General features: G+C 41.4%; 5 protein-coding genes and 1 long non-coding RNA gene across 11 annotated transcripts; 2 read left to right on the plus strand and 4 right to left on the minus strand.

Annotated features, from left to right (window-relative positions):
- Positions 1-18,972: 18,972 nt before the first annotated feature.
- LOC146716962 (TBC1 domain family member 2A-like) lies at positions 18,973-20,423 on the minus strand. The gene is made up of 3 exons (XM_085435488.1): positions 20,250-20,423; positions 19,504-19,625; positions 18,973-19,174 (listed from the first exon to the last, which is right to left on the minus strand). The coding sequence occupies exons 1-3, from the start codon at positions 20,406-20,408 to the stop codon at positions 18,973-18,975; spliced, it is 483 nt and encodes a 160-aa protein (XP_085291614.1). The 5' UTR covers positions 20,409-20,423.
- Positions 20,424-21,584: 1,161 nt separating this feature from the next.
- LOC146716963 (uncharacterized) lies at positions 21,585-27,802 on the minus strand. Of its 3 annotated transcripts, none has more exons than XM_085470361.1 (5): positions 27,619-27,802; positions 26,480-26,560; positions 25,595-25,752; positions 25,112-25,169; positions 21,585-24,173 (listed from the first exon to the last, which is right to left on the minus strand). In XM_085470361.1, exon 5 carries the CDS (start codon positions 23,612-23,614, stop codon positions 22,625-22,627), a length of 990 nt encoding a protein of 329 aa, XP_085326487.1. In that variant the 5' UTR covers positions 23,615-24,173; positions 25,112-25,169; positions 25,595-25,752; positions 26,480-26,560; positions 27,619-27,802; the 3' UTR covers positions 21,585-22,624. The 3 variants fall into 3 exon arrangements, with proteins under 3 accessions (XP_085326487.1, XP_085326496.1, XP_085326476.1); XM_085470370.1 differs by having other exon boundaries at positions 25,112-25,166; positions 26,473-26,560; XM_085470350.1 differs by having other exon boundaries at positions 26,473-26,560.
- A 13,527-nt stretch (positions 27,803-41,329) lies between these two features.
- On the minus strand, positions 41,330-43,047 carry LOC146716964 (TBC1 domain family member 2A-like). Its single transcript, XM_085470419.1, has 4 exons — positions 42,877-43,047; positions 42,607-42,792; positions 41,861-41,982; positions 41,330-41,531 (listed from the first exon to the last, which is right to left on the minus strand). Exons 1-4 carry the CDS (start codon positions 43,045-43,047, stop codon positions 41,330-41,332), a joined length of 681 nt encoding a protein of 226 aa, XP_085326545.1.
- A 475-nt stretch (positions 43,048-43,522) lies between these two features.
- On the minus strand, positions 43,523-50,157 carry LOC146716965 (uncharacterized). 4 transcript variants are annotated; one of them, XR_014922529.1, is made up of 6 exons: positions 49,972-50,157; positions 48,826-48,913; positions 47,948-48,105; positions 47,465-47,522; positions 43,843-46,526; positions 43,523-43,583 (listed from the first exon to the last, which is right to left on the minus strand). XR_014922529.1 is itself a non-coding variant. In XM_085470391.1 (5 exons), the coding sequence occupies exon 5, from the start codon at positions 45,965-45,967 to the stop codon at positions 44,978-44,980; it is 990 nt and encodes a 329-aa protein (XP_085326517.1). In that variant the 5' UTR covers positions 45,968-46,526; positions 47,465-47,522; positions 47,948-48,105; positions 48,833-48,913; positions 49,972-50,157; the 3' UTR covers positions 43,798-44,977. The 4 variants fall into 4 exon arrangements, 3 of the variants coding, with proteins under 3 accessions (XP_085326517.1, XP_085326531.1, XP_085326508.1); XM_085470391.1 differs by lacking the exon at positions 43,523-43,583 and having other exon boundaries at positions 43,798-46,526; positions 48,833-48,913; XM_085470405.1 differs by lacking the exon at positions 43,523-43,583 and having other exon boundaries at positions 43,798-46,526; positions 47,465-47,519.
- Positions 50,158-58,360: 8,203 nt separating this feature from the next.
- LOC146716966 (uncharacterized) lies at positions 58,361-61,224 on the plus strand. The gene is made up of 4 exons (XR_014922531.1): positions 58,361-58,585; positions 59,644-59,731; positions 60,452-60,609; positions 61,035-61,224. It is a non-coding gene; the product is annotated as an uncharacterized LOC146716966 (long non-coding RNA).
- Positions 61,225-64,438: 3,214 nt separating this feature from the next.
- On the plus strand, positions 64,439-66,156 carry LOC146716967 (TBC1 domain family member 2A-like). Its single transcript, XM_085435501.1, has 4 exons — positions 64,439-64,609; positions 64,694-64,879; positions 65,504-65,625; positions 65,955-66,156. Exons 1-4 carry the CDS (start codon positions 64,439-64,441, stop codon positions 66,154-66,156), a joined length of 681 nt encoding a protein of 226 aa, XP_085291627.1.
- Positions 66,157-70,984: the final 4,828 nt, after the last annotated feature.

Here is a 70,984-nt window from a genome sequence, read left to right on the forward strand (position 1 = left end):
CAGGCTTGCTCCCACGAATATGTGAATTCATCTGTAAAAGAGTTTAACTCTAATGCACCTGTTCCTCCTGCTCCCTGCTGCAGGGCGGCCTGTTGGACTACGAATGCCAGTGCGGAGCTAAGAAGATCAAAGAGGAGCTGTTGTTCTTGAACCTGCCAAAGTGAGTAACCTCAAATCGGTCCCCAAAGGCCTCAAACCACCACAGTTCAGTCGGTGTCAGTTTTGTTCATGTCATGTCCTCCTTGCGTCTTCCTTTGAGCCTCTCCTCTTTGTCTCATCTCTTTCAGTGTGCTGATCCTCCAGCTGAAGTGGTTTACGTTCACTCCATCGTTCACCGTGGAGAAGAAGAACAGCCCCATTGTTCTGACACAGCAGCTGGTGATCAGCCAGGACACAGCCTTTACTGAAGAGGTAAGGGAAAAGGCACACCGTTCATTTCAAGTATGGATGGAGCCCATTTCTAAGCTAACGGGTGGTGCCGCTGCCCTCTCCCAGTAAACTGCTCGCTATTTGTTGGTCAGCGTGATCAGTCGTTTGGGCTCCTCAGCTTACAGCGGTGAGTGGGTGCTTTCAGACACATGTGCTGAATGCAGGTCAGCTTTGAAAGTTTATGAGACGTTAATAAGTGCGCCTTCTCCTCTCAGGACATTACGTCTGTGACGGCGTTCACCAGATGAGCGGAAGAGACGACGTCACAGACAGCCGGCTCACGTACGATGACGAGTTGGTCTGCCAGACCACGTGTGAGTCTGTGTGTGAGCAGCGGCAGAGAACAGCTTACCTGCTATTCTATAAAAGACAGGTGACGTCTCCCAGCAAACAGTCAGCATGTCTGTGCAAATATTCAGTGTAATTTGTAGAAAAACCCTCACACTCAGTTTATTTGTGTTTTTCTTTTTCTATTTCTTACTTTCTTTGCCGCACTAGAAAGGCAGCAGAGTCGGGACTCAGATCTGCAGCAACACCTTCATTGTTATTGTTATTATTGTTGTTAGTACTGTTGTTGTTATGATTGATATTGTTACTGTTATGATCAGTTTTATTATTATTATTATCATTAATTTTTTAATACATTTGTTTATCTTTATTATTATTAGTAGTAATGTTGTTGTTTATGTTGTTATTGTTGTTATTATTATTACTAGTATTTTTGACATTATTATTATTATTTTGTTGTTATTGTCATTATTAGTAGAAGTAGTATTAGTTATATCATTTTTATATCAGCCTGGAGTGAACAACATGAAAGCATGGATCCATCCTCCCTCACATTCACAATTCAGGCTGCTGGTGTAATCGTGCGGGGGATATTTTCCTGGTACACTTTGGGACCTTTAAATGCTACAGTCTGAGTATTGTTATGACCACAGTGTACCCTCTTCTGATGGCTGAAAGTAAAAGGGGGTCCAGTACCGGTTCCGGTACCAGGCCTACTGACAATTTAACATAATGTAAAATGGTAACATCGTAAACATAATGTTACCATTTAACACAATGTAAAATGGTAACATTGTAAACAGAATGTTACCATTTAACATAATGTAAAATGGTAACATTGTAAACAGAATGTTACCATTTAACATAATGTGAAATGGTAACATTGTAAACAGAATGTTACCATTTAACATAATGTAAAATGGTAACATTGTAAACATAATGTTACCATTTAACACAATGTAAAATGGTAACATTGTAAACAGAATGTTACCATTTAACATAATGTAAAATGGTAACATTGTAAACATAATGTTACCATTTAACACAATGTGAAATGGTAACATTGTAAACAGAATGTTACCATTTAACATAATGTAAAATGGTAACATTGTAAACAGAATGTTACCATTTAACACAATGTGAAATGGTAACATTGTAAACAGAATGTTACCATTTAACATAATGTGAAATGGTAACATTGTAAACAGAATGTTACCATTTAACACAATGTTAAATGGTAACATTGTAAACAGAATGTTACCATTTAACATAATGTAAAATGGTAACATTGTAAACAGAATGTTACCATTTAACATAATGTGAAATGGTAACATTGTAAACAGAATGTTGCCATTTAACATTATGTTAAATATAACTAACGGATTTACTTTACCAAATGGACCATCCCGGCCTTGCCGTATTGGTCTATTTGATTCACCTTTGTTTTTATTGTTTATTTTATTTTCACTTGCTACACATAGGACAGACATGACTGGGGGAAAGAAAGGGGAGAAAGAAAGAGGGAAAGAAAAACAGCAGGGAAGAGGAATGGTGATAAAGGGCAAAAAACAAAAACCAACAAAACAAACAGACAAAAAATATATATATCAGTCACTTCAACTCAAAGAAGTCCAGACGCTTTTCTTTCCAAGCTCCTTTGACTGACTGTTAGGACAACTTATTTATTGCAAGCATGCAGTACAAGAATAACTCGATGTTTCTGACTTTGCATTACGAATTGTTTACCCACTGACAAACATTTCAAATGAAATTAAATTAAAAAACAATTTGTGGTAACCTGATTTTAATTCAAAAAGAATCATTAACAACACTTCTTGTAATGGTGTCAAAATCAGCCCAACTTTTATTTTCAAATGCAAAAAGTAAAAGAAAATGAGCCAACATACTGGACACATATAATTGTCAATATAATTGTTTATAAACAATTATATTGTCATCATTGTTACAGATATGGAAACTTTATTAACAATTTGTCCAAGTAAAAAAATGCCCTGCTAATTGTTGGGGTTTTCTCTCCTCTAGCCCTTTAAGCTCTTCTTTACATCCCCCCACCTTTTCTTTTTTCTTAATAATATAACAATAAAAACAATTGGCTGCATTTTAAATGTGTCAGATCAATGTCTTTATTCAAGAATACAAGAAATGGTAATAGCTGCATGTGTGTTTGTGTGTGTGCATAATATGCATACTTTACTTGTTGGATCCAAATCCCACAAGGAATCAAATAAAACAAGAAGACAAACAAAAACAAAACAAAAATATATTTCTCTCCCTTCCCAGGTCAGGTTCACAAAAGCATTGCAGCTCTTTATTCCTCTTGTACAGCTCCAGAGTCTGTCAGCCAAAAAGAAACTACTGAGGTTCCAACACCCAGTGTTTCTGTAAACACAGATGAAAATGAACAGTCATCCACATCTAAAAGATTTGTAGATTCGAGGGACCGGTATAATACATCTAGTACATCTTTGTTTAAACCTCAGAACACAAAAAGGGAACAAACCATTGTATACAGATTTAAAAGTGCGCAAAGCAACGAACAGTCACCCTCTGAAACAGCTGAGGTTATCACAACCATTGTTTCTGTAAATACACAGGAACAGTCACCCACCTCAAAAAGATTAGTATATTCAAGGGACCAGTGTATCTACTCTGGTCAAAAGAATCCATGCTTCGTACTGATGTCCACAATTCTTTTTTATTCCTCTCACAATCATGGAGCACCGTGAAAACTAGAAACGAGTAAAATAATATCAATAGCACATATGACATCCATCTCAGCCACTTATTTCTTTTCACAAGGTGCACAAGTGCTTAACAAATAACAGCATAATGTTTTTACCGTGTACGCCTTGTAAAACCAGTAGTAGAAAAGTTGTAGGTTCGTGCTCTTGTGGGGGAGACGTATGTTATCCACCACCTCGATAGCTAGCCGAGAGTTCGAGGGTCACTAGAGCCGCCGGGAACGCATGAACTACTTACGGTAGGACGTTTTGCCAAAGTAAGACGTTTTGTCAGAACACCGAGTCCTCAGGAGGATGCAGCCCATGAATTTGGACACGATCTCAGATGCACTTCTGGTGTTGTCATGGCAACCCACACAAACATTTCAGCGTCAGCTACAATGAGGCGGAGCCCTTACTGGGACACTGAGCTCAGGTAGAGTGAAAGACAACATTTTTCCGCATCCAAAACAGCAGCGCTGTTCCTGTGACCTCTAGTAAAGCCTCTACTTGGGAAAAGGGAGTCTTTCATCAAAGCATCCTGCAGAAGTTGAATAAAAATATGCAAATGTTTAAATGATGCAACTTAATGAAGGCTGACAGCAGTTGTACTATTTTACATTGCAGCGAACAGGGGTGACCATTATTTTCAACGTTTTTACAGCATTTTTCACATTGAAAGTGAAATAATATAAATAATGTCTCAATTAAATTGCGTTAATATTTAAAAATACAAAAACTACAGCTTTGTTCACAAGCCAATAAAAATGTACTTGGGCCAGTGGTAAATGAAAATAACACTTATTCAGCACCTGGTTGTTGCGGCTGCATCAGGACACCAGATGTTCAGCCTCCATCCTGTAGGCAGACTTATCCCCGTCTGAGAGGAGTCCAATAATGGTGGTGTCATCTGCAAGCTTAATTAATTTGACAGACTGGTGGTTGGAGGTGCGGCAGTTGGTGTACAGGGAGAAGGGCATAGAAGAAAGAACACAGCCCTGAGGGGAGCTCGTGCTGATGGTCCGGGAGTCCAAGACATTCTTCCCCAGCCTCACTGGTTGCTTCCTGTCCGTCAGGAAGTCAGTGATCCACCGGCAGATGGGATCAGGCACATTCATCTGGGAAAGCAATCCTTGAAGAAGGTCTGAAAGGATGGTGTTGAAGGTAGAGCTGAAGTCCACAAACAGGATCCTAGCATAGATTCTGCAGGACAAAGTGTAGGGCCATGTTGATGGCATCGTCTACAGACCTGTTGGCTCTGTATGCAAACTGCAGGGGGTCCAGGAGGGGGGCCGTGAGGGTCTTAAGATAGGAGAGAACCAGGCGCTCAAAAGACTTCCTGACCAGATGTCAGAGCCACAGGTCTGTAGTCTTTTCGTCCAGTGATCTTTGGCTTCTTGAAAGCTATATATGATATAAAAATTATATAAAAACTGTTAATCAGCAAAAGAAATGATATCATAGTTCTTATAAAGAAAGCCTCTATCAATCAAACACCAGCAGTGTAGCAATGTTGTTCACTTACACTGTATATAAAACACTGATTTTGGCTACATCCAGTTTTTACTGTATTATAAACATTTTTTACCATGAAGAGTAAAGTGTTTGGCATTTTTGTCATTGTTATTGAGCTCAGAGATCAGGCCCAGCCCAGTATCTACCTGGTTATGAGCAAGGAGCTGGAGGTGATAACTCAACAATAACCAGGCCATGCATGCATGGATGGATGCATGGATGGATCAGTTTGTAGGCTGTGTGTGGTCAGCAGCAGGCTGCTGGGTGTGGACCAAGAGGGAAAGCCCAGCATGTGAAACCCATCAGCAGAAGGCCAGAATAAAGGTGCACAGACAAACGCAGCCCAGACACTCAGGCAGGACGAGTAAAATAAATGGCAGCAAACACAGTATGATGTGGTAAAATGTGCTTTCTTTCACAAACAGATAGCACAAACAAGAATCACAAGAATCTCCTTTGTGGTTCTTGTTTTTCTTTTGAGTATATTAATAAAAAGTTGAAATAAAGTGGCAATAAAATTCATGCACTGAAGACCACACGAAACCCTAATTCACCCTACTACCTGTTGCCTTCACATTCCATTTGCATCCCATTTTTATCCATTCATGTACCAGCTACTGGCTTTTTGCTGTTATGTTCTCATATCGCATGAGAGTTTATTTGCCAGGTGTCAGAAGTCTAATAATAAAGCTCCGGCACAATGTGGTCGAAGTTACCCGCATATCGGATCGCATCATGTCAGTGAAGATCGACGGTGTTAATGGTAACATTGTAAACAGAATGTTACCATTAACATAATGTTAAATGGTAACATTGTAAACAGAATGTTACCATTTAACATAATGTAAAATGGTAACATTGTAAACAGAATGTTACCATTTAACATAATGTAAAATGGTAACATTGTAAACAGAATGTTACCATTTAACATAATGTAAAATGGTAACATTGTAAACAGAATGTTGCCATTTAACATTATGTTAAATATAACTAACGGATTTACTTTACCAAATGGACCATCCCGGCCTTGCCGTATTGGTCTATTTGATTCACCTTTGTTTTTATTGTTTATTTTATTTTCACTTGCTACACATAGGACAGACATGACTGGGGGAAAGAAAGGGGAGAAAGAAAGAGGGAAAGAAAAACAGCAGGGAAGAGGAATGGTGATAAAGGGCAAAAAACAAAAACCAACAAAACAAACAGACAAAAAATATATATATCAGTCACTTCAACTCAAAGAAGTCCAGACGCTTTTCTTTCCAAGCTCCTTTGACTGACTGTTAGGACAACTTATTTATTGCAAGCATGCAGTACAAGAATAACTCGATGTTTCTGACTTTGCATTACGAATTGTTTACCCACTGACAAACATTTCAAATGAAATTAAATTAAAAAACAATTTGTGGTAACCTGATTTTAATTCAAAAAGAATCATTAACAACACTTCTTGTAATGGTGTCAAAATCAGCCCAACTTTTATTTTCAAATGCAAAAAGTAAAAGAAAATGAGCCAACATACTGGACACATATAATTGTCAATATAATTGTTTATAAACAATTATACTGTCATCATTGTTACAGATATGGAAACTTTATTAACAATTTGTCCAAGTAAAAAAATGCCCTGCTAATTGTTGGGGTTTTCTCTCCTCTAGCCCTTTAAGCTCTTCTTTACATCCCCCCACCTTTTCTTTTTTCTTAATAATATAACAATAAAAACAATTGGCTGCATTTTAAATGTGTCAGATCAATGTCTTTATTCAAGAATACAAGAAATGGTAATAGCTGCATGTGTGTTTGTGTGTGTGCATAATATGCATACTTTACTTGTTGGATCCAAATCCCACAAGGAATAAAATAAAACAAGAAGACAAACAAAAACAAAACAAAAATATATTTCTCTCCCTTCCCAGGTCAGGTTCACAAAAGCATTGCAGCTCTTTATTCCTCTTGTACAGCTCCAGAGTCTGTCAGCCAAAAAGAAACTACTGAGGTTCCAACACCCAGTGTTTCTGTAAACACAGATGAAAATGAACAGTCATCCACATCTAAAAGATTTGTAGATTCGAGGGACCGGTATAATACATCTAGTACATCTTTGTTTAAACCTCAGAACACAAAAAGGGAACAAACCATTGTATACAGATTTAAAAGTGCGCAAAGCAACGAACAGTCACCCTCTGAAACAGCTGAGGTTATCACAACCATTGTTTCTGTAAATACACAGGAACAGTCACCCACCTCAAAAAGATTAGTATATTCAAGGGACCAGTGTATCTACTCTGGTCAAAAGAATCCATGCTTCGTACTGATGTCCACAATTCTTTTTTATTCCTCTCACAATCATGGAGCACCGTGAAAACTAGAAACGAGTAAAATAATATCAATAGCACATATGACATCCATCTCAGCCACTTATTTCTTTTCACAAGGTGCACAAGTGCTTAACAAATAACAGCATAATGTTTTTACCGTGTACGCCTTGTAAAACCAGTAGTAGAAAAGTTGTAGGTTCGTGCTCTTGTGGGGGAGACGTATGTTATCCACCACCTCGATAGCTAGCCGAGAGTTCGAGGGTCACTAGAGCCGCCGGGAACGCATGAACTACTTACGGTAGGACGTTTTGCCAAAGTAAGACGTTTTGTCAGAACACCGAGTCCTCAGGAGGATGCAGCCCATGAATTTGGACACGATCTCAGATGCACTTCTGGTGTTGTCATGGCAACCCACACAAACATTTCAGCGTCAGCTACAATGAGGCGGAGCCCTTACTGAAACACTGAGCTCAGGTAGAGTGAAAGACAACATTTTTCCGCATCCAAAACAGCAGCGCTGTTCCTGTGACCTCTAGTAAAGCCTCTACTTGGGAAAAGGGAGTCTTTCATCAAAGCATCCTGCAGAAGTTGAATAAAAATATGCAAATGTTTAAATGATGCAACTTAATGAAGGCTGACAGCAGTTGTACTATTTTACATTGCAGCGAACAGGGGTGACCATTATTTTCAACGTTTTTACAGCATTTTTCACATTGAAAGTGAAATAATATAAATAATGTCTCAATTAAATTGCGTTAATATTTAAAAATACAAAAACTACAGCTTTGTTCACAAGCCAATAAAAATGTACTTGGGCCAGTGGTAAATGAAAATAACACTTATTCAGCACCTGGTTGTTGCGGCTGCATCAGGACACCAGATGTTCAGCCTCCATCCTGTAGGCAGACTTATCCCCGTCTGAGAGGAGTCCAATAATGGTGGTGTCATCTGCAAGCTTAATTAATTTGACAGACTGGTGGTTGAAGGTGCGGCAGTTGGTGTACAGGGAGAAGGGCATAGAAGAAAGAACACAGCCCTGAGGGGAGCTCGTGCTGATGGTCCGGGAGTCCAAGACATTCTTCCCCAGCCTCACTGGTTGCTTCCTGTCCGTCAGGAAGTCAGTGATCCACCGGCAGATGGGATCAGGCACATTCATCTGGGAAAGCAATCCTTGAAGAAGGTCTGAAAGGATGGTGTTGAAGGTAGAGCTGAAGTCCACAAACAGGATCCTAGCATAGATTCTGCAGGACAAAGTGTAGGGCCATGTTGATGGCATCGTCTACAGACCTGTTGGCTCTGTATGCAAACTGCAGGGGGTCCAGGAGGGGGGCCGTGAGGGTCTTAAGATAGGAGAGAACCAGGCGCTCAAAAGACTTCCTGACCAGATGTCAGAGCCACAGGTCTGTAGTCTTTTCGTCCAGTGATCTTTGGCTTCTTGAAAGCTATATATGATATAAAAATTATATAAAAACTGTTAATCAGCAAAAGAAATGATATCATAGTTCTTATAAAGAAAGCCTCTATCAATCAAACACCAGCAGTGTAGCAATGTTGTTCACTTACACTGTATATAAAACACTGATTTTGGCTACATCCAGTTTTTACTGTATTATAAACATTTTTTACCATGAAGAGTAAAGTGTTTGGCATTTTTGTCATTGTTATTGAGCTCAGAGATCAGGCCCAGCCCAGTATCTACCTGGTTATGAGCAAGGAGCTGGAGGTGATAACTCAACAATAACCAGGCCATGCATGCATGGATGGATGCATGGATGGATCAGTTTGTAGGCTGTGTGTGGTCAGCAGCAGGCTGCTGGGTGTGGACCAAGAGGGAAAGCCCAGCATGTGAAACCCATCAGCAGAAGGCCAGAATAAAGGTGCACAGACAAACGCAGCCCAGACACTCAGGCAGGACGAGTAAAATAAATGGCAGCAAACACAGTATGATGTGGTAAAATGTGCTTTCTTTCACAAACAGATAGCACAAACAAGAATCACAAGAATCTCCTTTGTGGTTCTTGTTTTTCTTTTGAGTATATTAATAAAAAGTTGAAATAAAGTGGCAATAAAATTCATGCACTGAAGACCACACGAAACCCTAATTCACCCTACTACCTGTTGCCTTCACATTCCATTTGCATCCCATTTTTATCCATTCATGTACCAGCTACTGGCTTTTTGCTGTTATGTTCTCATATCGCATGAGAGTTTATTTGCCAGGTGTCAGAAGTCTAATAATAAAGCTCCGGCACAACGTGGTCGAAGTTACCCGCATATCGGATCGCATCATGTCAGTGAAGATCGACGGTGTTAATGGTAACATTGTAAACAGAATGTTACCATTTAACATAATGTAAAATGGTAACATTGTAAACAGAATGTTACCATTTAACATAATGTAAAATGGTAACATTGTAAACAGAATGTTACCATTTAACATAATGTAAAATGGTAACATTGTAAACAGAATGTTACCATTTAACATAATGTAAAATGGTAACATTGTAAACAGAATGTTGCCATTTAACATTATGTTAAATATAACTAACGGATTTACTTTACCAAATGGACCATCCCGGCCTTGCCGTATTGGTCTATTTGATTCACCTTTGTTTTTATTGTTTATTTTATTTTCACTTGCTACACATAGGACAGACATGACTGGGGGAAAGAAAGGGGAGAAAGAAAGAGGGAAAGAAAAACAGCAGGGAAGAGGAATGGTGATAAAGGGCAAAAAACAAAAACCAACAAAACAAACAGACAAAAAATATATATATCAGTCACTTCAACTCAAAGAAGTCCAGACGCTTTTCTTTCCAAGCTCCTTTGACTGACTGTTAGGACAACTTATTTATTGCAAGCATGCAGTACAAGAATAACTCGATGTTTCTGACTTTGCATTACGAATTGTTTACCCACTGACAAACATTTCAAATGAAATTAAATTAAAAAACAATTTGTGGTAACCTGATTTTAATTCAAAAAGAATCATTAACAACACTTCTTGTAATGGTGTCAAAATCAGCCCAACTTTTATTTTCAAATGCAAAAAGTAAAAGAAAATGAGCCAACATACTGGACACATATAATTGTCAATATAATTGTTTATAAACAATTATACTGTCATCATTGTTACAGATATGGAAACTTTATTAACAATTTGTCCAAGTAAAAAAATGCCCTGCTAATTGTTGGGGTTTTCTCTCCTCTAGCCCTTTAAGCTCTTCTTTACATCCCCCCACCTTTTCTTTTTTCTTAATAATATAACAATAAAAACAATTGGCTGCATTTTAAATGTGTCAGATCAATGTCTTTATTCAAGAATACAAGAAATGGTAATAGCTGCATGTGTGTTTGTGTGTGTGCATAATATGCATACTTTACTTGTTGGATCCAAATCCCACAAGGAATCAAATAAAACAAGAAGACAAACAAAAACAAAACAAAAATATATTTCTCTCCCTTCCCAGGTCAGGTTCACAAAAGCATTGCAGCTCTTTATTCCTCTTGTACAGCTCCAGAGTCTGTCAGCCAAAAAGAAACTACTGAGGTTCCAACACCCAGTGTTTCTGTAAACACAGATGAAAATGAACAGTCATCCACATCTAAAAGATTTGTAGATTCGAGGGACCGGTATAATACATCTAGTACATCTTTGTTTAAACCTCAGAACACAAAAAGGGAACAAACCATTGTATACAGATTTAAAAGTGCGCAAAGCAACGAACAGTCACCCTCTGAAACAGCTGAGGTTATCACAACCATTGTTTCTGTAAATACACAGGAACAGTCACCCACCTCAAAAAGATTAGTATATTCAAGGGACCAGTGTATCTACTCTGGTCAAAAGAATCCATGCTTCGTACTGATGTCCACAATTCTTTTTTATTCCTCTCACAATCATGGAGCACCGTGAAAACTAGAAACGAGTAAAATAATATCAATAGCACATATGACATCCATCTCAGCCACTTATTTCTTTTCACAAGGTGCACAAGTGCTTAACAAATAACAGCATAATGTTTTTACCGTGTACGCCTTGTAAAACCAGTAGTAGAAAAGTTGTAGGTTCGTGCTCTTGTGGGGGAGACGTATGTTATCCACCACCTCGATAGCTAGCCGAGAGTTCGAGGGTCACTAGAGCCGCCGGGAACGCATGAACTACTTACGGTAGGACGTTTTGCCAAAGTAAGACGTTTTGTCAGAACACCGAGTCCTCAGGAGGATGCAGCCCATGAATTTGGACACGATCTCAGATGCACTTCTGGTGTTGTCATGGCAACCCACACAAACATTTCAGCGTCAGCTACAATGAGGCGGAGCCCTTACTGAAACACTGAGCTCAGGTAGAGTGAAAGACAACATTTTTCCGCATCCAAAACAGCAGCGCTGTTCCTGTGACCTCTAGTAAAGCCTCTACTTGGGAAAAGGGAGTCTTTCATCAAAGCATCCTGCAGAAGTTGAATAAAAATATGCAAATGTTTAAATGATGCAACTTAATGAAGGCTGACAGCAGTTGTACTATTTTACATTGCAGCGAACAGGGGTGACCATTATTTTCAACGTTTTTACAGCATTTTTCACATTGAAAGTGAAATAATATAAATAATGTCTCAATTAAATTGTGTTAATATTTAAAAATACAAAAACTACAGCTTTGTTCACAAGCCAATAAAAATGTACTTGGGCCAGTGGTAAATGAAAATAACACTTATTCAGCACCTGGTTGTTGCGGCTGCATCAGGACACCAGATGTTCAGCCTCCATCCTGTAGGCAGACTTATCCCCGTCTGAGAGGAGTCCAATAATGGTGGTGTCATCTGCAAGCTTAATTAATTTGACAGACTGGTGGTTGGAGGTGCGGCAGTTGGTGTACAGGGAGAAGGGCATAGAAGAAAGAACACAGCCCTGAGGGGAGCTCGTGCTGATGGTCCGGGAGTCCAAGACATTCTTCCCCAGCCTCACTGGTTGCTTCCTGTCCGTCAGGAAGTCAGTGATCCACCGGCAGATGGGATCAGGCACATTCATCTGGGAAAGCAATCCTTGAAGAAGGTCTGAAAGGATGGTGTTGAAGGTAGAGCTGAAGTCCACAAACAGGATCCTAGCATAGATTCTGCAGGACAAAGTGTAGGGCCATGTTGATGGCATCGTCTACAGACCTGTTGGCTCTGTATGCAAACTGCAGGGGGTCCAGGAGGGGGGCCGTGAGGGTCTTAAGATAGGAGAGAACCAGGCGCTCAAAAGACTTCCTGACCAGATGTCAGAGCCACAGGTCTGTAGTCTTTTCGTCCAGTGATCTTTGGCTTCTTGAAAGCTATATATGATATAAAAATTATATAAAAACTGTTAATCAGCAAAAGAAATGATATCATAGTTCTTATAAAGAAAGCCTCTATCAATCAAACACCAGCAGTGTAGCAATGTTGTTCACTTACACTGTATATAAAACACTGATTTTGGCTACATCCAGTTTTTACTGTATTATAAACATTTTTTACCATGAAGAGTAAAGTGTTTGGCATTTTTGTCATTGTTATTGAGCTCAGAGATCAGGCCCAGCCCAGTATCTACCTGGTTATGAGCAAGGAGCTGGAGGTGATAACTCAACAATAACCAGGCCATGCATGCATGGATGGATGCATGGATGGATCAGTTTGTAGGCTGTGTGTGGTCAGCAGCAGGCTGCTGGGTGTGGACCAAGAGGGAAAGCCCAGCATGTGAAACCCATCAGCAGAAGGCCAGAATAAAGGTGCACAGACAAACGCAGCCCAGACACTCAGGCAGGACGAGTAAAATAAATGGCAGCAAACACAGTATGATGTGGTAAAATGTGCTTTCTTTCACAAACAGATAGCACAAACAAGAATCACAAGAATCTCCTTTGTGGTTCTTGTTTTTCTTTTGAGTATATTAATAAAAAGTTGAAATAAAGTGGCAATAAAATTCATGCACTGAAGACCACACGAAACCCTAATTCACCCTACTACCTGTTGCCTTCACATTCCATTTGCATCCCATTTTTATCCATTCATGTACCAGCTACTGGCTTTTTGCTGTTATGTTCTCATATCGCATGAGAGTTTATTTGCCAGGTGTCAGAAGTCTAATAATAAAGCTCCGGCACAACGTGGTCGAAGTTACCCGCATATCGGATCGCATCATGTCAGTGAAGATCGACGGTGTTAATGGTAACATTGTAAACAGAATGTTACCATTTAACATAATGTTAAATGGTAACATTGTAAACAGAATGTTACCATTTAACACAATGTAAAATGGTAACATTGTAAACAGAATGTTACCATTTAACACAATGTAAAATGGTAACATTGTAAACAGAATGTTACCATTTAACACAAGGTAAAATGGTAACATTGTAAACAGAATGTTACCATTTAACATAATGTGAAATGTTAACATTGTAAACAGAATGTTACCATTTAACATTATGTTAAATATAACTAACGGATTTACTTTACCAAATGGACCATCCCGGCCTTGCCGTATTGGTCTATTTGATTCACCTTTGTTTTTATTGTTTATTTTATTTTCACTTGCTACACATAGGACAGACATGACTGGGGGAAAGAAAGGGGAGAAAGAAAGAGGGAAAGAAAAACAGCAGGGAAGAGGAATGGTGATAAAGGGCAAAAAACAAAAACCAACAAAACAAACAGACAAAAAATATATATATCAGTCACTTCAACTCAAAGAAGTCCAGACGCTTTTCTTTCCAAGCTCCTTTGACTGACTGTTAGGACAACTTATTTATTGCAAGCATGCAGTACAAGAATAACTCGATGTTTCTGACTTTGCATTACGAATTGTTTACCCACTGACAAACATTTCAAATGAAATTAAATTAAAAAACAATTTGTGGTAACCTGATTTTAATTCAAAAAGAATCATTAACAACACTTCTTGTAATGGTGTCAAAATCAGCCCAACTTTTATTTTCAAATGCAAAAAGTAAAAGAAAATGAGCCAACATACTGGACACATATAATTGTCAATATAATTGTTTATAAACAATTATACTGTCATCATTGTTACAGATATGGAAACTTTATTAACAATTTGTCCAAGTAAAAAAATGCCCTGCTAATTGTTGGGGTTTTCTCTCCTCTAGCCCTTTAAGCTCTTCTTTACATCCCCCCACCCCCACCTTTTCTTTTTTCTTAATAATATAACAATAAAAACAATTGGCTGCATTTTAAATGTGTCAGATCAATGTCTTTATTCAAGAATACAAGAAATGGTAATAGCTGCATGTGTGTTTGTGTGTGTGCATAATATGCATACTTTACTTGTTGGATCCAAATTCCACAAGGAATCAAATAAAACAAGAAGACAAACAAAAACAAAACAAAAATATATTTCTCTCCCTTCCCAGGTCAGGTTCACAAAAGCATTGCAGCTCTTTATTCCTCTTGTACAGCTCCAGAGTCTGTCAGCCAAAAAGAAACTACTGAGGTTCCAACACCCAGTGTTTCTGTAAACACAGATGAAAATGAACAGTCATCCACATCTAAAAGATTTGTAGATTCGAGGGACCGGTATAATACATCTAGTACATCTTTGTTTAAACCTCAGAACACAAAAAGGGAACAAACCATTGTATACAGATTTAAAAGTGCGCAAAGCAACGAACAGTCACCCTCTGAAACAGCTGAGGTTATCACAACCATTGTTTCTGTAAATACACAGGAACAGTCACCCACCTCAAAAAGATTAGTATATTCAAGGGACCAGTGTATCTACTCTGGTCAAAAGAATCCATGCTTCGTACTGATGTCCACAATTCTTTTTTATTCCTCTCACAATCATGGAGCACCGTGAAAACTAGAAACGAGTAAAATAATATTAATAGCACATATGACATCCATCTCAGCCACTTATTTCTTTTCACAAGGTGCACAAGTGCTTAACAAATAACAGCATAATGTTTTTACCGTGTACGCCTTGTAAAACCAGTAGTAGAAAAGTTGTAGGTTCGTGCTCTTGTGGGGGAGACGTATGTTATCCACCACCTCGATAGCTAGCCGAGAGTTCGAGGGTCACTAGAGCCGCCGAGAACGCATGAACTACTTACGGTAGGACGTTTTGCCAAAGTAAGACGTTTTGTCAGAACACCGAGTCCTCAGGAGGATGCAGCCCATGAATTTGGACACGATCTCAGATGCACTTCTGGTGTTGTCATGGCAACCCACACAAACATTTCAGCGTCAGCTACAATGAGGCGGAGCCCTTACTGGGACACTGAGCTCAGGTAGAGTGAAAGACAACATTTTTCCGCATCCAAAACAGCAGCGCTGTTCCTGTGACCTCTAGTAAAGCCTCTACTTGGGAAAAGGGAGTCTTTCATCAAAGCATCCTGCAGAAGTTGAATAAAAATATGAAAATGTTTAAATGATGCAACTTAATGAAGGCTGACAGCAGTTGTACTATTTTACATTGCAGCGAACAGGGGTGACCATTATTTTCAACGTTTTTACAGCATTTTTCACATTGAAAGTGAAATAATATAAATAATGTCTCAATTAAATTGCGTTAATATTTAAAAATACAAAAACTACAGCTTTGTTCACAAGCCAATAAAAATGTACTTGGGCCAGTGGTAAATGAAAATAACACTTATTCAGCACCTGGTTGTTGCGGCTGCATCAGGACACCAGATGTTCAGCCTCCATCCTGTAGGCAGACTTATCCCCGTCTGAGAGGAGTCCAATAATGGTGGTGTCATCTGCAAGCTTAATTAATTTGACAGACTGGTGGTTGGAGGTGCGGCAGTTGGTGTACAGGGAGAAGGGCATAGAAGAAAGAACACAGCCCTGAGGGGAGCTCGTGCTGATGGTCCGGGAGTCCAAGACATTCTTCCCCAGCCTCACTGGTTGCTTCCTGTCCGTCAGGAAGTCAGTGATCCACCGGCAGATGGGATCAGGCACATTCATCTGGGAAAGCAATCCTTGAAGAAGGTCTGAAAGGATGGTGTTGAAGGTAGAGCTGAAGTCCACAAACAGGATCCTAGCATAGATTCTGCAGGACAAAGTGTAGGGCCATGTTGATGGCATCGTCTACAGACCTGTTGGCTCTGTATGCAAACTGCAGGGGGTCCAGGAGGGGGGCCGTGAGGGTCTTAAGATAGGAGAGAACCAGGCGCTCAAAAGACTTCCTGACCAGATGTCAGAGCCACAGGTCTGTAGTCTTTTCGTCCAGTGATCTTTGGCTTCTTGAAAGCTATATATGATATAAAAATTATATAAAAACTGTTAATCAGCAAAAGAAATGATATCATAGTTCTTATAAAGAAAGCCTCTATCAATCAAACACCAGCAGTGTAGCAATGTTGTTCACTTACACTGTATATAAAACACTGATTTTGGCTACATCCAGTTTTTACTGTGTTATAAACATTTTTTACCATGAAGAGTAAAGTGTTTGGCATTTTTGTCATTGTTATTGAGCTCAGAGATCAGGCCCAGCCCAGTATCTACCTGGTTATGAGCAAGGAGCTGGAGGTGATAACTCAACAATAACCAGGCCATGCATGCATGGATGGATGCATGGATGGATCAGTTTGTAGGCTGTGTGTGGTCAGCAGCAGGCTGCTGGGTGTGGACCAAGAGGGAAAGCCCAGCATGTGAAACCCATCAGCAGAAGGCCAGAACAAAGGTGCACAGACAAACGCAGCCCAGACACTCAGGCAGGACGAGTAAAATAAATGGCAGCAAACACAGTATGATGTGGTAAAATGTGCTTTCTTTCACAAACAGATAGCACAAACAAGAATCACAAGAATCTCCTTTGTGGTTCTTGTTTTTCTTTTGAGTACATTAATAAAAAGTTGAAATAAAGTGGCAATAAAATTCATGCACTGAAGACCACACGAAACCCTAATTCACCCTACTACCTGTTGCCTTCACATTCCATTTGCATCCCTTGTCCACAGAATCAAAAATGACCCTTCTTCGCTAAAGATCGAACATAAAGCAATTTCATTTTAAATGGAAGCCCATTTTGCATTAAGAAACACTATCAGCAATCAGAAATTGTGTATATCAGAGTTCTCTGTTTTTACTGTCCTGAAAACTGCATTAATTCAGTGGATGCGGTTAGGTTCAAAACAACGTAATATAAGAGGGCAACCAATTCAATCTAAGAGGGATCCAATTTTTATCCATTCATGTACCAGCTACTGGCTTTTTGCTGTTATGTTCTCATATCGCGTGAGAGTTTATTTGCCAGGTGTCAGAAGTCTAATAATGAATAAAGTTCAGGATATGCTTAAAAACTCACCTCAGTATAGCCGTCATCAGAAGGAAGTGCGCTTCACTGACTCATCAACTTGTCTCAGGCTTTCCACAAAGTTTCACAGTTGACCTTAAAGTAAGATGCTGCAAGCTTACCTTGCAGTGTATTACTTTTTAAGGTCTAAAGACCTTAAAGTGCGCTATAGATTGAAGTGATTTGAACTGACAACAGGGCTAATTCAGCACTTCAAGTTAACATCAATAAAAGTTTTTAAATTTATTCTGATTTCCGTTTGTTTTCATTGCCTGTGCTATCTGTTATTTAGTTCAAATTGTGGGTAGATAATGCTGTGCTGTCATGTGACCTGTTCTCTCATGTGTGCCTTTCTCTTGTTTTGTATGTATTTCTCGTTTGTTATTTATTCCTATTTTATTCCTGCAATTGGTATGGAATTCATTTTTTTTTTAAAAATTGATCAGTGTTTTGAAATTAGATGTGATGAACATGTGACCTTAATTTACAAAATCAACATCATGTTGGATTCAATGAGACATGAAACTAGTGCATGAAACAGGTCTCAGTAAATGTTCTCATAGACTGCAATACACTGCCCCCTGCTGGTCATTATAAAGTCTGCAGATGTCATTTGACATGAATGTCATATTTGTGAAACAAAATAAAGGACTCTGTAAAATAAATGAAAATCAAATATTTATATACAGAATATTTATGTACAAATGCTGAAAAAGACATTTGAACAAGATGCACACCCAGTAAAATAAAAAAAAAAAAGAAAAGTCAGTTTTATCATGTGACTATCATGCTGTCATTTCCGCACAATGCACTTTACACCAGATCAAAATAAAACACTGTGAGGTCGTTCTAACCGGAAGCCCAGAGAGCTTCGACAATGCAGCACAATGCCCTGAAGCATCAGCATCAAAATATACTTCAAGTACCAAAAAGTACTCATTGTGCAGAATGCCCTATTTTTGAATAGCTGGACATTTAATTACTTTATCACCAGCTGTGACTACAGCTGATAATCAACCATGTTTCATAGGGATGTGACTACATTTAGAAATGTCACGCATTTTTAGGTATAAAGCAAAAGATGCAATGAAATAAATAAGCTATCACATATTAATCCAAATGAATTCACTGAAATACATCTGCACATTTCTGCAGCCTGACTTATTACACACGTGAACACAGTACACATTTGTTTACTGCAAGCTTGTTTCAGAGATGTGATGCAGTTAAATCTGTATGCGTCTGTTTCCTTGTAGTGTTAGTAGAGATGGTGAACCTGACACAATCCTGTGTTTAGTGTGAAGGAAACCAGTTAACAGCCGGTTTAGTGAAATTCTCTTGAACTCATGGAAAACTCATCGTCGTCTCGAAGTGAGCAGCTGAAGCGTCCCGTGTGATCAGAGGTCCTCGTCGTCCTCGCTCACCATGACGTCGAGCTCTTTGTCTTTCCGTACGACGCTCTCGGTGATGACCTCCTTGTGCTGCTCCTCCAGCTCATGCAACTCCGCCTGCAGGCGCTCCAGGTGGAGCACTCGCCGGTTCCTCAGCAGCCGGCTGGGGAATGGGTTCATGTCGTTGAAGGCGATGCTGGTCAGCTTCCTGCATGGACACACGCAGGTGGAAAGGACTCGATCACCAACACAGAGGAACTGGAAACTGATCAGCTTGAGTGTTTCTGTTTTATGCTGCTTGATACTTCAGGTACTGCAGTTTGAGCAGGAAATACTGGACTGACTGGACCACATGTATCCGAGAGCTGCAGATACTTAAAAATCTTTAAATCGTTGTTACTGTGATCAGGGAAATTTAAACTTCTCACAAAATTTCAGTAAAAAGGGTTTGAAGCTCAAAGATTCAACAGCTACATCCGCTACACTTCTGAGAGTGTAACAGCTCGTAGATTAAGGCGGGTGGAGGCGAGTGCGTACCTGGCATTGGAGACGGTCTTTGTGAAGAAGCGTAGGTACTGGTAGATCTCCACGCTGTCGTGAATCTTCAGGATGTCGTCCTCTTTGTATTTGAACAGAGCCAGAGTGTATCTGAAGATCACCTGCAGCACAGACACGCATTTCATAACAGGACACTCACGCCACACAATTAATTGGAAACTTTGAGGAGGTGAGTCATAAAATTACTCTTTCAGTTGTGGTGCAGTTGGGCCCTTTACTCATTACAGCTCTGATCGATTTCCAATAAGCCACTTGGTTCCTCAGTTGCCAGATAATATTAACTTACTTGGTAGTTGAGCTTTAAGTTTAAATTAAACTTTTGGGTTGGATCTACGTGGCTGAAGCTGTTGTCAGCATTTATCCCTGTGTGGTATATATTTCTGTGTCTGAACTGTGATTTTATTTCCTGAGACAAACGATGTAAAAGCTGTGCTGCATTTGTCACATTGCAGAAACAAGCCCAAAGCCATTGTCCCGCTCATCGTCTGGATTTACGCTGCTTGTGGTAGACTGTGAGGTCGTTACTAGAATGATCTGCTTTCCCACTCCTATTTCATGTCACATGACAGTTCCCCATGCTTAGTAAACAATGTCTTATTACTCCTAAAATGTAAATAAAGACATCTAAAGGTGAAAACAAAATCATTTTTGTTTCCATGGACACTACTGTGGTGCATTCAAGTGTTGTCTGCATTTCTGTCATGGTGTGTTCGGGTGTATGGTACCTTGGTACCCTCATACAGGAAGGCGTCCCACAGAGGCATCAGGATGTCGCTGGGCAGACTCTCCACAAAAACCACCAGGAACCAGTTGAAGGTGACCAGAGAGACGTCAATGTTGTGATCCTCAAAGTGAGATGCCAGGCGAGGAAGCTTCTCCGCCATGAAGTCCTTCAGCACGCGCTGGTCCGCCTGAGCACAAAGACTCACAGAGATCAGCCTCACTGATCACTAAAACAGATCACAGCAGGCAAGCAGGTGAGTGTGTCTGCTGACCTGAGAGGCCACCAGATTCTTGGTGTAGTAGTCCTGAGGCATGATGGCTTCCACCACTGCCACCAGACACCAGAAGGCGTCTTCGTCACTTTGGAGGACCAGCAGAGCGAGGGCCGCTAACCTGTGGACATTGATGGAAGGTGAGGTTCTGCCTGGAAGGCGGGTCCACATAAGAACTCAGATATAAAATTTATACTTTTGTTCTGACCTGTTGAGTACCTGGCAGTAGCCAATGGCAGGGTTATGCCCGGAGAAGGCCAGAAGGATGCGGCGGAGCTGCTGGAGGGCGGGGCTGGAGGGCGGGGCTGGACGGCGAGAAGAAGTGCTGATTGGTCGTCAGGGTTCGGTGAAGGTCCAGCTGGACCTGCCTGGAGGCAGGATTAGGAGCTGTCCGACTCTTCTCACACAGCTGGAAACAGAACAGGATTACTGAGTGCTCGCCAGCATTCCCAACAGGAAGAAGGAGGAGCCACCTGTGCTCAGGTGCGGATAAAGCACTCTCTCTCTCTACAGCTGTACCTGCTGATAGCGTTGCATGTGGCACTCTTGGCTTGTCAAAGTTCTGGCTCGGACCAAACAGCGCCACACTCTCTGCCGATACTCCCGAGGGACGCCTTCACGCACCAGAATTTTGAGCTCAGGTGAGATGATGAAGTCATCGTCGGACCTGCCTGCAAGGTACTGAGCCCAGCGGCTCAGCAGGGGGTGCTCCAGACCCTCCTACAGAGACAATGATGTATGATATAAAAAGAGGATAACCATTATCTGTTAAGCATTATGTTACAATTTAACATAATGTAAAATTGTAACATTGTAAACATAATGTTACAATTTTACATTATGTTACAGTTTAACATCATATAAAATTGTAACATTATGTTTACAATGTTACAATTTACAAATTGTAACATTGTAAACATAATGTTACAATTTTACATTATGTTACAGTTTAACATCATATAAAATTGTAACATTATGTTTACAATGTTACAATTTACAAATTGTAACATTGTAAACATAATGTTACAATTTTACATTAGTTATCCACAGTGCAAGTCTCTTCAGTGCTCCTCTCCCCGTCTCCCCTCGTGTGTCCACAAAACTCCCTAGAATCAGTGAAGTGTCCCCTTCCGTCTCTCCGTCTCGATCGCGTCCAGGCTTATTAGGCAGCTCAGAGTGGCAGCACTTACGGGTCGGAGGTAACAATCGCAGCGGAGAAAAAGCGGAGCGAGAGAGGAGAACAAAAAAACACACACACACAGGTCGACCGGTCGGGGCACCGTCCGACTCTGACAGTAACATAATGTAAAATTGTATTATGTTTACAATGTTACAATCCCTACCCTCACCTATGGCCACGAGCTGTGGGTAGTGACCGAAAGAACGAGATCGCGTATACAAGCGGCAGAAATGAGCTTCCTCCGAAGGGTGGCTGGCCTCTCCCTTAGAGATAGGGTGAGAAGTTCGGCCGTCCGGGAGGGGCTCAGAGTAGAGCAGCTGCTGCTCCACATCGAAAGGAGCCAGCTGAGGTGGTTCGGGCATCTGACAAGGATGCCCCCTGGGCGCCTCCTGGGTGAGGTGTTCCAGGCATGTCCCACCGGGAGCAGGCCCCGGGGCAGACCCAGGACACGCTGGAGAGATTATATCTCTCGGCTGGCCTGGGAACGCCTTGGGACGCTTGAGCGGTCAGCAAAAGTCGACTTCCCCCATCACCCACTCATTCACAAAATTTCCCTCGGGCCGTGAACAGGTGATATAGCAATCACTATTACTGACACCACGTGACCCAAAGCTACGCCTATCCACAACATTCCGGCCCCTAATTATTACATTTTTACAGTAATAATTACACATCCAACACCATAACTCACAACACACACTTCATCATATCACAGACACCCAGTGAGACAACATAACATACTCAAAAGTCCACCAAAGTTATTTTCTCATGTCTTCTCTTCTTTTCTTCTGTCTGCACATGGTCAGTCAGTCATAGGCCAGAGGTTACCAGCACTTAGCCTAAATATAGTCAGTCTGATGTACATCTCATAACATTAAAGTCAATTCAAAGTTAGTTATGTCACACTGTGTCAAAAATGTCATAGTCATGGGTCAGAGGCCTCCTGAAGAAGGCATATCTTTGTGATGGGTCTGCACACATGGCTGGTTGGGGTCTTAATCCAGACCTGACGCACAAGCCCCCTTTCATCTGGTGCAGCTCCGGTGACTCTCCCAATGAGCCAAGAACCACGAGGTGCAGAATCATCCACTATAAGGACCACATCTCCAGGAACAAAGTTACGTTTAATCCTTCCCCATTTCTGGCGCTCTAATTCTGTGACTGGGACTCTCTTTGCATATCCTCTAGATATAAGATCTGTCATGAAGGCAGTGTAGTCTTTATGAAAGTCTTTATCTCTGATGAACCTTTTCTTCAAACCTAAGGCTCGTTGCTCAATTGCACAGTTGTCAGGCATTCTTATGTCTCGGTCTTTTAGTGGCAGGGCAATGCTGTAGTGCCAATCCCCCAAAGTCACCATCTTGCTGGCCAATTCCAGGAACTTCAAGTCTTCCTTTGACAGCCCCATCTGTTCATCATTGCTGCTCTCAGGAAAATCCATCTTGAACTGCTGTTTCCATAGCTTGTCCAGTGTGACAGCAGAAACTCTGTTGGCGGTAACTGTTGCCAAACATCCTGGCCTTCCACAGCATTCTCGATTAAGTGGCCCATTCACAGTCCAGCCGAGCACAGTCCTAATGGCAAAGGGTCCATCACCTACACTCCGGATGACCTCCAAAGGTTCTAGAGCTCTGGGCATATTCATGCCAATCAAAAGCTCAACATTGGCCTTAATTTCTGGCAAATGAACATGCTTCAAATGTGGCCAGTCAACCAGGTCCTGTTGATTTGAGATGTTACCAATATCTACAGGCATTTTATGCTGAGTGAAGAGGTTAGGCATATCACAGTACATGTCACTGTCCAATCCAGCAACTTCAAGTTCAGGTACAATGAAACTGTCCACCACTTTCTCCTGTCCCATGGTGCGCAGGAGAATCTTTGTCCTCCTCCCAGCAATATTCAGCTTGTCCATAAGACCCGCTGTACAAAAGGATGCTGAACTCCCTTGGTCCAGAAAGGCATACGTTTCCACTATTCTTTGACCTCTCTTTGATTTTACTTTAACTGGCACAATGGCAAGCTTACAGTCCTGTTCACCGGCCCCAGTAAGACCACTAGTCTGGATCGTAACAGGAATGTTATCTGCCTCATTATTAGGTTTGATTTCATGTACAGTGTAGTGTAAGCATTAAAAGATCATAAAAGGAAACACTAACATTTATGTGAAACTAATTGCAATAAAAAAAATGAACAGGTGCTTTATAGATTTAAAAGAAAGAATCTGAAAACAACACTTTTTTGGTCTGAGTGATCAAAGTAGAAAACAGAACTGATGTTCAAGAACAAACCATAGCTGCACTAATATTACACATCTCCATTGTTGTGGTGAACAGACATGTTGCTTTTAAAACCACATGCAGTGTGTGACCGTGACTGTTCACTGAGACCATGAACGCCACTTCGCTGAAGCCTTCGCCTTCTTCTTCTTCTTCTAAATTGGAAGCAGAAGGAGCACGAGCTGCTTTGATCTACTGAAAGGAAAAAGCAGAACATCTGAGTTGAAACCAGTCAGCTGAAACCAGTAAGACAGGAACAAATTCAATGCAGTGTCTCAGGTGGCTTAGCCTGTTACAACTGTTGATACAAGCTAAATACAGTTAACACACAGTGTCAGGGAGCTCCAGTGTGGGAACTAGTGGCTTTAGGTTTGTAGTCATTTAACTTTCATCCCTTCATTCATTTAATTCAGGAGGAAGAAATGTCAGGTGGGTGCAGGCTGGTTACATGCATTTGGTCCCATGCTGTCTTTAACTTGGTTCACTTTATGGCTGGGCTGTATGTGGGCTTATATCATGTTACTTGGGCAGGAGTTCCTGTCCCCTGTTAGACTTAGAAAGTTTCTCCATAAGTAGAGCTTCTAACTCTTCTAGCACATCTGTGGCTGACAGTTTTTTGGTGGCTCTTTTTACCCCACACTGGTTGTGAGTGTGTAAATAGCCCCACTAGTTATTTTGGGTTGCAGTTAACTTGGGAGGAAGAGGTAGGTCTGCCATGACTAGATGAATAACAATTATCTGGGATACATAAATTTCATAATGCATGCATGTATCTCTATAAACCTGCCTGAGGGCTGCCATTTTTTACATTCAGTTATTTCTTTGTTGAATCTAAATAATGAATGTGTTACAGTTAAACTGACACTGATCAGTGTAAATGGCTCATTGGGACACAGAAACCTTTAAATTAAACCCTATCACCTGATATCGAGTGTCAAACAATATCAAAGCTGTAAAAGCTGTTTACAGTCAGAATTTATAAAACTATGATTGTAAATAAATTCAAACAAGTGAGCTTTTCTCTTTGTGCTGAATATCAACACTGTGATTTCTTAGACTGTAAGCTTTACTTTAGCACAACCAGTTGTAGAAGCTGCCACTCCAAATGTCTTTTGATAACAAGAAAAAAATACCTTTTCAGTCCACGGCCTGAAGTTCTTCTCTGACATCTTCTGCCATCGGCTTTGTCTGCTGGTTTGAAGACAATAAACCACAAAAAGATGATTTAGTCACTTTGTCTGCGTCATGCAGCTCGAATGTGTCGTGTAACGATGTTGAATAGCTGTCGTTATCCCTCTGCTGTGTCAGTAGGATTGTACTGTACAGCATCTCATTGATATGTGAGGAATGCTAATGTAACACGATAACAGACTTACATCATTAAAACATAAAGGGCAGGAGATATTTAGATATTTTTATATTTATATTACATTTTATAGCTGACGGATATTACTAAATAGATAGAATTTACTAAATAGCTGGATGAACATGAAAAATATGACTATAATAACAAATGACCATGAGAGCCAGTAGAATTAATTCAACTGGACACTCAAAAGACGTCCTTAAATGCTCTTTAAGTGGCGGAACAGATGAACAAACAGTTAATCGCTTACTTGAGATGAAATCTGCTCAGCTACTTTGAAAACAGCTTCTAACTGGTTCATCCTTTAACAGGATGACTGCTCAGGGGTAAGGCCATCATGCAGTCCAGCAACCTTTATGGTTCTGCTTTGATTCACCAGGAACTATTAGGGAAACCTTCCAGCGCCTCCTGTGAAAGACACAGGCATAAACACACAAACATTTATTAACATGTTCCACAGTGTTCCAGTTTGATTTTCTCATCCTGTGGACAACAACGTACATGGATGCAGGTTTATTGTTAACTTTTGTAAGGTTTATTTAGTGAACATATCCAGCTGCAGCTCCACTGTGATCCTGAACTGGATAAGCACTTAAGAAAATGTGTCAATAAATGGACATACATCAACTTACTATATTTATCCAAACAGACGGGACCAATAATGCTTCACTGAGTTAGAGACTTTAATGTCTCTTCTATGTAAGAATGTCTCGTGCTGATATACCTGCAAACTTGACAACAAAGGTTTTTCAGACTGCATGTAGCTCTATGTCAGCTCACACATTTACATTTATGTCACACTTATTTCTGCTTTCCCATTTTATAATTATTACTTACATTTTGATTAGATACCTTGAGTTTGTAAATGATCAGATTACATAATTGGAATAAAATGTATCCAATTCAAGGTTGCGGGAGGATGAAGCCTATCCCAGCTGATACAGGACAAAGACAGGCTGCCAGTTTATCGCAGGGCTAACACAATATGTGTAACAGAAAATCCACTTAAATGTTTGATATTTCTTATAATAATCATAATTATGACTATTATTTAAAGGTTTCTTTATAAATACATTTTGATTTTTTATAACCTCTAAAATATAAACCTGAGCTGTTTCAGATTCTGACCTCTGACCTCACTGCAGCTCCCTCTTGGAAGTATGTCTGCTTCTTGTCCCCAGTGTTGACCACCTGCCCTTGATATCACGTACTGTACCTGAGGAACAAAAAAGGACAAACACTTGCCTTCATTTAAGAAGTACATTCATACAGAGGTAATCTATGGAAACACACTAGTTCAACCTTTGGGAGAAATCAGTTCCTGTGAAACATTTATGTAAATTAACATCATATGGAGAATGAATGAAATGAGTTCTTCCGGTGACTCAGCAGTCAAACACTGACAAATGAAATCTAGTTAAACTATTAAGCATATTTGCTCTTCTGAAATCTGTGTTAAACAACAACAAACATAAATTAGTAACAAAAATACAGCTGAGTAGATATTACAAACCACCAGCAGCCATAATGCTAAATTTTAATCTTCAAATGTTTCTGAGCCGTCTTCAACCTGCTTTTAACACATTAAAGTCCCACAGTCAATGCAGCCTGACTCAATCCTAGATGTTCAGCACACAGAGGTACCGTTTGAAGTTTAGTGTTAACCTGAGTCACTGATCATTTGCAGTATTACAGAGTCTGGCAGTCTTTGCATGATGTCCACGTCACTATAAGCTTCTAGCTGACTCTCAGGTGTGCCAGCAGGAAAGAGTAATAATAACCTGCATCCTGAGGTTTGTCATGCAGGATTAAATTTACAGTGGCTTTGTTCACACAGCTAGGATTGTATTTTACACTGACCCTGGGTCAGTATAAGTATCATACAGTTTAAACGAAGCACTGAAACTTGCACATATTTATTACAGATGCACTGAAGCTAATCGAGATATTTGCTGTCAACCTGTGGCTGCGATTAATCACTTTACTGAAAACTTTATTAACTAGTAACTTCATCAGTCATGACAGAAGCTAATATTTCTGTGCTAACATCGTTTAACCAGTAACAGCTTTCCTCCAATATAAGCTAACGTTTACACCGTAACTTTAAGCTAGCACCATAAAGACGGTAAAACACGTAATAATATCTACAAATGCATCTTAAAGCTCTTATATTAGCACTCGGTGTATTACTAACATAACCACATTAACATTACTGACACTCGCTGACTTTTAATAGTCATTCTATAAATGCTGTCCGTTTAAATGGTCCTGTACCTGTACACACTGCATATCCACCGGATTCCAGCCAGAGTGGATTCTGGAGTCTTCCACGCTCCTGTTAGTGATCCTCCATCTGGATGGATGAGAACAACCTTCTGAACAATCTAGCAGGTCTCCTTGGGGGGCACGTCTCCCCACCCCCCAAGCGAGGGCCGTGGCACTGAAACTGCCGGCTGAGAGAAGGCTTGAAAAAACAGGACATTTATCATTTCTTCTTCGGCCACCTTTTTTTCTCATCGTTTTTCCAAAGTACATATTAAGCTTCTTCTGCAGCATTATCACACACTAATTACACATGGAAACCTACCTACTTCTTTCTTCATCACAAACAATTACACTTTCTGTAAAGTGCTTTCAATAAAACAGAAAAGAAAAGTGTGTTTTGTTTTGTTTTTTTTATTCAAGATCTGTTCACATGTACTTAGCAAAGGTGAGTACACAGCATGAGGAAAGCCAAAAGCAAAGAGAGCGTATGAAGGTAATATTGAAGTAGGCTTCGTTTTGAAGTGGTGAAAGGCAAAGGCATGAGTGTAAGGTAATAAGGGGTAATGAGAGAGATGAAGAGCGGGCGGAGGACTTGGCTCAAGCAGGAAAAAGCAAAAAGGAAATGCGAGCGCGTTTCCCCGCCCCCCGCGCAGGGCCGTGGCAGTGAGTTCGTGGGGGGTTCGAACTGGCGGAGTTCTGTAGCAGAGTCCCCGCCACATGACATAAGCCAAACGACCGGCCGAGGGAATACTTAAAAAAAAGGACATTTATCTTTTCTTCTTCGGCCACCTGTTTTTCCCATTGTTTTTGCAAACTACACATTAAGCTTCTTCTGCAATAACACACTAATTACACATGCAAACCTACCTACTTCTTTCTTCATTACAAACAATTACACTTTCTGTAAAGTGCTTTCAATAAAACACAAAACAAAAGTGTGTTTTGTTTTGTTTTTTTTATTCAAGATCTGTTCACATGTACTTAGCAAAGGTGAGTACACAACGTGTTGGGTCTGGGCCTCTTTGCTTAGGCTGCTGCCCCCGCGACCCGGCCTCGGATAAAGCGGATGAAGATGCATGGATAGATGGACTGATGTTCCAATTGTAACATTATGTTTACAATGTTACAATTTCACATTATGTTAAATTGCAACATAATGTAAAATTGTAACGTTAAGTTTACAATGTTACGATTTTACATCATGTTACAATTTAATATAATGTAAAATCATAACATTAAGTTTACAATGTTACAATTGTAAATATAATTTACCCAATTAATTCTGTCATAACAGAAGTATGACTTCTCTTTGTTATTAATCCGTATTAATATTGTAGGGATATTAATATCCCTACAATATTAAGCATCAGACTTTATCAAATTTTCTAAAAGCTTTTTTTGTTGGATAGTGTAGCGCAGCTGGATAGTGTAGTGGTAATACTACACATCTTTGGAGTCGCACGTTCGATTCCCACCAAGTATCCAGTAAGGGTCCTGGCTAGACCCCTCATGCTAACCAAAAATCCCTGGAATGGTGCGGCTGCGTCTGCAGTCTCTCCGCTTGAATTTAGAGCTTGCTTGTTTGTTAAATGTATTATTTACTGTTTTTAGTTTACTCCATGACGGGGCTGGATATCGGGCGTCCTGCACCACCCATCCGGTCTGGAGCATAGCGAAACCATTTCTGCACTGTTTGAACGAAGGTAAACTCAGAAACTGCCCCCACCTGCTGAGTCAGGCCATCTAAGACAACAAAAAACCCCAAAAACAAACAAACAAAAAAACAGTAAAAAAGAGGGGTTCAATTAGAGTTCAAATATGAATAACCTCTCGCCAAAAGTCTTTAACAGCTAGAAAGCTGGCAAACTACTAAGCTGATCAACATGAAAGGCACAAGGTGGAAATCAGCAAACTGCTGCCTCACTTTGTTCACCTGTGCTCTATATTTCATGGTCCGGTTGGCTGCAGGACCAAACATTTGGCCTTACACCTTATTTCTTTATGTTTTGCTTCCAAGGTGCCAGACTTGTAGGTAACTTTTTACACTGACATGACCTCAGCAATAGTTTCCAATCTTTCAACTTCCTTGGGCTTTGGCTGCTTTTTTACTCATTTTCAGTCCAGTCCTTCTACCTGACCATTTTCAGAGAACTCTAAGGAGCTTGGGGGAAAAAAGCAACCGGACTTCTTTAACTTTTTTGAAGACGTTTCGCTTCTCATCCCAGAAGCTTTTTCAGTTCACTGAAGCCTCATAAGAAAGTGACACAATGACATTTAGATAATAAAACTCGCCAAAAATGCACCTTAAGAGCACTGTCTCTTTAAATACCCTCTTTTGCTTGGTCTGCTCCTTATTTTTTCTCATTTTTTCTTACTTTGGAGGACCAGCAGAGCGAGGGCCGCTAACCTGTGGACATTCATGGAAGGTGACGTTGTGTCTGGAAGGCGGGTCCACATAAGAACTCAGATATAATATTTATATTTTTGTTCTAACCTGTTGAGTCCCTGGCAGCAGCCAATGGCAAGGTTGTGCCAGCCAGCAGGATGCTGCTGAAGGGCGGGGCTGGAGTCTGAAAGTAAGAGCTTGTTTAGACTCTATTCTGTGAACAGGCTTGCTCCCACGAATATGTGAATTCATCTGTAAAAGAGTTTAACTCTAATGCACCTGTTCCTCCTGCTCCCTGCTGAAGGGCGGCCTGTTGGACTAAGAATGCCAGTGCGGAGCTAAGAAGATCAAAAAGGAGCTGTTGTTCTTGAACCTGCCAAAGTGAGTAACCTCAAATCGGTCCCCAAAGGCCTCAAACCACCACAGTTCAGTCGGTGTCAGTTTTGTTCATGTCATGTCCTCCTTGCGTCTTCCTTTGAGCCTCTCCTCTTTGTCTCATCTCTTTCAGTGTGCTGATCCTCCATCTGAAGTGGTTTACGTTCACTCCATCGTTCACCGTGGAGAAGAAGAACAGCCCCATTGTTCTGACACAGCAGCTGGTGATCAGCCAGGACACAGCCTTTACTGAAGAGGTAAGGGAAAAGGCACACCGTTCATTTCAAGTATGGATGGAGCCCATTTCTAAGCTAACGGGTGGTGCCGCTGCCCTCTCCCAGTAAACTGCTCGCTATTTGTTGGTCAGCGTGATCAGTCGTTTGGGCTCCTCAGCTTACAGCGGTGAGTGGGTGCTTTCAGACACATGTGCTGAATGCAGGTCAGCTTTGAAAGTTTATGAGACGTTAATAAGTGCGCCTTCTCCTCTCAGGACATTACGTCTGTGACGGCGTTCACCAGATGAGCGGAAGAGACGACGTCACAGACAGCCGGCTCACGTACGATGACGAGTTGGTCTGCCAGACCACGTGTGAGTCTGTGTGTGAGCAGCGGCAGAGAACAGCTTACCTGCTATTCTATAAAAGACAGGTGACGTCTCCCAGCAAACAGTCAGCATGTCTGTGCAAATATTCAGTGTAACTTGTAGAAAAACCCTCACACTCAGTTTATTTGTGTTTTTCTTTTTCTATTTCTTACTTTCTTTGCCGCACTAGAAAGGCAGCAGAGTCGGGACTCAGATCTGCAGCAACACCTTCATTGTTATTGTTATTATTGTTGTTAGTACTCTTGTTGTTATGATTGATATTGTTACTGTTATGGTCAGTTTTATTATTATTATTATCATTATTAATTTTTTAATACATTTGTTTATCTTTATTATTAGTAGTAGTAATGTTGTTGTTTATGTTGTTATTGTTATTATTATTACTGGTATTTTTGACATTATTATTATTATTTTGTTGTTATTGTCATTATTAGTAGAAGTAGTATTAGTTATATCATTTTTATATCAGCCTGGAGTGAACAACATGAAAGCATGGATCCATCCTCCCTCACATTCACAATTCAGGCTGCTGGTGTAATCGTGCGGGGGATATTTTCCTGGTACACTTTGGGACCTTTAAATGCTACAGTCTGAGTATTGTTATGACCACAGTGTACCCTCTTCTGATGGCTGAAAGTAAAAGGGGGTCCAGTACCGGTTCCGGTACCAGGCCTACTGACAATTTAACATAATGTAAAATGGTAACATCGTAAACATAATGTTACAATTTAACATAATGTAAATGGTAACATTGTAAACATAATGTTACAATTTAACATAATGTAAATGGTAACATTGTAAACATAATGTTACCATTTAACATAATGTAAAATGGTAACATTGTAAACAGAATGTTACCATTTAACATAATGTAAAATGGTAACATTGTAAACAGAATGTTACCATTTAACATAATGTTAAATGGTAACATTGTAAACAGAATGTTACCATTTAACACAATGTGAAATGGTAACATTGTAAACAGAATGTTACCATTTAACATAATGTAAAATGGTAACATTGTAAACAGAATGTTACCATTTAACATAATGTTAAATGGTAACATTGTAAACAGAATGTTACCATTTAACACAATGTAAAATGGTAACATTGTAAACAGAATGTTACCATTTAACATAATGTAAAATGATAACATTGTAAACAGAATGTTACCATTTAACACAATGTAAAATGGTAACATTGTAAACAGAATGTTACCATTTAACATAATGTGAAATGGTAACATTGTAAACAGAATGTTACCATTTAACACAATGTAAAATGGTAACATTGTAAACAGAATGTTACCATTTAACACAATGTAAAATGGTAACATTGTAAACAGAATGTTGCCATTTAACATTATGTTAAATATAACTAACGGATTTACTTTACCAAATGGACCATCCCGGCCTTGCCGTATTGGTCTATTTGATTCACCTTTGTTTTTATTGTTTATTTTATTTTCACTTGCTACACATAGGACAGACATGACTGGGGGAAAGAAAGGGGAGAAAGAAAGAGGGAAAGAAAAACAGCAGGGAAGAGGAATGGTGATAAAGGGCAAAAAACAAAAACCAACAAAACAAACAGACAAAAAATATATATATCAGTCACTTCAACTCAAAGAAGTCCAGACGCTTTTCTTTCCAAGCTCCTTTGACTGACTGTTAGGACAACTTATTTATTGCAAGCATGCAGTACAAGAATAACTCGATGTTTCTGACTTTGCATTACGAATTGTTTACCCACTGACAAACATTTCAAATGAAATTAAATTAAAAAACAATTTGTGGTAACCTGATTTTAATTCAAAAAGAATCATTAACAACACTTCTTGTAATGGTGTCAAAATCAGCCCAACTTTTATTTTCAAATGCAAAAAGTAAAAGAAAATGAGCCAACATACTGGACACATATAATTGTCAATATAATTGTTTATAAACAATTATATTGTCATCATTGTTACAGATATGGAAACTTTATTAACAATTTGTCCAAGTAAAAAAATGCCCTGCTAATTGTTGGGGTTTTCTCTCCTCTAGCCCTTTAAGCTCTTCTTTACATCCCCCCACCCCCACCTTTTCTTTTTTCTTAATAATATAACAATAAAAACAATTGGCTGCATTTTAAATGTGTCAGATCAATGTCTTTATTCAAGAATACAAGAAATGGTAATAGCTGCATGTGTGTTTGTGTGTGTGCATAATATGCATACTTTACTTGTTGGATCCAAATCCCACAAGGAATAAAATAAAACAAGAAGACAAACAAAAACAAAACAAAAATATATTTCTCTCCCTTCCCAGGTCAGGTTCACAAAAGCATTGCAGCTCTTTATTCCTCTTGTACAGCTCCAGAGTCTGTCAGCCAAAAAGAAATTACTGAGGTTCCAACACCCAGTGTTTCTGTAAATACACAGGAACAGTCACCCACCTCAAAAAGATTAGTATATTCAAGGGACCAGTGTATCTACTCTGGTCAAAAGAATCCATGCTTCGTACTGATGTCCACAATTCTTTTTTATTCCTCTCACAATCATGGAGCACCGTGAAAACTAGAAACGAGTAAAATAATATCAATAGCACATATGACATCCATCTCAGCCACTTATTTCTTTTCACAAGGTGCACAAGTGCTTAACAAATAACAGCATAATGTTTTTACCGTGTACGCCTTGTAAAACCAGTAGTAGAAAAGTTGTAGGTTCGTGCTCTTGTGGGGGAGACGTATGTTATCCACCACCTCGATAGCTAGCCGAGAGTTCGAGGGTCACTAGAGCCGCCGAGAACGCATGAACTACTTACGGTAGGACGTTTTGCCAAAGTAAGACGTTTTGTCAGAACACCGAGTCCTCAGGAGGATGCAGCCCATGAATTTGGACACGATCTCAGATGCACTTCTGGTGTTGTCATGGCAACCCACACAAACATTTCAGCGTCAGCTACAATGAGGCGGAGCCCTTACTGGGACACTGAGCTCAGGTAGAGTGAAAGACAACATTTTTCCGTATCCAAAACAGCAGCGCTGTTCCTGTGACCTCTAGTAAAGCCTCTACTTGGGAAAAGGGAGTCTTTCATCAAAGCATCCTGCAGAAGTTGAATAAAAATATGCAAATGTTTAAATGATGCAACTTAATGAAGGCTGACAGCAGTTGTACTATTTTACATTGCAGCGAACAGGGGTGACCATTATTTTCAACGTTTTTCCAGCATTTTTCACATTGAAAGTGAAATAATATAAATAATGTCTCAATTAAATTGCGTTAATATTTAAAAATACAAAAACTACAGCTTTGTTCACAAGCCAATAAAAATGTACTTGGGCCAGTGGTAAATGAAAATAACACTTATTCAGCACCTGGTTGTTGCGGCTGCATCAGGACACCAGATGTTCAGCCTCCATCCTGTAGGCAGACTTATCCCCGTCTGAGAGGAGTCCAATAATGGTGGTGTCATCTGCAAGCTTAATTAATTTGACAGACTGGTGGTTGGAGGTGCGGCAGTTGGTGTACAGGGAGAAGGGCATAGAAGAAAGAACACAGCCCTGAGGGGAGCTCGTGCTGATGGTCCGGGAGTCCAAGACATTCTTCCCCAGCCTCACTGGTTGCTTCCTGTCCGTCAGGAAGTCAGTGATCCACCGGCAGATGGGATCAGGCACATTCATCTGGGAAAGCAATCCTTGAAGAAGGTCTGAAAGGATGGTGTTGAAGGTAGAGCTGAAGTCCACAAACAGGATCCTAGCATAGATTCTGCAGGACAAAGTGTAGGGCCATGTTGATGGCATCGTCTACAGACCTGTTGGCTCTGTATGCAAACTGCAGGGGGTCCAGGAGGGGGGCCGTGAGGGTCTTAAGATAGGAGAGAACCAGGCGCTCAAAAGACTTCCTGACCAGATGTCAGAGCCACAGGTCTGTAGTCTTTTCGTCCAGTGATCTTTGGCTTCTTGAAAGCTATAAATGATATAAAAATTATATAAAAACTGTTAATCAGCAAAAGAAATGATATCATAGTTCTTATAAAGAAAGCCTCTATCAATCAAACACCAGCAGTGTAGCAATGTTGTTCACTTACACTGTATATAAAACACTGATTTTGGCTACATCCAGTTTTTACTGTATTATAAACATTTTTTACCATGAAGAGTAAAGTGTTTGGCATTTTTGTCATTGTTATTGAGCTCAGAGATCAGGCCCAGCCCAGTATCTACCTGGTTATGAGCAAGGAGCTGGAGGTGATAACTCAACAATAACCAGGCCATGCATGCATGGATGGATGCATGGATGGATCAGTTTGTAGGCTGTGTGTGGTCAGCAGCAGGCTGCTGGGTGTGGACCAAGAGGGAAAGCCCAGCATGTGAAACCCATCAGCAGAAGGCCAGAATAAAGGTGCACAGACAAACGCAGCCCAGACACTCAGGCAGGACGAGTAAAATAAATGGCAGCAAACACAGTATGATGTGGTAAAATGTGCTTTCTTTCACAAACAGATAGCACAAACAAGAATCACAAGAATCTCCTTTGTGGTTCTTGTTTTTCTTTTGAGTATATTAATAAAAAGTTGAAATAAAGTGGCAATAAAATTCATGCACTGAAGACCACACGAAACCCTAATTCACCCTACTACCTGTTGCCTTCACATTCCATTTGCATCCCATTTTTATCCATTCATGTACCAGCTACTGGCTTTTTGCTGTTATGTTCTCATATCGCATGAGAGTTTATTTGCCAGGTGTCAGAAGTCTAATAATAAAGCTCCGGCACAACGTGGTCGAAGTTACCCGCATATCGGATCGCATCATGTCAGTGAAGATCGACGGTGTTAATGGTAACATTGTAAACAGAATGTTACCATTTAACATAATGTAAAATGGTAACATTGTAAACAGAATGTTACCATTTAACACAAGGTAAAATGGTAACATTGTAAACAGAATGTTACCATTTAACATAATGTAAAATGGTAACATTGTAAACAGAATGTTACCATTTAACACAATGTAAAATGGTAACATTGTAAACAGAATGTTACCATTTAACACAAGGTAAAATGGTAACATTGTAAACAGAATGTTACCATTTAACATAATGTGAAATGGTAACATTGTAAACAGAATGTTGCCATTTAACATTATGTTAAATATAACTAACGGATTTACTTTACCAAATGGACCATCCCGGCCTTGCCGTATTGGTCTATTTGATTCACCTTTGTTTTTATTGTTTATTTTATTTTCACTTGCTACACATAGGACAGACATGACTGGGGGAAAGAAAGGGGAGAAAGAAAGAGGGAAAGAAAAACAGCAGGGAAGAGGAATGGTGATAAAGGGCAAAAAACAAAAACCAACAAAACAAACAGACAAAAAATATATATATCAGTCACTTCAACTCAAAGAAGTCCAGACGCTTTTCTTTCCAAGCTCCTTTGACTGACTGTTAGGACAACTTATTTATTGCAAGCATGCAGTACAAGAATAACTCGATGTTTCTGACTTTGCATTACGAATTGTTTACCCACTGACAAACATTTCAAATGAAATTAAATTAAAAAACAATTTGCGGTAACCTGATTTTAATTCAAAAAGAATCATTAACAACACTTCTTGTAATGGTGTCAAAATCAGCCCAACTTTTATTTTCAAATGCAAAAAGTAAAAGAAAATGAGCCAACATACTGGACACATATAATTGTCAATATAATTGTTTATAAACAATTATACTGTCATCATTGTTACAGATATGGAAACTTTATTAACAATTTGTCCAAGTAAAAAAATGCCCTGCTAATTGTTGGGGTTTTCTCTCCTCTAGCCCTTTAAGCTCTTCTTTACATCCCCCCACCTTTTCTTTTTTCTTAATAATATAACAATAAAAACAATTGGCTGCATTTTAAATGTGTCAGATCAATGTCTTTATTCAAGAATACAAGAAATGGTAATAGCTGCATGTGTGTTTGTGTGTGTGCATAATATGCATACTTTACTTGTTGGATCCAAATCCCACAAGGAATAAAATAAAACAAGAAGACAAACAAAAACAAAACAAAAATATATTTCTCTCCCTTCCCAGGTCAGGTTCACAAAAGCATTGCAGCTCTTTATTCCTCTTGTACAGCTCCAGAGTCTGTCAGCCAAAAAGAAACTACTGAGGTTCCAACACCCAGTATTTCTGTAAACACAGATGAAAATGAACAGTCATCCACATCTAAAAGATTTGTAGATTCGAGGGACCGGTATAATACATCTAGTACATCTTTGTTTAAACCTCAGAACACAAAAAGGGAACAAACCATTGTATACAGATTTAAAAGTGCGCAAAGCAACGAACAGTCACCCTCTGAAACAGCTGAGGTTATCACAACCATTGTTTCTGTAAATACACAGGAACAGTCACCCACCTCAAAAAGATTAGTATATTCAAGGGACCAGTGTATCTACTCTGGTCAAAAGAATCCATGCTTCGTACTGATGTCCACAATTCTTTTTTATTCCTCTCACAATCATGGAGCACCGTGAAAACTAGAAACGAGTAAAATAATATCAATAGCACATATGACATCCATCTCAGCCACTTATTTCTTTTCACAAGGTGCACAAGTGCTTAACAAATAACAGCATAATGTTTTTACCGTGTACGCCTTGTAAAACCAGTAGTAGAAAAGTTGTAGATTCGTGCTCTTGTGGGGGAGACGTATGTTATCCACCACCTCGATAGCTAGCCGAGAGTTCGAGGGTCACTAGAGCCGCCGGGAACGCATGAACTACTTACGGTAGGACGTTTTGCCAAAGTAAGACGTTTTGTCAGAACACCGAGTCCTCAGGAGGATGCAGCCCATGAATTTGGACACGATCTCAGATGCACTTCTGGTGTTGTCATGGCAACCCACACAAACATTTCAGCGTCAGCTACAATGAGGCGGAGCCCTTACTGGGACACTGAGCTCAGGTAGAGTGAAAGACAACATTTTTCCGCATCCAAAACAGCAGCGCTGTTCCTGTGACCTCTAGTAAAGCCTCTACTTGGGAAAAGGGAGTCTTTCATCAAAGCATCCTGCAGAAGTTGAATAAAAATATGCAAATGTTCAAATGATGCAACTTAATGAAGGCTGACAGCAGTTGTACTATTTTACATTGCAGCGAACAGGGGTGACCATTATTTTCAACGTTTTTACAGCATTTTTCACATTGAAAGTGAAATAATATAAATAATGTCTCAATTAAATTGCGTTAATATTTAAAAATACAAAAACTACAGCCTTGTTCACAAGCCAATAAAAATGTACTTGGGCCAGTGGTAAATGAAAATAACACTTATTCAGCACCTGGTTGTTGCGGCTGCATCAGGACACCAGATGTTCAGCCTCCATCCTGTAGGCAGACTTATCCCCGTCTGAGAGGAGTCCAATAATGGTGGTGTCATCTGCAAGCTTAATTAATTTGACAGACTGGTGGTTGGAGGTGCGGCAGTTGGTGTACAGGGAGAAGGGCATAGAAGAAAGAACACAGCCCTGAGGGGAGCTCGTGCTGATGGTCCGGGAGTCCAAGACATTCTTCCCCAGCCTCACTGGTTGCTTCCTGTCCGTCAGGAAGTCAGTGATCCACCGGCAGATGGGATCAGGCACATTCATCTGGGAAAGCAATCCTTGAAGAAGGTCTGAAAGGATGGTGTTGAAGGTAGAGCTGAAGTCCACAAACAGGATCCTAGCATAGATTCTGCAGGACAAAGTGTAGGGCCATGTTGATGGCATCGTCTACAGACCTGTTGGCTCTGTATGCAAACTGCAGGGGGTCCAGGAGGGGGGCCGTGAGGGTCTTAAGATAGGAGAGAACCAGGCGCTCAAAAGACTTCCTGACCAGATGTCAGAGCCACAGGTCTGTAGTCTTTTCGTCCAGTGATCTTTGGCTTCTTGAAAGCTATATATGATATAAAAATTATATAAAAACTGTTAATCAGCAAAAGAAATGATATCATAGTTCTTATAAAGAAAGCCTCTATCAATCAAACACCAGCAGTGTAGCAATGTTGTTCACTTACACTGTATATAAAACACTGATTTTGGCTACATCCAGTTTTTACTGTATTATAAACATTTTTTACCATGAAGAGTAAAGTGTTTGGCATTTTTGTCATTGTTATTGAGCTCAGAGATCAGGCCCAGCCCAGTATCTACCTGGTTATGAGCAAGGAGCTGGAGGTGATAACTCAACAATAACCAGGCCATGCGTGCATGGATGGATGCATGGATGGATCAGTTTGTAGGCTGTGTGTGGTCAGCAGCAGGCTGCTGGGTGTGGACCAAGAGGGAAAGCCCAGCATGTGAAACCCATCAGCAGAAGGCCAGAACAAAGGTGCACAGACAAACGCAGCCCAGACACTCAGGCAGGACGAGTAAAATAAATGGCAGCAAACACAGTATGATGTGGTAAAATGTGCTTTCTTTCACAAACAGATAGCACAAACAAGAATCACAAGAATCTCCTTTGTGGTTCTTGTTTTTCTTTTGAGTACATTAATAAAAAGTTGAAATAAAGTGGCAATAAAATTCATGCACTGAAGACCACACGAAACCCTAATTCATCCTACTACCTGTTGCCTTCACATTCCATTTGCATCCCTTGTCCACAGAATCAAAAATGACCCTTCTTCACTAAAGATCGAACATAAAGCAATTGCATTTTAAATGGAAGCCCATTTTGCATTAAGAAACACTATCAGCAATCAGAAATTGTGTATATCAGAGTTCTCTGTTTTTACTGTCCTGAAAACTGCATTCATTCAGTGGATGCGGTTAGGTTCAAAACAACGTAATATAAGAGGGCAACCAATTCAATCTAAGAGGGATCCAATTTTTATCCATTCATGTACCAGCTACTGGCTTTTTGCTGTTATGTTCTCATATCGCGTGAGAGTTTATTTGCCAGGTGTCAGAAGTCTAATAATGAATAAAGTTCAGGATATGCTTAAAAACTCACCTCAGTATAGCCGTCATCAGAAGGAAGTGCGCTTCACTGACTCATCAACTTGTCTCAGGCTTTCCACAAAGTTTCACAGTTGACCTTAAAGTAAGATGCTGCAAGCTTACCTTGCAGTGTATTACTTTTTAAGGTCTAAAGACCTTAAAGTGCGCTATAGATTGAAGTGATTTGAACTGACAACAGGGCTAATTCAGCACTTCAAGTTAACATCAATAAAAGTTTTTAAATTTATTCTGATTTCCGTTTGTTTTCATTGCCTGTGCTATCTGTTATTTAGTTCAAATTGTGGGTAGATAATGCTGTGCTGTCATGTGACCTGTTCTCTCATGTGTGCCTTTCTCTTGTTTTGTATGTATTTCTCGTTTGTTATTTATTCCTATTTTATTCCTGCAATTGGTATGGAATTCATTTTTTTTTAAATTGATCAGTGTTTTGAAATTAGATGTGATGAAGATGTGACCTTAATTTACAAAATCAACATCATGTTGGATTCAATGAGACATGAAACTAGTGCATGAAACAGGTCTCAGTAAATGTTCTGATAGACTGCAATACACTGCCCCCTGCTGGTCATTATAAAGTCTGCAGATGTCATTTGACATGAATGTCATATTTGTGAAACAAAATAAAGGACTCTGTAAAATAAATGAAAATCAAATATTTATATACAGAATATTTATGTACAAATGCTGAAAAAGACATTTGAACAAGATGCACACCCAGTAAAATTTAAAAAAAAAAGAAAAGTCAGTTTTATCATGTGACTATCATGCTGTCATTTCTGCACAATGCACTTTACACCAGATCAAAATAAAACACTGTGAGGTCGTTCTAACCGGAAGCCCAGAGAGCTTCGACAATGCAGCACAATGCCCTGAAGCATCAGCATCAAAATATACTTCAAGTACCAAAAAGTACTCATTGTGCAGAATGCCCTATTTTTGAATAGCTGGACATTTAATTACTTTATCACCAGCTGTGACTACAGCTGATAATCAACCATGTTTCATAGGGATGTGACTACATTTAGAAATGTCACGCATTTTTAGGTATAAAGCAAAAGATGCAATGAAATAAATAAGCTATCACATATTAATCCAAATGAATTCACTGAAATACATCTGCACATTTCTGCAGCCTGACTTATTACACACGTGAACACAGTACACATTTGTTTACTGCAAGCTTGTTTCAGAGATGTGATGCAGTTAAATCTGTATGCGTCTGTTTCCTTGTAGTGTTAGTAGAGATGGTGAACCTGACACAATCCTGTGTTTAGTGTGAAGGAAACCAGTTAACAGCCGGTTTAGTAAAATTCTCTTGAACTCATGGAAAACTCATCGTCGTCTCGAAGTGAGCAGCTGAAGCGTCCCGTGTGATCAGAGGTCCTCGTCGTCCTCGCTCACCATGACGTCGAGCTCTTTGTCTTTCCGTACGACGCTCTCGGTGATGAACTCCTTGTGCTGCTCCTCCAGCTCACGCAGCTCCGCCTGCAGGCGCTCCAGGTGGAGCACTCGCCTGTTCCTCAGCAGCCGGCTGGGGAGTGGGTTCATGTCGTTGAAGGCGATGCTGGTCAGCTTCCTGCATGGACACACGCAAGTGGAAAGGACTCGATCACCAACACAGAGGAACTGGAAACTGATCAGCTTGAGTGTTTCTGTTTTATGCTGCTTGATACTTCAGGTACTGCAGTTTGAGCAGGAAATACTGGACTGACTGGACCACATGTATCCGAGAGCTGCAGATACTTAAAAATCTTTAAATCGTTGTTACTGTGATCAGGGAAATTTAAACTTCTCACAAAATTTCAGTAAAAAGGGTTTGAAGCTCAAAGATTCAACAGCTACATCCGCTACACTTCTGAGAGTGTAACAGCTCGTAGATTAAGGCGGGTGGAGGCGAGTGCGTACCTGGCATTGGAGACGGTCTTTGTGAAGAAGCGTAGGTACTGGTAGATCTCCACGCTGTCGTGAATCTTCAGGATGTCGTCCTCTTTGTATTTGAACAGAGCCAGAGTGTATCTGAAGATCACCTGCAGCACAGACACGCATTTCATAACAGGACACTCACGCCACACAATTAATTGGAAACTTTGAGGAGGTGAGTCATAAAATTACTCTTTCAGTTGTGGTGCAGTTGGGCCCTTTACTCATTACAGCTCTGATCGATTTCCAATAAGCCACTTGGTTCCTCAGTTGCCAGATAATATTAACTTACTTGGTAGTTGAGCTTTAAGTTTAAATTAAACTTTTGGGTTGGATCTACGTGGCTGAAGCTGTTGTCAGCATTTATCCCTGTGTGGTATATATTTCTGTGTCTGAACTGTGATTTTATTTCCTGAGACAAACGATGTAAAAGCTGTGCTGCATTTGTCACATTGCAGAAACAAGCCCAAAGCCATTGTCCCGCTCATCGTCTGGATTTACGCTGCTTGTGGTAGACTGTGAGGTCGTTACTAGAATGATCTGCTTTCCCACTCCTATTTCATGTCACATGACAGTTCCCCATGCTTAGTAAACAATGTCTTATTACTCCTAAAATGTAAATAAAGACATCTAAAGGTGAAAACAAAATCATTTTTGTTTCCATGGACACTACTGTGGTGCATTCAAGTGTTGTCTGCATTTCTGTCATGGTGTGTTCGGGTGTATGGTACCTTGGTACCCTCATACAGGAAGGCGTCCCACAGAGGCATCAGGATGTCGCTGGGCAGACTCTCCACAAAAACCACCAGGAACCAGTTGAAGGTGACCAGAGAGACGTCAATGTTGTGATCCTCAAAGTGAGATGCCAGGCGAGGAAGCTTCTCCGCCATGAAGTCCTTCAGCACGCGCTGGTCCGCCTGAGCACAAAGACTCACAGAGATCAGCCTCACTGATCACTAAAACAGATCACAGCAGGCAAGCAGGTGAGTGTGTCTGCTGACCTGAGAGGCCACCAGATTCTTGGTGTAGTAGTCCTGAGGCATGATGGCTTCCACCACTGCCACCAGACACCAGAAGGCGTCTTCGTCACTTTGGAGGACCAGCAGAGCGAGGGCCGCTAACCTGTGGACATTCATGGAAGGTGAGGTTCTGCCTGGAAGGCGGGTCCACATAAGAACTCAGATATAAAATTTATACTTTTGTTCTGACCTGTTGAGTACCTGGCAGTAGCCAATGGCAGGGTTATGCCCGGAGAAGGCCAGAAGGATGCGGTGGAGCTGCTGGAGGGCGGGGCTGGACGGCGAGGAGAAGTGCTGATTGGTCGTCAGGGTTCCGTGAAGGTCCAGCTGGACCTGCCTGGAGGCAGGATTAGGAGCTGTCCGACTCTTCTCACACAGCTGGAAACAGAACAGGATTACTGAGTGCTCGCCAGCATTCCCAACAGGAAGGAGGAGGAGCCACCTGTGCTCAGGTGCGGATAAAGCACTCTCTCTCTCTACAGCTGTACCTGCTGATAGCGTTGCATGTGGCACTCTTGGCTTGTCAAAGTTCTGGCTCGGACCAAACAGCGCCACACTCTCTGCCGATACTCCCGAGGGACGCCTTCACGCACCAGAATTTTGAGCTCAGGTGAGATGATGAAGTCATCGTCGGACCTGCCTGCAAGGTACTGAGCCCAGCGGCTCAGCAGGGGGTGCTCCAGACCCTCCTACAGAGACAATGATGTATGATATAAAAAGAGGATAACCATTATCTGTTAAGCATTATGTTACAATTTAACATAATGTACAATTGTAACATTGTAAACATAATGTTACAATTTTACATTATGTTACAGTTTACCATCATATAAAATTGTAACATTATGTTTACAATGTTACAATTTACAAATTGTAACATTGTAAACATGATGTTACAATTTTACATGATGTTAAATTGTAGCTGTTAAGGGTGGTGAGTTAGCGAACCTAGACGCGGACCTCTCGTTTAAGTTGAACAGTGTCTTTATTTACAGTGAAGCCAAAATCAATCCACAGTTATCCACAGTGCAAGTCCCTTCAGTGCTCCTCTCCCCGTCTCCCCTCGTGTGTCCACAAAACTCCCTAGAATCAGTGAAGTGTCCCCTTCCGTCTCTCCGTCTCGATCGCGTCCAGGCTTATTAGGCAGCTCAGAGTGGCAGCACTTACGGGTCGGAGGTAACAATCGCAGCGGAGAAAAAGCGGAGCGAGAGAGGAGAACAAAAAAAACACACACACACAGGTCGACCGGTCGGGGCACCGTCCGACTCTGACAGTAACATAATGTAAAATTGTATTATGTTTACAATGTTACAATCCCTACCCTCACCTATGGCCACGAGCTGTGGGTAGTGACCGAAAGAACGAGATCGCGTATACAAGCGGCAGAAATGAGCTTCCTCCGAAGGGTGGCTGGCCTCTCCCTTAGAGATAGGGTGAGAAGTTCGGCCGTCCGGGAGGGGCTCAGAGTAGAGCAGCTGCTGCTCCACATCGAAAGGAGCCAGCTGAGGTGGTTCGGGCATCTGACAAGGATGCCCCCTGGGCGCCTCCTGGGTGAGGTGTTCCAGGCATGTCCCACCGGGAGCAGGCCCCGGGGCAGACCCAGGACACGCTGGAGAGATTATATCTCTCGGCTGGCCTGGGAACGCCTTGGGACGCTTGAGCGGTCAGCAAAAGTCGACTTCCCCCATCACCCACTCATTCACAAAATTTCCCTCGGGCCGTGAACAGGTGATATAGCAATCACTATTACTGACACCACGTGACCCAAAGCTACGCCTATCCACAACATTCCGGCCCCTAATTATTACATTTTTACAGTAATAATTACACATCCAACACCATAACTCACAACACACACTTCATCATATCACAGACACCCAGTGAGACAACATAACATACTCAAAAGTCCACCAAAGTTATTTTCTCATGTCTTCTCTTCTTTTCTTCTGTCTGCACATGGTCAGTCAGTCATAGGCCAGAGGTTACCAGCACTTAGCCTAAATATAGTCAGTCTGATGTACATCTCATAACATTAAAGTCAATTCAAAGTTAGTTATGTCACACTGTGTCAAAAATGTCATAGTCATGGGTCAGAGGCCTCCTGAAGAAGGCATATCTTTGTGATGGGTCTGCACACATGGCTGGTTGGGGTCTTAATCCAGACCTGACGCACAAGCCCCCTTTCATCTGGTGCAGCTCCGGTGACTCTCCCAATGAGCCAAGAACCACGAGGTGCAGAATCATCCACTATAAGGACCACATCTCCAGGAACAAAGTTACGTTTAATCCTTCCCCATTTCTGGCGCTCTAATTCTGTGACTGGGACTCTCTTTGCATATCCTCTAGATATAAGATCTGTCATGAAGGCAGTGTAGTCTTTATGAAAGTCTTTATCTCTGATGAACCTTTTCTTCAAACCTAAGGCTCGTTGCTCAATTGCACAGTTGTCAGGCATTCTTATGTCTCGGTCTTTTAGTGGCAGGGCAATGCTGTAGTGCCAATCCCCCAAAGTCACCATCTTGCTGGCCAATTCCAGGAACTTCAAGTCTTCCTTTGACAGCCCCATCTGTTCATCATTGCTGCTCTCAGGAAAATCCATCTTGAACTGCTGTTTCCATAGCTTGTCCAGTGTGACAGCAGAAACTCTGTTGGCGGTAACTGTTGCCAAACATCCTGGCCTTCCACAGCATTCTCGATTAAGTGGCCCATTCACAGTCCAGCCGAGCACAGTCCTAATGGCAAAGGGTCCATCACCTACACTCCGGATGACCTCCAAAGGTTCTAGAGCTCTGGGCATATTCATGCCAATCAAAAGCTCAACATTGGCCTTAATTTCTGGCAAATGAACATGCTTCAAATGTGGCCAGTCAACCAGGTCCTGTTGATTTGGGATGTTACCAATATCTACAGGCATTTTATGCTGAGTGAAGAGGTTAGGCATATCACAGTACATGTCACTGTCCAATCCAGCAACTTCAAGTTCAGGTACAATGAAACTGTCCACCACTTTCTCCTGTCCCATGGTGCGCAGGAGAATCTTTGTCCTCCTCCCAGCAATATTCCGCTTGTCCATAAGACCCGCTGTACAAAAGGATGCTGAACTCCCTTGGTCCAGAAAGGCATACGTTTCCACTATTCTTTGACCTCTCTTTGATTTTACTTTAACTGGCACAATGGCAAGCTTACAGTCCTGTTCACCGGCCCCAGTAAGACCACTAGTCTGGATCGTAACAGGAATGTTATCTGCCTCATTATTAGGTTTGATTTCATGTACAGTGTAGTGTAAGCATTAAAAGATCATAAAAGGAAACACTAACATTTATGTGAAACTAATTGTAATAAAAAAAATGAACAGGTGCTTTATAGATTTAAAAGAAAGAATCTGAAAACAACACTTTTTTGGTCTGAGTGATCAAAGTAGAAAACAGAACTGATGTTCAAGAACAAACCATAGCTGCACTAATATTACACATCTCCATTGTTGTGGTGAACAGACATGTTGCTTTTAAAACCACATGCAGTGTGTGACCGTGACTGTTCACTGAGACCATGAACGCCACTTCGCTGAAGCCTTCGCCTTCTTCTTCTTCTTCTAAATTGGAAGCAGAAGGAGCACGAGCTGCTTTGATCTACTGAAAGGAAAAAGCAGAATATCTGAGTTGAAACCAGTCAGCTGAAACCAGTAAGACAGGAACAAATTCAATGCAGTGTCTCAGGTGGCTTAGCCTGTTACAACTGTTGATACAAGCTAAATACAGTTAACACACAGTGTCAGGGAGCTCCAGTGTGGGAACTAGTGGCTTTAGGTTTGTAGTCATTTAACTTTCATCCCTTCATTCATTTAATTCAGGAGGAAGAAATGTCAGGTGGGTGCAGGCTGGTTACATGCATTTGGTCCCATGCTGTCTTTAACTTGGTTCACTTTATGGCTGGGCTGTATGTGGGCTTATATCATGTTACTTGGGCAGGAGTTCCTGTCCCCTGTTAGACTTAGAAAGTTTCTCCATAAGTAGAGCTTCTAACTCTTCTAGCACATCTGTGGCTGACAGTTTTTTGGTGGCTCTTTTTACCCCACACTGGTTGTGAGTGTGTAAATAGCCCCACTAGTTATTTTGGGTTGCAGTTAACTTGGGAGGAAGAGGTAGGTCTGCCATGACTAGATGAATAACAATTATCTGGGATACATAAATTTCATAATGCATGCATGTATCTCTATAAACCTGCCTGAGGGCTGCCATTTTTTACATTCAGTTATTTCTTTGTTGAATCTAAATAATGAATGTGTTACAGTTAAACTGACACTGATCAGTGTAAATGGCTCATTGGGACACAGAAACCTTTAAATTAAACCCTATCACCTGATATCGAGTGTCAAACAATATCAAAGCTGTAAAAGCTGTTTACAGTCAGAATTTATAAAACTATGATTGTAAATAAATTCAAACAAGTGAGCTTTTCTCTTTGTGCTGAATATCAACACTGTGATTTCTTAGACTGTAAGCTTTACTTTAGCACAACCAGTTGTAGAAGCTGCCACTCCAAATGTCTTTTGATAACAAGAAAAAAATACCTTTTCAGTCCACGGCCTGAAGTTCTTCTCCGACATCTTCTGCCATCGGCTTTGTCTGCTGGTTTGAAGACAATAAACCACAAAAAGATGATTTAGTCACTTTGTCTGCGTCATGCAGCTCGAATGTGTCGTGTAACGATGTTGAATAGCTGTCGTTATCCCTCTGCTGTGTCAGTAGGATTGTACTGTACAGCATCTCATTGATATGTGAGGAATGCTAATGTAACACGATAACAGACTTACATCATTAAAACATAAAGGGCAGGAGATATTTAGATATTTTTATATTTATATTACATTTTATAGCTGACGGATATTACTAAATAGATAGAATTTACTAAATAGCTGGATGAACATGAAAAATATGACTATAATAACAAATGACCATGAGAGCCAGTAGAATTAATTCAACTGGACACTCAAAAGACGTCCTTAAATGCTCTTTAAGTGGCGGAACAGATGAACAAACAGTTAATCGCTTACTTGAGATGAAATCTGCTCAGCTACTTTGAAAACAGCTTCTAACTGGTTCATCCTTTAACAGGATGACTGCTCAGGGGTAAGGCCATCATGCAGTCCAGCAACCTTTATGGTTCTGCTTTGATTCACCAGGAACTATTAGGGAAACCTTCCAGCGCCTCCTGTGAAAGACACAGGCATAAACACACAAACATTTATTAACATGTTCCACAGTGTTCCAGTTTGATTTTCTCATCCTGTGGACAACAACGTACATGGATGCAGGTTTATTGTTAACTTTTGTAAGGTTTATTTAGTGAACATATCCAGCTGCAGCTCCACTGTGATCCTGAACTGGATAAGCACTTAAGAAAATGTGTCAATAAATGGACATACATCAACTTACTATATTTATCCAAACAGACGGGACCAATAATGCTTCACTGAGTTAGAGACTTTAATGTCTCTTCTATGTAAGAATGTCTCGTGCTGATATACCTGCAAACTTGACAACAAAGGTTTTTCAGACTGCATGTAGCTCTATGTCAGCTCACACATTTACATTTATGTCACACTTATTTCTGCTTTCCCATTTTATAATTATTACTTACATTTTGATTAGATACCTTGAGTTTGTAAATGATCAGATTACATAATTGGAATAAAATGTATCCAATTCAAGGTTGCGGGAGGATGAAGCCTATCCCAGCTGATACAGGACAAAGACAGGCTGCCAGTTTATCGCAGGGCTAACACAATATGTGTAACAGAAAATCCACTTAAATGTTTGATATTTCTTATAATAATCATAATTATGACTATTATTTAAAGGTTTCTTTATAAATACATTTTGATTTTTTATAACCTCTAAAATATAAACCTGAGCTGTTTCAGATTCTGACCTCTGACCTCACTGCAGCTCCCTCTTGGAAGTATGTCTGCTTCTTGTCCCCAGTGTTGACCACCTGCCCTTGATATCACGTACTGTACCTGAGGAACAAAAAAGGACAAACACTTGCCTTCATTTAAGAAGTACATTCATACAGAGGTAATCTATGGAAACACACTAGTTCAACCTTTGGGAGAAATCAGTTCCTGTGAAACATTTCTGTAAATTAACATCATATGGAGAATGAATGAAATGAGTTCTTCCGGTGACTCAGCAGTCAAACACTGACAAATGAAATCTAGTTAAACTATTAAGCATATTTGCTCTTCTGAAATCTGTGTTAAACAACAACAAACATAAATTAGTAACAAAAATACAGCTGAGTAGATATTACAAACCACCAGCAGCCATAATGCTAAATTTTAATCTTCAAATGTTTCTGAGCCGTCTTCAACCTGCTTTTAACACATTAAAGTCCCACAGTCAATGCAGCCTGACTCAATCCTAGATGTTCAGCACACAGAGGTACCGTTTGAAGTTTAGTGTTAACCTGAGTCACTGATCATTTGCAGTATTACAGAGTCTGGCAGTCTTTGCATGATGTCCACGTCACTATAAGTTTCTAGCTGACTCTCAGGTGTGCCAGCAGGAAAGAGTAATAATAATCTGCATCCTGAGGTTTGTCATGCAGGATTAAATTTACAGTGGCTTTGTTCACACAGCTAGGATTGTATTTTACACTGACCCTGGGTCAGTATAAGTATCATACAGTTTAAACGAAGCACTGAAACTTGCACATATTTATTACAGATGCACTGAAGCTAATCGAGATATTTGCTGTCAACCTGTGGCTGCGATTAATCACTTTACTGAAAACTTTATTAACTAGTAACTTCATCAGTCATGACAGAAGCTAATATTTCTGTGCTAACATCGTTTAACCAGTAACAGCTTTCCTCCAATATAAGCTAACGTTTACACCGTAACTTTAAGCTAGCACCATAAAGACGGTAAAACACGTAATAATATCTACAAATGCATCTTAAAGCTCTTATATTAGCACTCGGTGTATTACTAACATAACCACATTAACATTACTGACACTCGCTGACTTTTAATAGTCATTCTATAAATGCTGTCCGTTTAAATGGTCCTGTACCTGTACACACTGCATATCCACCGGATTCCAGCCAGAGTGGATTCTGGAGTCTTCCACGCTCCTGTTAGTGATCCTCCATCTGGATGGATGAGAACAACCTTCTGAACAATCTAGCAGGTCTCCTTGGGGGGCACGTCTCCCCACCCCCCAAGCGAGGGCCGTGGCACTGAAACTGCCGGCTGAGAGAAGGCTTGAAAAAAAAAGGACATTTATCATTTCTTCTTCAGCCAGCTTTTTTTCTCATCGTTTTTCCAAAGTACATGTTGTATGTTCACCAGTATGATAATGATGAAGCAGTAATCTCAGTTAACGTGGTTTTATTAACCAGCACAGCAGCAAAGAACTTACATGCTTGGATTCAATAACGGAATGGCGCCTATACCACTCAAAACATACACACACCTACATGGAGGTACGGCAAGCGGATTAGGACAAAATACCAAACTAACAGCAGGTTATCTACATCCCCCTTCTTTAGTACATCCCCAACCGGACATAAAGTTTAATGCATACTGAATAATAATAATCACAGCATAAAAGGTGACATACGCTGACCCTTAGGAACATTTAAATTTGCAACCTGATGGAAGAAATAAACATGACAAGAATATCATTTTGCTGTATAAAGTTAAATATGATTACTACTGAAAATCACCTCAAACAGAATTTAACTTGAAGCATTGACATCAGTTACTGATGGCTCAAACATCAAACCTGAAAATGTTCTGTGTTTTAACTAGTACCCAATTAATCCTTATATCTTGGATTTGGTTTGCACACACGACCAAAGCGTGTCCTGTAAACACCATCACTCTTGGAAGGTCTTGGAGAATGCAAAACATCAGAAGAGCTCTCAACATGAGTGCTGTCTTTAAACTGTTCTACATCATTGTTTTCACCCACAACCTGCAGTCCATCATAATGATGATGATCAGTGTCTTTCTGAACAGTAACAGGCTCAGACACAGGCAATATGTGTCTGCGATTTCTCCTGTAAGTGTTTCCATCTGACTGTACCAGGTAGGATCTAGGTTCTTTACAAAGTTCCTTTACCACACCTGTGCGGTCATAACCCTGTGGGGTCTGTAACCTCACTACTTGTCCTTCGTTGAGAGGTGGAAGTGGTCGGCTGGATCTGTCATAACAGACCTTCTGAGTCAGTCTCTTGTTGAGTAGTTGGGCTTTCACTCTCTCAGATTCAAGGTGTTGTGGTTCGAGCAGTTTCGTTGTGATTGGGAGCGTAGTTCGAGTCTGTCTGGATAGAAGTCGTTCTGCAGAGGAACCCAGGTTCACATCACGTGGAACATTCCTGAGGTTCAGCAGGTTGAGAAATACATCAGTGCCATCTCTGTGTGATTTCTCCATCAGCTGTTTAGCACTGCGCACTGCTCTCTCAGCAAGCCCATTGGATTGAGGATACTCTGGACTGCTGGTGACATGTTGAAAGTCCCACTGTGAAGCGAAGTCTTTGAAACGCTGGCTTGTAAACTGCCTGCCATTGTCTGAGATCAGAGTGTGTGGAGCACCATGAACTGAGAAGTGTCTTTTCAGCTTTTTGATGACTGTCGCTGATGTCAAATCCTTTAGCAGGTCAATCTCAAACCAGCCTGAGTATGAGTCGACTACTACTAAATAGTGCTGACAGTGCCACTCAAAGATATCTGTAGCCACAGTTGACCAAGGAAGCTCTGGAACTTCATGCAGATGAAGGGGCTCTTTTTGTTGATGAGGTTTAGTGCTGTTACACACCGAGCAGGAAGTAACTGTTTGTTCAATATCTCTTGACATGAACGGCCAGAAGACGATCCCCCGTGCTCTCCGCTTGGTAGCTTCTACGCCGGGATGTCCTCTGTGCATGATGGTGATGTAGTCTCCTTGCAGTGATTTTGGGATCACAGCTTTGGAACCTTTAAGAATGATGCCATCATCCACAATCAGCTCATCCCTGAAAGGAAAATATGGATGAACTGCTGTGGGAAGGTTGTGGAGTCGTTGTGGCCAACCATGTTTGATGAACGAGCTGAGCGCTTGCAGTGTCTCATCCTCAGCTGTGTGTCCTTTAAGTTCCTCCAGGCGTGAAGAAGAGATGCAGCTCACCGTCATGACATCAAAGTTGTCCTCTTCTTCAGGCTGCTGGAAAGTGGAGCTGTTGGGAGCACGAGACAGTGTGTCAGCCAGATACATGTGTTTTCCACATTTATATGTGAGGGTGATGTTGTATTTTTGGAGCCTTAACAACATCCTCTGTAATCTGGCTGGTGCAGCGTGAATAGGTTTCTTTAGTATGGTGACCAGTGGCTGATGGTCTGTTTCTACGACCACAGGCTTGCCATATATGTAGTCATGAAACTTTGTACATGCGAAAACAACAGCCAGCAGCTCCTTTTCTATCTGAGCATATCTGGTTTCAGTGTCTGTCAGAGTACGTGAAGCATATGCCACAGGTCGCCCTTCCTGTAAGCAAGCTGCACCAAGACCATACTGTGATGCATCGCACGTTAGTGTCACAGGTTTGCTGACATCATAATATGACAGAACAGGTGGATTAGACATGTGCTCTTTAAGTGCTTTGAACGCAGTCTGATGCTGTGTGTCCCACATCCACTCGCTGTCCTTGTGTGTGAGCTGTCGCAGAGGAGCTGACAGATGGCTGAAGTTTGGAATGAATTTTCCAAGATAATTGACCATCCCCAGGAACCTCTGCAGGGCTTGGACATCTGTTGGAACTGGCATCTCTCTGATTGCGGCTGTTTTGGAAGGGTCTGCTTTAAGCCCCTCGCTTGTGAAAATGTGTCCGACATAACTGACCTGATTCAGCCGGAATTTGCACTTTAATGGGTTTAGTCGCAGGTTTACTTCTCTGGCACGATCAAGGACTTTTCTCAGGTTGTCGTCATGTTCTTTCATGGTTCTTCCGCCGATGAGTATATCATCAACAATGATGGCACATGGATACCCAGCGAATATCTGCTCCATGGCTCTCTGAAACACCTCGCTGGCAGCGTTAAGACCAAAAGGCATTCTGAGGAACCTGAAACGACCAAAACAAGTGCTGAAGGTGGTTAGCATGGATGATTTCTGATCCAATGACACCTGCCAAAAAGAGTTCTTAGCATCCAAAACAGAGAACACAGTAGCGTTTGACATTATTGCAGCCACTTCTTCTACTGTGCGCATGGGATGGTGTGGTCTTTTCAGAGCAGTGTTTAAATCTCGAGGATTTATGCATATCCTGATTTCATCTTTGCCCTTCTTGTTGGTGGCTACCATGGAAGACACCCAGTCCGTCGGCTCTGAGACGGGAGTAATGACGCCTAATTTCTCCATCCTGACCAGCTCTGCCTTGACCCTGTCTTTCATGGCCAAAGGGATGCGATGTGCTGGGCGAACAACTGGTTTCACATCTGGGTTCAGTGTCATGCGATAGGTGACTGGCAACCTCCCAAGCTCATCAGAAAATAAGTCGCTGTATTCTGTGATAAGCTGTTGTGACAGGTCATCTGCAGACATGCTCAATTGGTGGACGTCATTGCTGAATGATACAAGTCCCATTTCTCTGCATGCACATAGTCCAAGTATTGGCTGAACATCTTCATTAATAACAAAGAATGATAGCACATGTGGCTGCCCATGCAGAAAACACTGCAGCTTAATTACACCTGAGGTTTGAATCTTGCTGCCTCCAAATGCTACTAGGTTAACGGACTTGGGGTGTGCTTTCATTTGTTTATCTGCTCTTATAATGTTAACCGTTTTCTTGGGAAGCACATTACATTTAGCACCTGTGTCCACCTTCATTTCAACAGGAATCCCATTAATCTGCACGGTGACAAAAACGTCCTCTTTGTGTTCCACATCCACATCAGTCGCATGGATTGCATATTGCAGATTTACACCATCAACGTAGAATGTGTCGTCTCCGCTGTCATCAGCTTGGTCTGGTTCCACATGATGAACTGACTTTCTGTGTCTTGCTACGTTTTGGGTAGGCTGAACAGCTCTGCACCGTTTCTTAAAGTGATTCCACTTTTTGCATGCATGACACTGCTGCCCAAAAGCTGGACATTTGCTCTTTTTTGCAGCATGAGCACCCCCACAGTTAGTACAGTTAGTGACATGCTGTGTTTCAGACCTGTCTCCTTGTATTTTCTTTTTATCTCCTCTGTGCTTTCTCGTAAATGTGGGCTGGAGCACATCAACATTTGATGCAGATTGTTGAGGAAAAGCAAGTGTTTTATTATGCTCTTCAGTCATTTCATGAATCTGGCAGACAGATATGGCTTTTGCTAGCGTTAAATCACTATCACGCAGTAGCACTTTCCTTAAATTGTCATTGTTGATGCCACAAACTAGTCTGTCTCTTATTAGTTCTTCACTCAGATCACCAAATCTGCAGCTTTTTGCTTTAATCCGTAAATCACTTACATAGGATTCAACAGTCTCGCCAGTCCTCTGATTCCGCGTGTTGAACTTGTGTCTTTCCATCGTGACATTGGTTTGAGGGCTGCACGTTTCTCTGAATTTCCTTTTGAGGCACTCAGGATCCTCCTTCGATTCTGCAGGAATGAGGACTCGTCCTCCCTCGCCGGGCTCTCTCACTTCTGGCGCGTAAACAAAAGACCGCTGCCGTTCTATAGCTTCGGGACCTGCTAAGTTGAGCAATATGTAGGCTTGTGTGCGCGCTGGCTTGTCAGAGTGTGCCGCCGCTATAAAAATGTCATACTCTTGCTCAAAAATGCGCCAATTTTCAGCAACATTACCATCGAAAACAAGCAGGTCGGGCCTCCTGAATCCTTCCGCCATGTTGTCTGCAGTCCGGATACAAAAAAACGCACCCACAAAATAGACTTGAGACGGGGAAAAAAAAACACCGTCAACTACGAAGTACGTGTTCCGTCGCTTCTGACACCATGTTGTATGTTCACCAGTATGATAATGATGAAGCAGTAATCTCAGTTAACGTGGTTTTATTAACCAGCACAGCAGCAGAGAACTTACATGCTTGGATTCAATAACGGAATGGCGCCTATACCACTCAAAACATACACACACCTACACGGAGGTACGGCAAGCGGATTAGGACCAAATACCAAACTAACAGCAGGTTATCTACACACGCTGACCAACAAATAGCGAGCAGTTTACTGGGAGAGGGCAGCGGCACCACCCGTTAGCTTAGAAATGGGCTCCATCCATACTTGAAATGAACGGTGTGCCTTTTCCCTTACCTCTTCAGTAAAGGCTGTGTCCTGGCTGATCACCAGCTGCTGTGTCAGAACAATGGGGCTGTTCTTCTTCTCCACGGTGAACGATGGAGTGAACGTAAACCACTTCAGCTGGAGGATCAGCACACTGAAAGAGATGAGACAAAGAGGAGAGGCTCAAAGGAAGACGCAAGGAGGACATGACATGAACAAAACTGACACCGACTGAACTGTGGTGGTTTGAGGCCTTTGGGGACCGATTTGAGGTTACTCACTTTGGCAGGTTCAAGAACAACAGCTCCTCTTTGATCTTCTTAGCTCCGCACTGGCATTCTTAGTCCAACAGGCCGCCCTGCAGCAGGGAGCAGGAGGAACAGGTGCATTAGAGTTAAACTCTTTTACAGATGAATTCACATATTCGTGGGAGCAAGCCTGTTCACAGAATAGAGTCTAAACGAGCTCTTACTTTCAGACTCCAGCCCCGCCCTTCAGCAGCATCCTGCTGGCTGGCACAACCTTGCCATTGGCTGCTGCCAGGGACTCAACAGGTTAGAACAAAAATATAAATATTATATCTGAGTTCTTATGTGGACCCGCCTTCCAGACACAACGTCACCTTCCATGAATGTCCACAGGTTAGCGGCCCTCGCTCTGCTGGTCCTCCAAAGTAAGAAAAAATGAGAAAAAATAAGGAGCAGACCAAGCAAAAGAGGGTATTTAAAGAGACAGTGCTCTTAAGGTGCATTTTTGGCGAGTTTTATTATCTAAATGTCATTGTGTCACTTTCTTATGAGGCTTCAGTGAACTGAAAAAGCTTCTGGGATGAGAAGCGAAACGTCTTCAAAAAAGTTAAAGAAGTCCGGTTGCTTTTTCCCCCCAAGCTCCTTAGAGTTCTCTGAAAATGGTCAGGTAGAAGGACTGGACTGAAAATGAGTAAAAAAGCAGCCAAAGCCCAAGGAAGTTGAAAGACTGGAAACTATTGCTGAGGTCATGTCAGTGTAAAAAGTTACCTACAAGTCTGGCACCTTGGAAGCAAAACATAAAGAAATAAGGTGTAAGGCCAAATGTTTGGTCCTGCAGCCAACCGGACCATGAAATATAGAGCACAGGTGAACAAAGTGAGGCAGCAGTTTGCTGATTTCCACCTTGTGCCTTTCATGTTGATCAGCTTAGTAGTTTGCCAGCTTTCTAGCTGTTAAAGACTTTTGGCGAGAGGTTATTCATATTTGAACTCTAATTGAACCCCTCTTTTTTACTGTTTTTTTGTTTGTTTGTTTTTGGGGTTTTTTGTTGTCTTAGATGGCCTGACTCAGCAGGTGGGGGCAGTTTCTGAGTTTACCTTCGTTCAAACAGTGCAGAAATGGTTTCGCTATGCTCCAGACCGGATGGGTGGTGCAGGACGCCCGATATCCAGCCCCGTCATGGAGTAAACTAAAAACAGTAAATAATACATTTAACAAACAAGCAAGCTCTAAATTCAAGCGGAGAGACTGCAGACGTAGCCGCACCATTCCAGGGATTTTTGGTTAGCATGAGGGGTCTAGCCAGGACCCTTACTGGATACTTGGTGGGAATCGAACGTGCGACTCCAAAGATGTGTAGTATTACCACTACACTATCCAGCTGCGCTACACTATCCAACAAAAAAAGTTTTTAGAAAATTTGATAAAGTCTGATGCTTAATATTGTAGGGATATTAATATCCCTACAATATTAATACGGATTAATAACACAGAGAAGTCATACTTCTGTTATGACAGAATTAATTGGGTAAATTATATTTACAATTGTAACATTGTAAACTTAATGTTATGATTTTACATTATATTAAATTGTAACATGATGTAAAATCGTAACATTGTAAACTTAACGTTACAATTTTACATTATGTTGCAATTTAACATAATGTGAAATTGTAACATTGTAAACATAATGTTACAATTGGAACATCAGTCCATCTATCCATGCATCTTCATCCGCTTTATCCGAGGCCGGGTCGCGGGGGCAGCAGCCTAAGCAAAGAGGCCCAGACCCAACACGCTGTGTACTCACCTTTGCTAAGTACATGTGAACAGATCTTGAATAAAAAAAACAAAACAAAACACACTTTTCTTTTCTGTTTTATTGAAAGCACTTTACAGAAAGTGTAATTGTTTGTAATGAAGAAAGAAGTAGGTAGGTTTCCATGTGTAATTAGTGTGTGATAATGCTGCAGAAGAAGCTTAATGTGTACTTTGGAAAACCGATGGGGGAAAAAGCTGGCTGAAGAAGAAAAGATAAATGTCCTTTTTTTTCAAGCCTTCTCTGGCCAGCCGTTTCAGTGCCACGGCCCTCGCTTGGTGGGCGGGGAGACGTGCACTGGCGTTTCCTTTTTGCTTTTTCCTGCTCTCGCCAAGTCCTCCGCCCGCTCTACATCTCTCTTATTAGCTTTTATTACCCGACAATCACAATCAAGAGATGTTGAATAAAAAAAAAGAAAAGAAAAGAAAAGCTACTTTTGTTTTGTGTTTTATTGAAAGCACTTTACAGAAAGTGTAATTGTTTGTAATGAAGAAAGAAGTAGGTAGGTTTGCATGTGTAATTAGTGTGTTATTGCAGAAGAAGCTTAATGTGTAGTTTGCAAAAACAATGGGAAAAAAAGGTGGCCGAAGAAGAAAAGATAAATGTCCTTTTTTTTAAGTATTCCCTCGGCCGGTCGTTTGGCTTATGACATGTGGCGGGGACTCTGCTACAGAACTCCGCCAGTTCGAACCCCCCACGAACTCACTGCCACGGCCCTGCGCGGGGGGCGGGGAAACGCACTCGCATTTCCTTTTTGCTTTTTCCTGCTTGAGCCAAGTCCTCCGCCCGCTCTTCATCTCTCTCATTACCCCTTATTACCTTACACTCATGCCTTTGCCTTTCACCACTTCAAAACGAAGCCTACTTCAATATTACCTTCATACGCTCTCTTTGCTTTTGGCTTTCCTCATGCTGTGTACTCACCTTTGCTAAGTACATGTGAACAGATCTTGAATAAAAAAACAAAACAAAACACACTTTTCTGTTTTATTGAAAGCACTTTACAGAAAGTGTAATTGTTTGTAATGAAGAAAGAAGTAGGTAGGTTTGCATGTGTAATTAGTGTGTTATTGCAGAAGAAGCTTAATGTGTACTTTGGAAAAACGATGAGAAAAAAAGGTGGCCGAAGAAGAAATGATAAATGTCCTTTTTTTTCAAGCCTTCTCTCAGCCGGCAGTTTCAGTGCCACGGCCCTCGCTTGGGGGGTGGGGAGACGTGCCCCCCAAGGAGACCTGCTAGATTGTTCAGAAGGTTGTTCTCATCCATCCAGATGGAGGATCACTAACAGGAGCGTGGAAGACTCCAGAATCCACTCTGGCTGGAATCCGGTGGATATGCAGTGTGTACAGGTACAGGACCATTTAAACGGACAGCATTTATAGAATGACTATTAAAAGTCAGCGAGTGTCAGTAATGTTAATGTGGTTATGTTAGTAATACACCGAGTGCTAATATAAGAGCTTTAAGATGCATTTGTAGATATTATTACGTGTTTTACCGTCTTTATGGTGCTAGCTTAAAGTTACGCTGTAAACGTTAGCTTATATTGGAGGAAAGCTGTTACTGGTTAAACGATGTTAGCACAGAAATATTAGCTTCTGTCATGACTGATGAAGTTACTAGTTAATAAAGTTTTCAGTAAAGTGATTAATCGCAGCCACAGGTTGACAGCAAATATCTCGATTAGCTTCAGTGCATCTGTAATAAATATGTGCAAGTTTCAGTGCTTCGTTTAAACTGTATGATACTTATACTGACCCAGGGTCAGTGTAAAATACAATCCTAGCTGTGTGAACAAAGCCACTGTAAATTTAATCCTGCATGACAAACCTCAGGATGCAGATTATTATTACTCTTTCCTGCTGGCACACCTGAGAGTCAGCTAGAAACTTATAGTGACGTGGACATCATGCAAAGACTGCCAGACTCTGTAATACTGCAAATGATCAGTGACTCAGGTTAACACTAAACTTCAAACGGTACCTCTGTGTGCTGAACATCTAGGATTGAGTCAGGCTGCATTGACTGTGGGACTTTAATGTGTTAAAAGCAGGTTGAAGACGGCTCAGAAACATTTGAAGATTAAAATTTAGCATTATGGCTGCTGGTGGTTTGTAATATCTACTCAGCTGTATTTTTGTTACTAATTTATGTTTGTTGTTGTTTAACACAGATTTCAGAAGAGCAAATATGCTTAATAGTTTAACTAGATTTCATTTGTCAGTGTTTGACTGCTGAGTCACCGGAAGAACTCATTTCATTCATTCTCCATATGATGTTCATTTACAGAAATGTTTCACAGGAACTGATTTCTCCCAAAGGTTGAACTAGTGTGTTTCCATAGATTACCTCTGTATGAATGTACTTCTTAAATGAAGGCAAGTGTTTGTCCTTTTTTGTTCCTCAGGTACAGTACGTGATATCAAGGGCAGGTGGTCAACACTGGGGACAAGAAGCAGACATACTTCCAAGAGGGAGCTGCAGTGAGGTCAGAGGTCAGAATCTGAAACAGCTCAGGTTTATATTTTAGAGGTTATAAAAAATCAAAATGTATTTATAAAGAAACCTTTAAATAATAGTCATAATTATGATTATTATAAGAAATATCAAACATTTAAGTGGATTTTCTGTTACACATATTGTGTTAGCCCTGCGATAAACTGGCAGCCTGTCTTTGTCCTGTATCAGCTGGGATAGGCTTCATCCTCCCGCAACCTTGAATTGGATACATTTTATTCCAATTATGTAATCTGATCATTTACAAACTCAAGGTATCTAATCAAAATGTAAGTAATAATTATAAAATGGGAAAGCAGAAATAAGTGTGACATAAATGTAAATGTGTGAGCTGACATAGAGCTACATGCAGTCTGAAAAACCTTTGTTGTCAAGTTTGCAGGTCTATCAGCACGAGACATTCTTACATAGAAGAGACATTAAAGTCTCTAACTCAGTGAAGCATTATTGGTCCCGTCTGTTTGGATAAATATAGTAAGTTGATGTATGTCCATTTATTGACACATTTTCTTAAGTGCTTATCCAGTTCAGGATCACAGTGGAGCTGCAGCTGGATATGTTCACTAAATAAACCTTACAAAAGTTAACAATAAACCTGCATCCATGTACGTTGTTGTCCACAGGATGAGAAAATCAAACTGGAACACTGTGGAACATGTTAATAAATGTTTGTGTGTTTATGCCTGTGTCTTTCACAGGAGGCGCTGGAAGGTTTCCCTAATAGTTCCTGGTGAATCAAAGCAGAACCATAAAGGTTGCTGGACTGCATGATGGCCTTACCCCTGAGCAGTCATCCTGTTAAAGGATGAACCAGTTAGAAGCTGTTTTCAAAGTAGCTGAGCAGATTTCATCTCAAGTAAGCGATTAACTGTTTGTTCATCTGTTCCGCCACTTAAAGAGCATTTAAGGACGTCTTTTGAGTGTCCAGTTGAATTAATTCTACTGGCTCTCATGGTCATTTGTTATTATAGTCATATTTTTCATGTTCATCCAGCTATTTAGTAAATTCTATCTATTTAGTAATATCCGTCAGCTATAAAATGTAATATAAATATAAAAATATCTAAATATCTCCTGCCCTTTATGTTTTAATGATGTAAGTCTGTTATCGTGTTACATTAGCATTCCTCACATATCAATGAGATGCTGTACAGTACAATCCTACTGACACAGCAGAGGGATAACGACAGCTATTCAACATCGTTACACGACACATTCGAGCTGCATGACGCAGACAAAGTGACTAAATCATCTTTTTGTGGTTTATTGTCTTCAAACCAGCAGACAAAGCCGATGGCAGAAGATGTCAGAGAAGAACTTCAGGCCGTGGACTGAAAAGGTATTTTTTTCTTGTTATCAAAAGACATTTGGAGTGGCAGCTTCTACAACTGGTTGTGCTAAAGTAAAGCTTACAGTCTAAGAAATCACAGTGTTGATATTCAGCACAAAGAGAAAAGCTCACTTGTTTGAATTTATTTACAATCATAGTTTTATAAATTCTGACTGTAAACAGCTGTTTCCTTTTATGATCTTTTAATGCTTACACTACACTGTACATGAAATCAAACCTAATAATGAGGCAGATAACATTCCTGTTACGATCCAGACTAGTGGTCTTACTGGGGCCGGTGAACAGGACTGTAAGCTTGCCATTGTGCCAGTTAAAGTAAAATCAAAGAGAGGTCAAAGAATAGTGGAAACGTATGCCTTTCTGGACCAAGGGAGTTCAGCATCCTTTTGTACAGCGGGTCTTATGGACAAGCTGAATATTGCTGGGAGGAGGACAAAGATTCTCCTGCGCACCATGGGACAGGAGAAAGTGGTGGACAGTTTCATTGTACCTGAACTTGAAGTTGCTGGATTGGACAGTGACATGTACTGTGATATGCCTAACCTCTTCACTCAGCATAAAATGCCTGTAGATATTGGTAACATCTCAAATCAACAGGACCTGGTTGACTGGCCACATTTGAAGCATGTTCATTTGCCAGAAATTAAGGCCAATGTTGAGCTTTTGATTGGCATGAATATGCCCAGAGCTCTAGAACCTTTGGAGGTCATCCGGAGTGTAGGTGATGGACCCTTTGCCATTAGGACTGTGCTCGGCTGGACTGTGAATGGGCCACTTAATCGAGAATGCTGTGGAAGGCCAGGATGTTTGGCAACAGTTACCGCCAACAGAGTTTCTGCTGTCACACTGGACAAGCTATGGAAACAGCAGTTCAAGATGGATTTTCCTGAGAGCAGCAATGATGAACAGATGGGGCTGTCAAAGGAAGACTTGAAGTTCCTGGAATTGGCCAGCAAGATGGTGACTTTGGGGGATTGGCACTACAGCATTGCCCTGCCACTAAAAGACCGAGACATAAGAATGCCTGACAACTGTGCAATTGAGCAACGAGCCTTAGGTTTGAAGAAAAGGTTCATCAGAGATAAAGACTTTCATAAAGACTACACTGCCTTCATGACAGATCTTATATCTAGAGGATATGCAAAGAGAGTCCCAGTCACAGAATTAGAGCGCCAGAAATGGGGAAGGATTAAACGTAACTTTGTTCCTGGAGATGTGGTCCTTATAGTGGATGATTCTGCACCTCGTGGTTCTTGGCTCATTGGGAGAGTCACCGGAGCTGCACCAGATGAAAGGGGGCTTGTGCGTCAGGTCTGGATTAAGACCCCAACCAGCCATGTGTGCAGACCCATCACAAAGATATGCCTTCTTCAGGAGGCCTCTGACCCATGACTATGACATTTTTGACACAGTGTGACATAACTAACTTTGAATTGACTTTAATGTTATGAGATGTACATCAGACTGACTATATTTAGGCTAAGTGCTGGTAACCTCTGGCCTATGACTGACTGACCATGTGCAGACAGAAGAAAAGAAGAGAAGACATGAGAAAATAACTTTGGTGGACTTTTGAGTATGTTATGTTGTCTCACTGGGTGTCTGTGATATGATGAAGTGTGTGTTGTGAGTTATGGTGTTGGATGTGTAATTATTACTGTAAAAATGTAATAATTAGGGGCCGGAATGTTGTGGATAGGCGTAGCTTTGGGTCACGTGGTGTCAGTAATAGTGATTGCTATATCACCTGTTCACGGCCCGAGGGAAATTTTGTGAATGAGTGGGTGATGGGGGAAGTCGACTTTTGCTGACCGCTCAAGCGTCCCAAGGCGTTCCCAGGCCAGCCGAGAGATATAATCTCTCCAGCGTGTCCTGGGTCTGCCCCGGGGCCTGCTCCCGGTGGGACATGCCTGGAACACCTCACCCAGGAGGCGCCCAGGGGGCATCCTTGTCAGATGCCCGAACCACCTCAGCTGGCTCCTTTCGATGTGGAGCAGCAGCTGCTCTACTCTGAGCCCCTCCCGGACGGCCGAACTTCTCACCCTATCTCTAAGGGAGAGGCCAGCCACCCTTCGGAGGAAGCTCATTTCTGCCGCTTGTATACGCGATCTCGTTCTTTCGGTCACTACCCACAGCTCGTGGCCATAGGTGAGGGTAGGGATTGTAACATTGTAAACATAATACAATTTTACATTATGTTACTGTCAGAGTCGGACGGTGCCCCGACCGGTCGACCTGTGTGTGTGTGTTTTTTTGTTCTCCTCTCTCGCTCCGCTTTTTCTCCGCTGCGATTGTTACCTCCGACCCGTAAGTGCTGCCACTCTGAGCTGCCTAATAAGCCTGGACGCGATCGAGACGGAGAGACGGAAGGGGACACTTCACTGATTCTAGGGAGTTTTGTGGACACACGAGGGGAGACGGGGAGAGGAGCACTGAAGGGACTTGCACTGTGGATAACTGTGGATTGATTTTGGCTTCACTGTAAATAAAGACACTGTTCAACTTAAACGAGAAGTCCGCGTCTAGGTTCGCTAACTCACCACCCTTAACAGCTACAATTTAACATCATGTAAAATTGTAACATCATGTTTACAATGTTACAATTTGTAAATTGTAACATTGTAAACATAATGTTACAATTTTATATGATGTTAAACTGTAACATAATGTAAAATTGTAACATTATGTTTACAATGTTACAATTTTACATTATGTTAAATTGTAACATAATGCTTAACAGATAATGGTTATCCTCTTTTTATATCATACATCATTGTCTCTGTAGGAGGGTCTGGAGCACCCCCTGCTGAGCCGCTGGGCTCAGTACCTTGCAGGCAGGTCCGACGATGACTTCATCATCTCACCTGAGCTCAAAATTCTGGTGCGTGAAGGCGTCCCTCGGGAGTATCGGCAGAGAGTGTGGCGCTGTTTGGTCCGAGCCAGAACTTTGACAAGCCAAGAGTGCCACATGCAACGCTATCAGCAGGTACAGCTGTAGAGAGAGAGAGTGCTTTATCCGCACCTGAGCACAGGTGGCTCCTCCTTCTTCCTGTTGGGAATGCTGGCGAGCACTCAGTAATCCTGTTCTGTTTCCAGCTGTGTGAGAAGAGTCGGACAGCTCCTAATCCTGCCTCCAGGCAGGTCCAGCTGGACCTTCACCGAACCCTGACGACCAATCAGCACTTCTCCTCGCCGTCCAGCCCCGCCCTCCAGCCCCGCCCTCCAGCAGCTCCGCCGCATCCTTCTGGCCTTCTCCGGGCATAACCCTGCCATTGGCTACTGCCAGGTACTCAACAGGTCAGAACAAAAGTATAAATTTTATATCTGAGTTCTTATGTGGACCCGCCTTCCAGGCAGAACCTCACCTTCCATCAATGTCCACAGGTTAGCGGCCCTCGCTCTGCTGGTCCTCCAAAGTGACGAAGACGCCTTCTGGTGTCTGGTGGCAGTGGTGGAAGCCATCATGCCTCAGGACTACTACACCAAGAATCTGGTGGCCTCTCAGGTCAGCAGACACACTCACCTGCTTGCCTGCTGTGATCTGTTTTAGTGATCAGTGAGGCTGATCTCTGTGAGTCTTTGTGCTCAGGCGGACCAGCGCGTGCTGAAGGACTTCATGGCGGAGAAGCTTCCTCGCCTGGCATCTCACTTTGAGGATCACAACATTGACGTCTCTCTGGTCACCTTCAACTGGTTCCTGGTGGTTTTTGTGGAGAGTCTGCCCAGCGACATCCTGATGCCTCTGTGGGACGCCTTCCTGTATGAGGGTACCAAGGTACCATACACCCGAACACACCATGACAGAAATGCAGACAACACTTGAATGCACCACAGTAGTGTCCATGGAAACAAAAATGATTTTGTTTTCACCTTTAGATGTCTTTATTTACATTTTAGGAGTAATAAGACATTGTTTACTAAGCATGGGGAACTGTCATGTGACATGAAATAGGAGTGGGAAAGCAGATCATTCTAGTAACGACCTCACAGTCTACCACAAGCAGCGTAAATCCAGACGATGAGCGGGACAATGGCTTTGGGCTTGTTTCTGCAATGTGACAAATGCAGCACAGCTTTTACATCGTTTGTCTCAGGAAATAAAATCACAGTTCAGACACAGAAATATATACCACACAGGGATAAATGCTGACAACAGCTTCAGCCACGTAGATCCAACCCAAAAGTTTAATTTAAACTTAAAGCTCAACTACCAAGTAAGTTAATATTATCTGGCAACTGAGGAACCAAGTGGCTTATTGGAAATCGATCAGAGCTGTAATGAGTAAAGGGCCCAACTGCACCACAACTGAAAGAGTAATTTTATGACTCACCTCCTCAAAGTTTCCAATTAATTGTGTGGCGTGAGTGTCCTGTTATGAAATGCGTGTCTGTGCTGCAGGTGATCTTCAGATACACTCTGGCTCTGTTCAAATACAAAGAGGACGACATCCTGAAGATTCACGACAGCGTGGAGATCTACCAGTACCTACGCTTCTTCACAAAGACCGTCTCCAATGCCAGGTACGCACTCGCCTCCACCCGCCTTAATCTACGAGCTGTTACACTCTCAGAAGTGTAGCGGATGTAGCTGTTGAATCTTTGAGCTTCAAACCCTTTTTACTGAAATTTTGTGAGAAGTTTAAATTTCCCTGATCACAGTAACAACGATTTAAAGATTTTTAAGTATCTGCAGCTCTCGGATACATGTGGTCCAGTCAGTCCAGTATTTCCTGCTCAAACTGCAGTACCTGAAGTATCAAGCAGCATAAAACAGAAACACTCAAGCTGATCAGTTTCCAGTTCCTCTGTGTTGGTGATCGAGTCCTTTCCACCTGCGTGTGTCCATGCAGGAAGCTGACCAGCATCGCCTTCAACGACATGAACCCATTCCCCAGCCGGCTGCTGAGGAACCGGCGAGTGCTCCACCTGGAGCGCCTGCAGGCGGAGCTGCGTGAGCTGGAGGAGCAGCACAAGGAGTTCATCACCGAGAGCGTCGTACGGAAAGACAAAGAGCTCGACGTCATGGTGAGCGAGGACGACGAGGACCTCTGATCACACGGGACGCTTCAGCTTCTCACTTCGAGACGACGATGAGTTTTCCATGAGTTCAAGAGAATTTTACTAAACCGGCTGTTAACTGGTTTCCTTCACACTAAACACAGGATTGTGTCAGGTTCACCATCTCTACTAACACTACAAGGAAACAGACGCATACAGATTTAACTGCATCACATCTCTGAAACAAGCTTGCAGTAAACAAATGTGTACTGTGTTCACGTGTGTAATAAGTCAGGCTGCAGAAATGTGCAGATGTATTTCAGTGAATTCATTTGGATTAATATGTGATAGCTTATTTATTTCATTGCATCTTTTGCTTTATACCTAAAAATGCGTGACATTTCTAAATGTAGTCACATCCCTATGAAACATGGTTGATTATCACCTGTAGTCACAGCTGGTGATAAAGTAATTAAATGTCCAGCTATTCAAAAATAGGGCATTCTGCACAATGAGTACTTTTTGGTACTTGAAGTATATTTTGATGCTGATGCTTCAGGGCATTGTGCTGCATTGTCGACGCTCTCTGGGCTTCCGGTTAGAACGACCTCACAGTGTTTTATTTTGATCTGGTGTAAAGTGCATTGTGCGGAAATGACAGCATGATAGTCACATGATAAAACTGACTTTTCTTTTTTTTTTTATTTTACTGGGTGTGCATCTTGTTCAAATGTCTTTTTCAGCATTTGTACATAAATATTCTGTATATAAATATTTGATTTTCATTTATTTTACAGAGTCCTTTATTTTGTTTCACAAATATGACATTCATGTCAAATGACATCTGCAGACTTTATAATGACCAGCAGGGGGCAGTGTATTGCAGTCTATGAGAACATTTACTGAGACCTGTTTCATGCACTAGTTTCATGTCTCATTGAATCCAACATGATGTTGATTTTGTAAATTAAGGTCACATCTTCATCACATCTAATTTCAAAACACTGATCAATTTAAAAAAAAAAAAATGAATTCCATACCAATTGCAGGAATAAAATAGGAATAAATAACAAACGAGAAATACATACAAAACAAGAGAAAGGCACACATGAGAGAACAGGTCACATGACAGCACAGCATTATCTACCCACAATTTGAACTAAATAACAGATAGCACAGGCAATGAAAACAAACGGAAATCAGAATAAATTTAAAAACTTTTATTGATGTTAACTTGAAGTGCTGAATTAGCCCTGTTGTCAGTTCAAATCACTTCAATCTATAGCGCACTTTAAGGTCTTTAGACCTTAAAAAGTAATACACTGCAAGGTAAGCTTGCAGCATCTTACTTTAAGGTCAACTGTGAAACTTTGTGGAAAGCCTGAGACAAGTTGATGAGTCAGTGAAGCGCACTTCCTTCTGATGACGGCTATACTGAGGTGAGTTTTTAAGCATATCCTGAACTTTATTCATTATTAGACTTCTGACACCTGGCAAATAAACTCTCACGCGATATGAGAACATAACAGCAAAAAGCCAGTAGCTGGTACATGAATGGATAAAAATTGGATCCCTCAGGGAGGCGCCACCACTTGATCTTCTCCACCGTCGTGGTTGGTGTTCTTCGTCGTCGTTGGCCAAGGTTGAGTCGGAGATCCATCACAAGTAGCCGATGTTGAGGGCCAATATTGGTTGATGGTATGACTTTTACGTTCGTGACTAGGCTGAGATGGGGTCTTCGGACTAGCCAGTAGTCGATTTGGGTGTCTCTGCCGCCGCTGGAGTACGTGATGAGGTGTGCCGGCTTCTTTTTGAAGAAGGTGTTGGTCACGGCAAGATCGTGGGCCTCTGCGTAGTCCAGTACCCGGCAACCCTCGTCGTTTCTGGTCCCAAATCCTTGGCCGCCATGGAATCGGTGATATCCGTCTCTCCCCTTGCCTACATGTCCATTTAGGTCGCCGCCTACCGCCACGTGTTCCTCAGGGCTAATCGTTTGCAGGTGGTCGTCGAGGGCGCGCCAGAATTCTGTCTTCTCCTCGTCGGGGCAGTTGGTCTGTGGTGCATAGCAGGAGATAATCCGTAGGACGGTCGGGTCGGCGTCGATCTTCACTGACATGATGCGATCCGATATGCGGGTAACTTCGACCACGTTGTGCCGGAGCTTTATTATTAGACTTCTGACACCTGGCAAATAAACTCTCACGCGATATGAGAACATAACAGCAAAAAGCCAGTAGCTGGTACATGAATGGATAAAAATTGGATCCCTCTTAGATTGAATTGGTTGCCCTCTTATATTACGTTGTTTTGAACCTAACCGCATCCACTGAATTAATGCAGTTTTCAGGACAGTAAAAACAGAGAACTCTGATATACACAATTTCTGATTGCTGATAGTGTTTCTTAATGCAAAATGGGCTTCCATTTAAAATGCAATTGCTTTATGTTCGATCTTTAGTGAAGAAGGGTCATTTTTGATTCTGTGGACAAGGGATGCAAATGGAATGTGAAGGTAACAGGTAGTAGGGTGAATTAGGGTTTCGTGTGGTCTTCAGTGCATGAATTTTATTGCCACTTTATTTCAACTTTTTATTAATGTACTCAAAAGAAAAACAAGAACCACAAAGGAGATTCTTGTGATTCTTGTTTGTGCTATCTGTTTGTGAAAGAAAGCACATTTTACCACATCATACTGTGTTTGCTGCCATTTATTTTACTCGTCCTGCCTGAGTGTCTGGGCTGCGTTTGTCTGTGCACCTTTGTTCTGGCCTTCTGCTGATGGGTTTCACATGCTGGGCTTTCCCTCTTGGTCCACACCCAGCAGCCTGCTGCTGACCACACACAGCCTACAAACTGATCCATCCATGCATCCATCCATGCATGCATGGCCTGGTTATTGTTGAGTTATCACCTCCAGCTCCTTGCTCATAACCAGGTAGATACTGGGCTGGGCCTGATCTCTGAGCTCAATAACAATGACAAAAATGCCAAACACTTTACTCTTCATGGTAAAAAATGTTTATAATACAGTAAAAACTGGATGTAGCCATAATCAGTGTTTTATATACAGTGTAAGTGAACAACATTGCTACACTGCTGGTGTTTGATTGATAGAGGCTTTCTTTATAAGAACTATGATATCATTTCTTTTGCTGATTAACAGTTTTTATATAATTTTTATATCATATATAGCTTTCAAGAAGCCAAAGATCACTGGACGAAAAGACTACAGACCTGTGGCTCTGACATCTGGTCAGGAAGTCTTTTGAGCGCCTGGTTCTCTCCTATCTTAAGACCCTCACGGCCCCCCTCCTGGACCCCCTGCAGTTTGCATACAGAGCCAACAGGTCTGTAGACGATGCCATCAACATGGCCCTACACTTTGTCCTGCAGAATCTATGCTAGGATCCTGTTTGTGGACTTCAGCTCTACCTTCAACACCATCCTTTCAGACCTTCTTCAAGGATTGCTTTCCCAGATGAATGTGCCTGATCCCATCTGCCGGTGGATCACTGACTTCCTGACGGACAGGAAGCAACCAGTGAGGCTGGGGAAGAATGTCTTGGACTCCCGGACCATCAGCACGAGCTCCCCTCAGGGCTGTGTTCTTTCTTCTATGCCCTTCTCCCTGTACACCAACTGCCGCACCTCCAACCACCAGTCTGTCAAATTAATTAAGCTTGCAGATGACACCACCATTATTGGACTCCTCTCAGACGGGGATAAGTCTGCCTACAGGATGGAGGCTGAACATCTGGTGTCCTGATGCAGCCGCAACAACCAGGTGCTGAATAAGTGTTATTTTCATTTACCACTGGCCCAAGTACATTTTTATTGGCTTGTGAACAAAGCTGTAGTTTTTGTATTTTTAAATATTAACGCAATTTAATTGAGACATTATTTATATTATTTCACTTTCAATGTGAAAAATGCTGTAAAAACGTTGAAAATAATGGTCACCCCTGTTCGCTGCAATGTAAAATAGTACAACTGCTGTCAGCCTTCATTAAGTTGCATCATTTAAACATTTGCATATTTTTATTCAACTTCTGCAGGATGCTTTGATGAAAGACTCCCTTTTCCCAAGTAGAGGCTTTACTAGAGGTCACAGGAACAGCGCTGCTGTTTTGGATGCGGAAAAATGTTGTCTTTCACTCTACCTGAGCTCAGTGTTTCAGTAAGGGCTCCGCCTCATTGTAGCTGACGCTGAAATGTTTGTGTGGGTTGCCATGACAACACCAGAAGTGCATCTGAGATCGTGTCCAAATTCATGGGCTGCATCCTCCTGAGGACTCGGTGTTCTGACAAAACGTCTTACTTTGGCAAAACGTCCTACCGTAAGTAGTTCATGCGTTCTCGGCGGCTCTAGTGACCCTCGAACTCTCGGCTAGCTATCGAGGTGGTGGATAACATACGTCTCCCCCACAGGAGCACGAACCTACAACTTTTCTACTACTGGTTTTACAAGGCGTACACGGTAAAAACATTATGCTGTTATTTGTTAAGCACTTGTGCACCTTGTGAAAAGAAATAAGTGGCTGAGATGGATGTCATATGTGCTATTGATATTATTTTACTCGTTTCTAGTTTTCACGGTGCTCCATGATTGTGAGAGGAATAAAAAAGAATTGTGGACATCAGTACGAAGCATGGATTCTTTTGACCAGAGTAGATACACTGGTCCCTTGAATATACAAATCTTTTTGAGGTGGGTGACTGTTCCTGTGTATTTACAGAAACAATGGTTGTGATAACCTCAGCTGTTTCAGAGGGTGACTGTTCGTTGCTTTGCGCACTTTTAAATCTGTATACAATGGTTTGTTCCCTTTTTGTGTTCTGAGGTTTAAACAAAGCTGTACTAGATGTATTATACCGGTCCCTC

Source organism: Copadichromis virginalis, linkage group LG2 (assembly GCF_057382275.1).
Source record: "Copadichromis virginalis isolate Kocher_CV1m ecotype Utaka linkage group LG2, C_Virginalis_male_GT1.1, whole genome shotgun sequence".
Taxonomy (NCBI): domain Eukaryota; kingdom Metazoa; phylum Chordata; class Actinopteri; order Cichliformes; family Cichlidae; genus Copadichromis; species Copadichromis virginalis.

Coding starts and splice junctions, on each gene's coding strand:
- LOC146716964 (XM_085470419.1), bottom strand. CDS start 43,047: ATGTGGACCCGCCTTCCAGGCAGAACCTCACCTTCCATGAATGTCCAC. Junction 41,983..42,606: donor TCCTGTATGAGGGTACCAAG/GTACCATACACC, acceptor TCTGTGCTGCAG/GTGATCTTCAGATACACTCT. Junction 41,532..41,860: donor AAGACCGTCTCCAATGCCAG/GTACGCACTCGC, acceptor GTGTCCATGCAG/GAAGCTGACCAGCATCGCCT.
- LOC146716963 (XM_085470361.1), bottom strand. CDS start 23,614: ATGGACAAGCTGAATATTGCTGGGAGGAGGACAAAGATTCTCCTGCGC.
- LOC146716965 (XM_085470391.1), bottom strand. CDS start 45,967: ATGGACAAGCGGAATATTGCTGGGAGGAGGACAAAGATTCTCCTGCGC.
- LOC146716967 (XM_085435501.1), top strand. CDS start 64,439: ATGTGGACCCGCCTTCCAGGCAGAACCTCACCTTCCATCAATGTCCAC. Junction 64,610..64,693: donor AGAATCTGGTGGCCTCTCAG/GTCAGCAGACAC, acceptor CTTTGTGCTCAG/GCGGACCAGCGCGTGCTGAA. Junction 65,626..65,954: donor AAGACCGTCTCCAATGCCAG/GTACGCACTCGC, acceptor GTGTCCATGCAG/GAAGCTGACCAGCATCGCCT.
- LOC146716962 (XM_085435488.1), bottom strand. CDS start 20,408: ATGGCGGAGAAGCTTCCTCGCCTGGCATCTCACTTTGAGGATCACAAC. Junction 19,626..20,249: donor TCCTGTATGAGGGTACCAAG/GTACCATACACC, acceptor TCTGTGCTGCAG/GTGATCTTCAGATACACTCT. Junction 19,175..19,503: donor AAGACCGTCTCCAATGCCAG/GTACGCACTCGC, acceptor GTGTCCATGCAG/GAAGCTGACCAGCATCGCCT.